The 72,089-nt window shown below is 45.5% G+C and overlaps 1 protein-coding gene across 1 annotated transcript; it reads left to right on the top strand.

Annotated features, from left to right (window-relative positions):
* Positions 1-44,397: 44,397 nt before the first annotated feature.
* Positions 44,398-46,632, top strand: LOC125514634 (alpha-1,3-arabinosyltransferase XAT3-like). Its single transcript, XM_048679973.1, has 3 exons — positions 44,398-44,634; positions 44,738-44,845; positions 45,054-46,632. The coding sequence occupies exons 1-3, from the start codon at positions 44,511-44,513 to the stop codon at positions 46,343-46,345; spliced, it is 1,524 nt and encodes a 507-aa protein (XP_048535930.1). The 5' UTR covers positions 44,398-44,510; the 3' UTR covers positions 46,346-46,632.
* Positions 46,633-72,089: the final 25,457 nt, after the last annotated feature.

The raw sequence follows: 72,089 nt of genomic DNA, 5'->3' as shown, positions 1-72,089 counted from the left end.
TTCAGACGATTAAGTTCGTCTGGAGACCTGACCCTGCATAAGAGATTAGTTCTTGTTCTTCACCACCCACATGTGAAGGGGTGGCAAAGAGTTCATCATTCTGCGAGGTCCATAAGAGAAAGGTGGCATAGATGCCAATCCACTTCGTTTCACATAAGAGGGATTAGGGTAAGCATAAGAGTAAGCAGAGAAATTCTTCGAGGATTTATGAACATAATGATTTGAAGAATAATGCACATATCCATAATCCTTAGATCTTCCCTGCGAAACTGAAAGTGCAACTATCCCTAGGTGGTTTTGGTAATTCATAACAACATATAGCTCATTGAGCTAATGCTATTCCAAGATGATTATTTCAGGAAAGCTCAATGATTGGCATGGCATGGATGTGAAAGTGGAACCCTCAAAATGCTAAGGAAAAAGGATTGGCTCAAGCTCAAAAGCTCAAGACTCTTCATTTTATATTTCAGTGATCCAAGATCACATTGAGTCTTTAGGAAAAGCCAATACTATCAAGGAGGGATGAGGTGTTGCTTAATGAGCCTCTTGCTTCATGTTCTTAGTGATATGCTCCAAAAACCCTCAACTACTTTCCCATATCCACATTTGACCTAAACCCTAAGCCAAACTTGGTCCTACCGATTCTTCCTATCCGGCGCCACCGAGTTTCACTTGTCATAAGCCACTGCCAAACCCTAGCAATTCGGTTCTACCGATAGGGATCTCGGTCTCACCGAGATGGGATTGCAAACTCTCTGTTTCCCTTTCGTAACTTTTCAGTCTCACCGAAAGAGCGAATCGGTCCCACCGAGATTGCAATGTAAATTCAGTGTTTCCCCTTTGTAACTTTTCGGTCTCACCAAAAGAGCAAATCGGTCCCACCGAGCTTGCCTGACCAACTCTTTGGTTAGCTAATTACCAAATTTGGTCTCACCGAGTTTGTGTAATCGGTCTCACCGAGATTACGTAATGCCCAAACCCTAACCATATCGGTCCTACCGAGTTGCATGTCAGTCCCACCGAAAATCTCTAACGGTCACTAGGTTTACATTTTCGGTCCGACCGAGTTTGTGTTTCGGTCCCACCGGGATTGGAAAACTGTGTAACGGTTGGATTTTGTGTGGAGGCTATATATACCCCTCCACCTCCTCTTCATTCGAAGAGAGAGCTATCAGAACACATACACCATTCCAACTCGTATGTTCTAGAGAGAACCACCTACTCATGTGTTGAGACCAAGACATTCCATTCCTACCATATGAATCTTGATCTCTAGCCTTCCCAAGTTGCTTTCCACTCAAATCTTCTTTCCACCAAATCCAAATCCTATGAGAGAGAGTTGAGTGTTGGGGAGACTATCATTTGAAGCACAAGAGCAAGGAGTTCATTACCTACACACCATTTGTTACTTCTTGGAGAGTGGTGTCTCCTAGATTGGCTAGGTGTCACTTGGGAGCCTCCGACAAGATTGTGGAGTTGAACCAAGGAGTTTGTAAGGGCAAGGAGATCGCCTACTTCGTGAAGATCTACCGCTAGTGAGGCAAGTCCTGTGTGGGCGATGGCCATGGTGGGATAGACAAGGTTGCTTCTTCGTGGACCCTTTGTGGGTGGTTGCTTCTTCGTGGACCCTTCGTGGGTGGAGCCCTGTGTGGACTCGCGCAACCATTACCCTTTGTGGGTGGAGCCCTGTGTGGACTCTAGCAACCATTACCCTTTGTGGGTTGAAGTCTCCATCAACGTGGATGTAGGATAGCACCACCTATCCGAACCACGGGAAAAACATCCGTGTCTCCAATTGCGTTTGAATTCTCCAAACCCTTCCCTTTACATTCTTGCAAGTTGCATGCTTTACTTTCCGCTGCCAATATACTCTTTGCATGCTTGCTTGAATTGTGTGATGATTGCTTGACTTGTCCTAAAATAGCTAAAATCTGCCAAGAACTAAAATTGGGAAAAGGTCAAGTTTTTATTTGGTCAAGTAGTCTAATCACCCCCCTCTAGACATACTTTCGATCCTACAAGTGGTATCAGAGCCTTGGTCTCCATTTGCTTTGATCTCCATAGCTTTTGGTGGTCATAGCCTTGGTTTCACGACCTAGGAGAGTATGGCGTCTAGCAAGGGAAATTATCACCGTAGAGGTCCCTACTTTGATGGTACTAATTTTGCTAGTTGGAAGCATAAAATGAAAATGCATATTCTTGGACATAACCCCGCCGTTTGGGCTATTGTGTGTGTTGGTTTGCAAGGTGACTTCTTTGATGGGAGAGAACCAAACCGTGAAGCTACCGCGGATGAGTTGAAGATGTTGGAATACAATGCTCAAGCTTGTGATATTCTCTTCAACAGATTGTGCCCCGAAGAATTCAACAAAATCAGCCGTCTTGAGAATGCGAAGGAAATTTGGGACACTTTGATTGATATGCATGAAGGTACCGACTCCGTCAAGGAATCCAAGTTGGATGTGCTTCAAAGCCAACTTGACAAGTTCAAGATGAAGGATGGTGAAGGTGTCGCTGAAATGTACTCTAGGCTTGCTCTCATCACAAATGAGATTGCCGGCTTAGGAAGTGAAGAGATGACCGACAGATTCATCATCAAGAAGATTCTAAGAGCCTTGGATGGAAAATATGATACCGTGTGCACGTTGATCCAAATGATGCCCAATTACAAAGATCTCAAGCCAACGGAGGTGATTGGAAGAATTGTTGCTCATGAGATGTCACTTAAGGATAAAGAGGAACTTCACAACAAATCAAGTGGTGCCTATAAAGCCTCATGTGAAGCCCCTACATCATCAAGTGAGAAACAAGACTTCAATGAAGAATTGAGCTTAATGGTGAAGAACTTCAACAAGTTCTACAAGAGCAGAAGCAAAGATAGAAGCTTCAAGTCAAGGTCCTACAATGACAAAAGATCTTCTAGTCGAGAGCGAAACTGCTACAGTTGTGGAAGACCCGGACACTATTCCAATGAGTGTACGGCTCCCTACAAGAGAAGAGAAGATTCTCCAAAAAGAAGAAGCAAAGAATCACCACCAAGAGAGAGAAGGAGTAGAGATGATCATTATGAACAAAGATACTCACGGAGAAGCAAGGATTCGGAAAGGAAGGAAAAATCATCAAGGAGCTACACAAGACGAAGACATCAAGCTCATGTTGGTGAATGGGTATCCGGCTCTGACTCCGACAGCCACTCCGAGAGAAGTTATCACTCCGACTCCGAAGATACTCAAGATGAAGGTGTTGCCGGTCTAGCACTTGTGTCAACCAACTCCTACGACATATTTGACTCACCAAATGAAGGAATTGGAAGATGCTTCATGGCCAAAGGTCCTAAGGTAACACACCCCGAGTATGTTGATTTCAATAGTGATGAAGATGACTTGTTAGGTGATGATTTGCTTGTTGACAACTCTAGTGATGAATACTATGATGAAACGTCAATTAAACAAGCTAATCAAGATAAAACGAATGACAATGTTAAGGAGAAGATTGAGGCTCTAACTAAAGAACTAAACACTCTTAAGTTAGCTCATAAAACTATCTTCGAAGATCATCGAGCACTTTTAAGAGCTCATGAGAAATTACGCTTTGAAAAGCTCAATCTTGAGCAAGAGCATGAGTTCTTAAAAGCAATCAATGATGATCTCCGCAAGAAAAGTTCTTCTCACATTGTCAAGCGTTTACTCTTATCCACTTACATGCCTCAAGTCAAGTCTAGTAACAAGAACAAGAAAGATTCTTCCTCTAGTAGTAACAATGATCATGCTAAATCCAATATTGTTGCTTCTAGTAGTTCTCTTGATTCCACTAATGATTCTCTTAGCCAAGTTACACTTGAGCAAGAAAATAGCTTATTGAAGGGAATTATAGAGAAAGGAGTGTACAAAAGCCTTGCCGGGAGTAAGCAATTCGAGGAAATTGTGCGCAAGCAAGGAATGCACCGGAAGAATCAAGGTGTTGGTTTTGAACGAAAGTTCAATGCCAATGGAGTTGAGTGGGAAGAAGATCAATACCCCAAGACAAAGTTTGTTCCTCAACATGAGAAGTATGATACTTCTTTCAACGGGACACAAGATCAAGATGATCTTCCACCACAAGACTACAAGCAAAAAGGCAAGGACAAGCTTCAAGAGGAAATTGATGCATTTGAAGAAGCTCCTAAGACCTTAGTCAAGTGGATTCCCAAGACTACTTCAAGTTCCACTTCATCAAGTACGACTACAACTCCAAGGATTCCCATCAAGATGGTGTGGATCCAAAAGAAGATGAACTAGAGAGTTCTTGAGGGTGACTCCGCCAACATACTTCACTCTTATCATTTTGGCAAGAACAAGTGCAATCAACTTCCACATCTTGCACTAGTTCAAGGAGTCACAAACCCTCTTGTTGGTAAGACAAGGGACAAGGTAACCTAAAAGTTTTCATGGACATCATCTGTGTGTGCATCACTCTATGTCTATGGATATCCTTGTTTGTTCCTTGCGGGACTAACCCATGTAGGTATTGAAAGTGCAATTCACTCAAATGGATAGCTCCAAGTGATCTACATCAACATTAAGCATCCACATCTTCAACATCTACATGAAGTCATCATCGACGAAACCCAAGGTTAGTTCATCCCTCGAAGGGGGGATATCACATCTAGGGGGAGCTTTGCTCTAAGACTTGAGCTAAAGCAACTCTAAAGATGTGAACACAACAATGATTTATGTAAAAGTGGTAACCCCACTTGAGCTTAAACGATGAGTATGACCTATGATCAAGTGTTCTCACTTGACTCCTAAGTCAATATACTCATATATAGATGACCTTGTCATCGCAAATTGCTTGATAGATGCTAGAATTGGTTGTGCATGCCTTGCCACATATTTCATTTGCCATCTTATTGTGTGAGCATGCTGGTTGCATATTTTACTCATTCAAGGACATCCACTTGTTGTTTTGATCGTTTGGGTTTATTTCCTTTGCCAAGTGGATGGACAAGAATGCCTAAGAACCTCCTCTAGCTATCTATGCTTTTCTCGTCTCAAACTCTATTCATGCTGCATCACAAAATTTGATCAAGTCATATTCGAACCACTCTGTGTGAGGAGCGCTCGGAGTCCCTGATTCGTCATAGACTTATACTTCCAAAACCTCTTTATGATTCTCGGTCTGACCGATACCCCACTTTCGGTCCTACCGAGATCATTAAGTTGATCTAGGTTTTCAATCTCGGTGCAACCGATTTGAACATTTCAGTCCCACCGAGTTTCAGTAACTGCCTGCAGTTATGAATCTCGGTGCCACCGAGTTGTTCCACTCGGTCACACCGACAGGGTCGGGCTATATATAGTCACGGGAAAATTTTGGAAATTTCTCCGAACCCCTTCGCCCGCGCGATAGCCTGCTCTGCCAACGTGGTCTCCGGATCGTCTTCTCGCCGCCAGCCGCCTCCAGTCGCTGGTCTCCGTCGCCGTCAACGGGAATTCTGCCCCGCCGTTGCCGCTGTAGCGAGTCTCCGCCGAACTAGGGTATGGACTCGATCACAGTGCTATTCCCCGTCCGATTCCTAGCACATTGTGTTCTTCATGATTCTTGCCACGATTGAAACACTCCTATCCAGTCAATACGCCCGTAGATTAGCTTTGATTCGAAAATTTTAGGGTTAGGTTTCCGCCTAAACCATCTCGGACCCACCGAGTTGAAAAACTCGGTCCCACCGATTTGGCTTATGCCATTGCACAAGTGAGACTCGGTCTGACCGAGAATTACTTATCGGTGTGACCGATTTTGGAACTCTGTGAAACCCTAGCAGTCTCGGTGCCACCGAACTGTGACTCGGTCCTACCGAGTTCACTAGTTTAGGTTCCAAAACTGCTTCGGTATCACCGAGTTTGAAAATCGGTAGATCCGAGATGATTTCAGTGGGAAACTAAACTAAGTTTTTGGATCATTCTTTTTTGCAAAAATCTCTGCATTTTGTGATGCTCATCTTTTCTACCTCATCTATAAACTGTTCACAGGGTCAGCAGTCAGAGTTTGCAGCATGTCTGATCAAAGTGACAGCCAGAACATGTCAGAGCAGCAGGTGCACATGAGTGAGGGCACTAGTCCCTCCAGCTCTTCAGATGAGGGCAGCAGGAGCACCCCTAGCAACTTGCCAAAAGCTGCCACCAGACAGAAGAAGAAGAGAACTTCTGATTCCGAAGATGAAGATTATGTGGCAGAGGAAGAGGCCACATCCAAGAGAGTCGAGCCAGCTCAAGGCACAAAGCCAGGGCTGAAAATCAAAAGGCCAGCAGGCAGGCAGCCCATGTCAAAGGCAAGAGCTTCAACTGAGAAGTCTGCACCCAAAGAGCCAGTTGCTGCTGAGGGAAAGAAAAGAAAGGAAAGGGTCAAGAAGACCGTAGCCAGAGTGCTAGGAAAGGCTTCCATCATGGAAGAGGAAGAGGAAGAAGAGGTAGCTGCACCAGCACCCAAGGCACCCAAGCTGATGGGTGATGCCATAAGATCAGGGGCTACTGCATCTAAGCCCAAAGCTGCCTCCAAGCCAAAACCAAAGAGGAATACAAGGAGCATTCCTGCAGCTGAGAAGAACAAGGCCCCAGTGCCTGAGACTGTTGCTGAAGAAGAGGATGAAGAGCAAGTTCTGAGAAAGCTCAAGCCCAAGATCCCAGACCACAACGATGCGCATCCTGTGGCTGAGGACATGAAGCTCAGGAGAGATTCAGGGCTGAGGAAGTGGAGATAAGCAGACCCGTATGCTTCAAGGAGGAGGACTGCTGTTGACTACAGGTTCCACACTAAGGAACAACAGGACTTCTATGAGACAGTACTGCTTGATAAGAAGCCAATAGTCTATGATATGAGATGGGTTGACTGGTAGTACATCAAGGACAATGAGGAGCACTATCCTGGAGTGCAAGACAGCTTCATATCTTGTGGAGTAGCTGACTTTGTTGGGTAGAAGCTCACAAAGTGGAATGAGGACCTTATAATGCAGTTTACTCCACAGCACATTTTTATTCAGATGGGAGGATCACATGGATGTCTGAGGGTACAAGGTACCAATCCACAGTTGCTGAGTGGGCACAGATCATTAATGCCCCAGAGGAGCATGATGATGATTTGGACATATATGCCAAGAAGAAGATGGACCATAACTCTATGTCCAATATGTACAAGGAAATTCCAAATGAAGCACTTGACACGTTCAAATTTGGCTCAGTGCATTATCTTCTGTCAGGGCTGCCAACTATCAATTGGATCTTGAGGCACACCTTATTGCCCAAGTCTGGAGATCACAAGATGATCAGAGGCCATGCTATCAACTTGCTACATGTATTTGATGTGCCTCAGAAGTTCAAGGTGATGAGCCTCATAGTGGAAACTATCAAAAGGACTGCAGCAGATCAGAAGAGGAGTTGCGGATATGCCCCTCAGATCCAGGAGCTCATTAACTCCAAGATGGGCACGGGCATATATTTATTGGACAAGGAACACCTGCCCATCCGTCCAGATTTTGAGGACAATCAAGTTGTCATGACTGAGAACGAGCCATCATCTGCCCAAGCATACGCAAAGAAGGAGAAGGCAAGGAAGGAGAAAGCTGCCAAGATGCCAACTCAAGAGGAGGCATCTGAGTATTTCTTGAACACCAAACAAGAGCAGCTTGGTTACCTGATTGCATCCACCCTGCGGATTGAGCAAGGACTAGCCACCCTAACTCAAAACCAGGCAAGCCTAGAGAGAATCATGGAACAAAAGTTCTATGACTTGGATGTCAAGGTAACGGAGATTCAGTCTGCAGTGGAGTAGCTCCAAGATGATATGCAGGAGAGGAGAGGCAGGACTACCACTCATGCCTTTGCCAGAGTGCCACGAGGTCCGAGGTCGTCTGCTGTGCCAGTTGCTGACACAAGAGCCACCACCTCAGCACCAGCTACAACCTCAGTTCCACCAGCTCCAGCATCTACTTCAGCTCCAACTCCAGCGTCTACTTCAGCGTCTACAGAAGCCTTCGTCCTTGGAGTGATCCGGACTCCACCACCACCAGAAGATCAAGCCTGAGCGTCGATCTAGTACTATGCATTTTCTAGAAACTTTTTGGTAACTTGTTGCCAAAGGGGGAGAAAAATGTATAGATCATAGGCTTCGAGAGAGAGAGAGTGTTGCTTTTCTCTCTTGATTTATTTGGTGGTTTTTCAAACTTGTTTGCTTTTGAGTGCTTGAGATACTACGTCATTATTTGTGAGACATTGATGATCATGTGTTTGATCATAAGCTACACTTAATGCTTGCTTAATGCTATTATCTTATCTATCTTATGTGATCTTTCACTATTCTTGGTGATGAGTGCATGTATTTCATTCTTATCATTTTAAGCGCTCCATCAAGATCTATGTGACATGGAAGAGTAACCCATGACTCTAACTCCTTGTGCATTTGCAGTCCAAAGCAAATTTTAAATATGCACAAATTTAGGGGGAGCTCTTACTTATCACATACTTCTCAAAGCGACGATATATTTCATGCTTATTATCATTTGTCGAAGCTTTGATCTATATGTTGTCATCAATTACCAAAAAGGGGGAGATTGAAAGTGCAACTATCCCTAGGTGGTTTTGGTAATTCATAACAACATATAGCTCATTGAGCTAATGCTATTCCAAGATGATTATTTCAGGAAAGCTCAATGATTGGCATGGCATGGATGTGAAAGTGGAACCCTCAAAATGCTAAGGAAAAAGGATTGGCTCAAGCTCAAAAGCTCAAGACTCTTCATTTTATATTTCAGTGATCCAAGATCACATTGAGTCTTTAGGAAAAGCCAATACTATCAAGGAGGGATGAGGTGTTGCTTAATGAGCCTCTTGCTTCATGTGCTTAGTGATATGCTCCAAAAACCCTCAACTACTTTCCCATATCCACATTTGACCTAAACCCTAAGCCAAACTCGGTCCTACCGATTCTTCCTATCCGGCGCCACCGAGTTTCACTTGTCATAAGCCACTGCCAAACCCTAGCAATTCGGTTCTACCGATAGGGATCTCGGTCTCACCGAGATGGGATTGCAAACTCTCTGTTTCCCTTTCGTAACTTTTCGGTCTCACCGAAAGAGCGAATCGGTCCCACCGAGATTGCAATGTAAATTCAGTGTTTCCCCTTTGTAACTTTTCGGTCTCACCGAAAGAGCAAATCGGTCCCACCGAGTTTGCCTGACCAACTCTTTGGTTAGCTAATTACCAAATTCGGTCTCACCGAGTTTGTGTAATCGGTCTCACCGAGATTACGTTATGCCCAAACCCTAACCATATCGGTCCTACCGAGTTGCATGTCAGTCCCACCGAAAATCTCTAACGGTCACTAGGTTTACCTTTTCGGTCCGACCGAGTTTGTTGATTCGGTCCCACCGAGATTGGAAAACTGTGTGTAACGGTTGGATTTTGTGTGGAGGCTATATATACCCCTCCACCTCCTCTTCATTCGTGGAGAGAGCCATCAGAACACATACACCATTCCAACTCATATGTTCTGAGAGAGAACCACCTACTCATGTGTTGAGACCAAGATATTCCATTCCTACCATATGAATCTTGATCTCTAGCCTTCCCAAGTTGCTTTCCACTCAAATCTTCTTTCCACCAAATCCAAATCCTATGAGAGAGAGTTGAGTGTTGGGGAGACTATCATTTGAAGCACAAGAGCAAGGAGTTCATTACCTACACACCATTTGTTACTTCTTGGAGAGTGGTGTCTCCTAGATTGGCTAGGTGTCACTTGGGAGCCTCCGACAAGATTGTGGAGTTGAACCAAGGAGTTTGTAAGGGCAAGGAGATCGCCTACTTCGTGAAGATCTACCGCTAGTGAGGCAAGTCCTGTGTGGGCGATGGCCATGGTGGGATAGACAAGGTTGCTTCTTCGTGGACCCCTTTGTGGGTGGTTGCTTCTTCGTGGACCCTTCGTGGGTGGAGCCCTGTGTGGACTCGCGCAACCATTACCCTTTGTGGGTGGAGCCCTGTGTGGACTCTCGCAACCGTTACCCTTTGTGGGTTGAAGTCTCCATCAACGTGGATGTAGGATAGCACCACCTATCTGAACCACGGGAAAAACATCCGTGTCTCCAATTGCGTTTGAATTCTCCAAACCCTTCCCTTTACATTCTTGCAAGTTGCATGCTTTACTTTCCGCTGCCAATATACTCTTTGCATGCTTGCTTGAATTGTGTGATGATTGCTTGACTTGTCCTAAAATAGCTAAAATCTGCCAAGAACTAAAATTGGGAAAAGGTCAAGTTTTTATTTGGTCAAGTAGTCTAATCACCCCCCTCTAGACATACTTTCGATCCTACAGAAACCGGCGGGTTAGCACGATGATGCTCTTATGAGGACTTTGATCCTTTTGAGGAATTTGGTCAGTATGAGGACTTGGATCCATATGAAGAATTTGATCTGGGGTTCCTATTCTTCACAGGTGGGGTCATGATGACATTCACCTGAAGATTTTCAAGGCACCTTTTGGGAACCTAGATTTTCTTCATATGAGGACCGTTCCTGCAGTTAGTGCCAACATATATAGCAAATACTTCACCATTCTGATTTTTGAACAGTTTATAATTGGAGTCAAATGACTCATCAGAAGAATATGAAGATTGACATGTAAAGCCAGATGAAGTAGATGGATCCACTGAAGGTCCCTTTGCAGCAACCCATGAGGTTTTGGGATACTACTCAGGTTTCCAGTAGGTCCCATCAGCATTGAGTTTCGTCTCAAAGGCAATACCCTCTTTCCTAGGGTTCCTGTTGAGGATCTGCTTTTTAAGCACGTCACAAAGAGCCTGATGCCCTTTGAGGCTTTTGTACATGCCTGTCATATACAATTCCTTCAGCCCTGCATCATCAGTGATACTCGCAATGTTCTCAGATGAGGAATTAGTGATAGCAGAGGCAGTTGAAGAATTTGCAGCAATGGAAGTATTTGAGCATTCAGGTGAAGAATTAGAAGTTTCACGTTCAATGCACTTCAAACATGGAGGAACAAATTCATCCTGGGTAGCGCTGATCCGTTGAGCAAGTAATGAATCACGCTCCTTCTGAAGATCTTCATAACTCACTCTTAACTGCTCAAGATCTTGATTTCTTTGAAGAAATTCATAAGAAAGCTTCTCATGATCAGATAGGAGAGTGTTATGATGACCTTGAAGATTGTCAAACTTGGACTGAAGTCCTTGAAGACTTTCAGCCAAAGCTTTGGAACGATCCATTTCTTCACCCAACATATCGTCGCTCTCATTTAGCACGTTTTGAACTTTTTCCAAAGCTCTTTATTTTTTAGTGGCAAGGGAAGCAAGTTTGACATAACTGGGTCCAAATTCATCACTAGGTTCATCATCACTGGACTCAGATAAGTAGCATTCAGTTACCTTGGCACCTTTTGCCATAAGGCATCGTGGAGAGTATGATGATTCTAGATTGAAAGTCATAGCCTTGCGCGATTCCATGAGGTCCTCGAACCAGGGTTCATGGCGAGATCGATGACTTTCATAGACCTCAGAGAGTCAGTCCCAGATGAGTTTTGCATGGCTGAGATGCATAACGTTCCTGAACTGGTTTTGTGACAAGCTGGAGCAGATGATGTCCTTCGCCGTGAGGTTGAGTAGCATGTACTTGCGAATATCATCAGCCTCCGCCATCTTGCATAGGTCAGTAAGACCAATTTCGGTGACGGTCCAGAGTTCGTTGCTCATCGCCATGAGGCACTTCTTCATCATGGCCTTCCACTTGGGATAATCATGACCGTCAAAGATGGGGCATGTCACAGTCTTCATTCCTGTGGTCGACATAACTAAAACTCCAGGCGGTTAAACCAAAATCACACAGAACAAGGGAGTACCTTGCTCTGATACCAATTGAAAGTGCATTAAGTCGACTAGAGGGGGTGAATAGGCGATTTTTATGAATTCTTCACTGAGAATTTTAGGGTGAGGAAATTCCTAAGAGAAGAACTACTTGCAGCGGAATAAGTACTCAGAAGTAAACGTAACAGAGCATGAGCATGGTCTTCATGATGAAATGAAAACAAGCATAGAGTACAGAAAGCGTAAACACAGGATAAACAGAATGAAGACAAACAGACTGAAGAAATTTGAGCTGAGTAAATAGAGAAAGTCTTCAGTCAAAGTCTTCAAACATATATGTGTCAGATTTCGGGTTCCGGCAGACCCTTGAGGTTCGAACACTGGGGTGCGTGCGGAGATTTCGCCTCCTACCTACCTGCACCCCCCCCCCCCCGCCTTGCTAGGATCTAAACTAAGGAAAGAACAACACAAGAGACGCAGGGTTTATACTGGTTCGGGCCACCGTTGTGGTGTAATACCCTACTCCAGTGTGCGGTGTGGTGGATTGCCTCTTGGGCTGATGATGATGAACAATACAAGGTAGAACAGCCTCGCGAGGGTCTGTTCTTGGCTGGGGCGATGAACTGCTGGGAGGAGCTCAGTCACCCTTCTCTCTCTCTCTACCTGATCTTCTCTATCCTTCGATCCCTCTCCCCTCTTCCCTGTGGGTGGCTGGTCCTATTTATAGAGGCCCTAGTCCTCTTCCCAAATATCGAGCGGGAAGGGAGCCAACAATGGCGGGCTAATTTGAAGGGGGACAGCTAGTATCAACTATCCTGACAAAAGTAGTCTTCGCCTGCGCAAAGCTCTGGTGATGACACCGTCTTGGGCTCCACAGTGACCTCCGTCTCGTAGTCCTCCTGGTCTTGGTCTCGTTGCACCGAAATGGCAACCTTTGCCTGATGCCTCGGTACTCCGCGGCTGCGCTTGCCCCCTTTGCACCAAAGAGGAAGGGAGGACGCTGCGCCGGCTGGCACCCGCCTGGCGCCCCCGGTCGTTATGGCTTGCGTCACGGGCACCTCGTGAGGTACCCCGCCTTGATCTCTCCGCCTCCTTGTGAGCCAGCCTGACGAGGTCGTGCCTGAGGAAGCTCCGCGTCGTCCGCCCCGCGAGGCTTGGCCCCTCGCGAGGGTCTTGGGTTTGTGTTGGTGAAGATGGGCCGCGCTGGGCCCCCCTTTGAGCCACGCCGCAGGCCGCAGGCAGGCAAGTCTGGGGACCCCCGTTCCCAGAACGCCGATAGTAGCCCCCGGGCCCAAGGCGCGCCTGGACTTGGCCGTGCAGGGAGGCGGAAGGGCAAGAGCGAAGCGCCGCGGGCCCTAACAACCTACGGCCTTGGGCGCCGTGCGGCGGTTGATTGGACGTGGGTGTCTCCACTTCCCCATGGCGCCTCGACAACTGCACGGATTGGACAAGTCCCTGCATGCAAAGCGGGTCATAATTACCTGCGATCGTGGGGGCCATTGGTTGGCCATCGCCAGTTATAAGTATGGACCGGCGCACGTCCTTCCAGTTCATCCCTCCTTGCTTCTCCTTTTCTTCATGGCCCCGTCAAGGAGGTTCTCGGCCGCAGAGAAGGGGAAGGCTCACCAGGTTGAGCCCGCCTCTACCCCACCCAAGCGCGGCCGAGGGTGCCCTCGTAAACATCCTGTGGCCACCACGGTGGCTCCCCGCGGCCGTGGAGGCGATCTTCAGCACAGCGACGGGCAGATTGCTGCGGCCGGGGGGCGCGCTCCGACTGCGCGTCCCCCTAGGCCGCGCTTTCGCGCTGCTAAAGTGCTGCCGGAGTTCGTCGTGTGGTCGGCGGGGCCGACCAGCACCCGGCTTCCACTTCCTCGCTTCCTCCTTGGTGAGCTCCCGGCCGGCGCCCCGGGCGGCCTCTGGCTCCAGGCCGACGGCTGCTGCAGCCGGGCCTCATGGGTCTCACTGGAGGTCTCCGTGGCCGGGAGCCTGTTCCTGGCCCGCGGTTGGCAGACGTTTGCCCACGCGCGTGGCCTGAGCCGTCGGTGCACCCTACACTTCAAGTTCGACGGCGATGCCACCCTCTACGTGAGGGTGTTTGGGGAAGATGGTCGCCGCGCAGGGTGTTGCCCCGAGGGTGACGACCGCGGCTGGGAACCCAACTCCGGCGATGATGGAGAGGGCAGCGCTTGCGCGACCGGCGGCGCTCAGGGTTCCTCAAGCTTCTCCGGTTCTTCTTCAGGCGGCGACTCTTCTAGCGGTGGCCGCGGTCAGCCTCCACGTCATCGTATCTGCTTGGGAGGCGGCAACGTGTCCGCCCGCCGTCGCGCCCTGGTGAAGCGCGAGAGGGAGTCCGCCTGAGCTCCGGAGGCAGCTCGGGCCTTCCCTGCGGGCTGGTGTGAGGCGAGCCGCACCGGATTTGTTCTTTCTTTTCCTTTTTCCTGCGTAACAAAGACAATAGTGTGGAGCCCCGCGGGGGCGTGTTTGGGTTATTGCTATTAATCATCGTTTTGCTTTCGTTACCATACCTTCTGGCTACGTGCTCGAGCATGGATAGTTCCCGGCCCCGGCCGTGGGGGGGGCGACCGACCCAGGCCCTTTGTTTGTGTCGCGGTGCCCGTGGGGCACGGACTGGAGGGGTGCTCCTGTAAGGGGCCCAGGTCGCGAACTCTTTGAATGACTAGGATAGGAACACTCGCGAGGGCGCTCAGCTACCCTCCTCGCGAGGCCTTGCACAAGAGAAGTCGAGGCAGGAGAGTGAAAAGTCGAAGAACCACAAGCCAATGATGGCAACAACTTCAATAAAACTTCGATTGTGAAGGAACAAGCCAACTGCGGAAAGCAAATGAAAAGCCGCGTCTGGCACCTAATCTAGTATTCAACGTCTTCTCACCAGCGCGGAGCTAAGTGCTGCCACTGGGCGTGGGAGGGAGCCCCAGGGCCTGAGGTCGGCGCTCCTGAGACTCCGGGGCGTGTACAGCCCCAACTCATTATTACGTGAGAGTGTCACGGGCGGCAAGCTTCACAGGCGTTGGCCTTCTTCACAGGCTCCGGGCCTTTTCCAAAACGCGATAGCTTCACAGGCATTCACCTTCTTCACAGGCTCTGGGACTTTTCCAAAACGCGATAGCTTCATAGGCATTTGCCTTCTTCACAGGCTCCGGGCCTTTTCCAAAACGCGATAGCTTCACAGGCATTCTCCTTCTTCACAGGCTCCGGGCCTTTTCCAAAACGCGATAGCTTCACAGGCATTCGCCTTCTTCACAGGCTCCGGGCCTTTTCCAAAACGCGATAGCTTCACAGGCATTCGCCTTCTTCACAGGCTTCGGGCCTTTTCCAAAACGCGATAGCTTCACAGGCATTCGCCTTCTTCATAGGCTCTGGGCCTTTTTAGGGGTAGAACCTCCGGAGGTGCTGGATGTTCCATGCATTCTGGACTGGCACCCCCTCCTGAGTCTCCAAGCGCGCGGAGCCGGGACTGGAAACATGAACAACTTTGAACGGGCCCTCCCACATGGGAGAGAGCTTGTGCAGCCCCTCCCTGGAGAGAATCCGCCTGAGCACGAGGTCTCCTACCTCGAGAGTTCCGGGGTGGATGTTGCGGCTGTGATATCGCCGCAGTGCTTGTTGGTACCTCGCCGCTCATAGCGCGGCTTCTCGGCGACGTTCCTCCCCCAGCACAAGGTCCATCCCCCGCATGGCATCCTTCTGCGCCTCGTCAAACGCCAAGACCCGCGCAGAGCGACGTCTGACCTCGTGAGGAAGGACCGCTTCGGCTCCGTAGACTAGGAAGAACGGGGTCTCTCCAGTCAGCTTGGTCGCGGTTGTGCGGATGGACCACAACACGGACTGAAGCTCGTCGTACCAACCTCTGCCGCAGGCCTCCAGCTTCTTCTTGAACATCCTGGTCTTGAGGCCCTTCAAGACCTCCGCGTTGGCTCGCTCGGCCTGGCCGTTGCTTCGGGGGTGCGCCACCGAAGCGTAGCATATCTGCGTTCCAAGGTTAGCACAGTATGTTTTGAAGAGGTTACTGGTGAACTGCGAACCGTTGTCCGTGATGATGCGATTCGGCACCCCGAACCGGCTCACAATGCCCTTGATGAACTTGACCGTGGAATCCGCGGGAGTGGTGCGGACAGCCTCTACTTCAGCCCACTTGGTGAACTTGTCCACGGCGACGTAGAGGTAGCGGTAGCCCCCAGGCGCCCGAGGAAACGGGCCCAAGATATCCAGCCCCCAGACTGCGAATGGCCACGAAAGGGGTATAGTCTGCAAGCCTCCTGCTGGCTGATGGATCTTCTTGGCGTGGAACTGGCAGGCCTCACAAGCTTTCACTAGTTCGACGGCGTCATTGAGCGCGGTGGGCCAATAAAACCCACTGCGGAACGCCTTGCCGACGAGGGTCCGTGATGATGAATGATGTCAACAATCTCCACCATGTATATCTTCCAGCAGTTCCTTCCCTTGCTCCCTGGAGATGCAGCACAGGGATACATGTTTGGCCGCTTCCGGTAGAGCTCTCCATCCTTGATGCAGTATGTCGTGGCCTGGCGTGCCACTCGCTCCGCTTCCTCCTCCTTCTCCGGCAGGGTCCCTTGTGTTAGGTAACTCCGGAGCTCCGCGATCCAACATCCCTCCTGAGGTTCCATCGTCAGGAGCAGACATGCTCCTGAGGCCGGGCCACAGGCCGGAGCCCCTGAGGCAGGTGGCTGGGGGAGCTCCTCCCGGGGCTGAGCCGTGTTCGATAATGACGGCAGGGCTGATGGCTTGAAGAGCCGCTCCTCGAAAACGCCAGGCTCCTGAGGTAACCGCCTGGACGCCCGTTTGGCGATGTCGTCGGCCTCCTGATTGGTGCCACGGGGCACATGCTGCAACTCCAACCCCCAGAACTGCTTCTCCATCTTGCGGACCTCCGCTAGGTAGGCTTCCATGTGCTCATCCTTCGGCTCGTACACCTTGTTGGAGAAATTGACAAGGAGCTGCGAATCGCCCTTGATGGTGAGGCGTTTCACCCCCAGGGCAGTCGCGGCCTTCAAGCCCGCTATTAAACCTTCATACTCTGCTATGTTGTTGGAGACCTTTTCACCTTGCTGGAAACAGAGCTGCACAGCGTAATAGAGCTTGTCCTGAGCGGGCGATATAAGCACCGCCCCAGCCCCAGCGCCATGCCTGGAGAACGCCCCATCGAAGTACATGACCCAGCCTTCTGGCACCTCGCTTCCCGAGGACAGGGACCGATCCTCGTCGGCCTTGAGGCCTGGAGCCTCCGTCCATTCTGCCACAAAATCCGCCAACACTGCTCCCTTGATGACTCTGGTCGTGCTGAATTCGAGCTGAAACGCTTGCAGTTCTATGTTCCACTCAGCGACCCTTCCAGCTGAATTACGGCTCCTGAGTACTCTCTCCAGGGGGTATGACGAGACGACCTTGATGGGGTGACCCTAAAAATAGTGCCGCAGCTTGCGTGAGGCCATTAGTAGAGCGAAGAGGAGTTTTTGAGGCATGGGGTACCGTGCCCTTGCTTCCCGCAGCACCGTGCTGACGAAGTACACTGGGTGCTCAACGAGGTGGAGTGCGTCAGTGCTGGTGGCTCCCTTCAGAGACCGTGGCGCCTCTTGAGGTAATGAGGCCTCCTGAGACTGGCCATCTGGAAGAGGGGCCTCTTCTGCCTTTGGTGCACCCCTCTGCGGCAGCTGATCCTCCTCAGCCGCGGTGGCGGTTTCTGTAGGCCTTCCTTGTCCCTGTTCTGCCTTGTCCCGGGCTACTGCCGCGGTTTTGATTCGGCGCTCCTCTCTGACTGCCACCAAGGCTGCACTGGCAGAGTAGGGAGTGGCGGCGAGGTAAAGCACCAGGGGCTCTTGAGGGCGCGGAGCCACCATGACTGGTGGGCTGGTCAGGTATCTCTTGAGATCCTGGAACGCCTTGTCAGCCTCTTCAGTCCACTCGAAGGGCCCCTTTCTCTTCATTAGCTGGAAGAAGGGCAGTGCTCGTTCCCCCAACTTGGAGATGAAGCGCCCTAGCACGGTCACGCGCCCCATGAGCTTCTGCATTTCTCTGAGGGTCTTTGGCGGGCTCATGTCTTCCACCGCCTTGACCTTCTCCGGGTTAGCCTCGATGCCTCGGTGGGACACGAGGAAACCCAAGAGCTTGCCCGAGGGGACTTCGAACACACACTTCTCTGGGTTGAGCCGTAGGTTCACTGCGTTGAGGCTCGCGAAGGTTTCCTCCAAGTCTTGTATCAAGGTCCTGGCCTCCCGAGACTTTACCACAATGTCATCGACGTAAGCTTCAACATTCTTCCCGAGCTGCGGGCCCAAGGTGATGTGCATCAGCCGCTGGAAGGTCGCCCCTACGTTACGCAGCCCGAATGGCATGCATGTGTAGCAGTACACCCCACACGGGGTTAGGAAGGCTGTCTTCTCGATGTCTTCTACCGCCATCTTGATCTGGTGATACCCAGAGAAGGCATCCAAGAAGCATAACAGGTCGCATTCCGCAGTGGAATCGACGATCTGGTCGATGCGGGGGAGCGGGAACGGATCTTGCGGGCATGCTTTGTTGAGGTTGGTGAAGTCGACACACATGCGCTCCTTCCCCCCCTTCTTTGGCACAACGACAGGGTTGGCCAACCAATCCGGGTATTGGACTTTGCGAACGACCCCAGCAGCTTCTAATTTGCAGGTCTCTTGGACGATGAAGGCCTGCTTTTCTGTGGACTGCCGCCTGGCCTTCTTCTTCACAGGGCGCACGTTGGGGCACACGTTGAGGTGATGCTCGACTACACTCCTAGGGATCCCTGCCAACTAGTCAGGCTCCCAAGCGAATACCTTCTTGTTTGCGTGCAGGAACCCGACCAGGGCCTTCTCCTACTCGGGTTTGAGGTGGGCGCCTATGGTGAAAGTGACGTTGGTGGATCCATCCTCATCGACGGGTATCTGCTTGGTTTCTGCCTTGTCTTGGGTGAACAACTGTTTCTTCTTGGCGGGTGCAGCCCCCTTGGGCCCGGGGGTCTCCAAGTTGGCAGGCTGTGCCGACGCCGCCATCTTGAAGGCGAGCTTGAGCACCCGCAGCGCATCCCCGATGTCCCCGTGCACAGTGAGGACACCGCTACTCCCGGGCATCTTCATGAGGTTGTACGCCGGGTGTGTCGCGGCCATGAACTGGGCTAGCGCTGGGTAGCCAAGGATGGCGTTGTAGGGGAGGCCGATGGGGGCTATGTCGAAGTCGACCAGCTCCGTGCGGAAGTTGTCGTAGGTGCCGAAGGTTACTAGGAGCCGGATCTGCCCTAGGGAGAAGGGCCGGCTGGGTTGCAGCCGTTCCAGGGGTATGCAGAGGAGGTTGAAGGCCTCGACCGAGAGCATGCTGAGGCCCGCGCCGCCATCAATGAGGGTTCTGGTGACGGCCACCTGGCAGATGGTGGGGGTGCACACTATGGGGAGCGCACCCGAGCAGGCCGAGTTGGAGGGGTGGTCCTCCGAGCTGAAGGTCAGGCCGGTCTTGGGCGCCGCCCGGTCCAGGGGAGCCCCCTGCCGCGTGGAAGCGGCGCTGACCCGGCGGATGAACGGATTGACGTGGTGACTTGTAGGTGACGCCTGCGAGCCGCCCAAGAGGGCCGCGACGACCGGGGGTGTTGGTGCAGCGCGATGGACGGGGGAGAGGTTGCGGGGCTCCATGGGCGCGCGGAGCGTGCGGGACGAAGAACCAGCTGGGGTGAGCGAGGGAGTTGCGGTGCGGCCGTCTTGCCGCACGGACGGATGCTGGGACGATGCTCGCTGCTCGTCCCCCGCCGGGCCGGTGGCGGCGTTGTCGGCAGGCGACGGGGAATGGCGAGGACGCCCGCCGACAGGGGCCGTCTGGGCGACGCGGGAAGCGAGCGCGGCCCGGCGCTCGGCGCGGGCCCGACGAGCGTCAGGCATGGGCGTGATGGTCGTAGGAGAACGGGGTGGTGGAAGACGAATCCCGACGCACCCCTACCTGGCGCGCCAAATGTCAGATTTCGGGTTCCGGCAGACCCTTGAGGTTCGAACACTGGGGTGCGCGCGGAGATTTCGCCTCCTACCTACCTGCACCCCCCTGCCTTGCTAGGATCTAAACTAAGGAAAGAACAACACAAGAGACGCAGGGTTTATACTGGTTCGGGCCACCGTTGTGGTGTAATACCCTACTCCAGTGTGTGGTGTGGTGGATTGCCTCTTGGGCTGATGATGATGAAAAATACAAGGTAGAACAGCCTCGCGAGGGTCTGTTCTTGGCTGGGGCGATGAACTGCTGGGAGGAGCTCAGTCACCCTTCTCTCTCTCTCTCTACCTGATCTTCTCTATCCTTCGATCCCTCTCCCCTCTTCCCTGTGGGTGGCTGGTCCTATTTATAGAGGCCCTGGTCCTCTTCCCAAATATCAAGCGGGAAGGGAGCCAACAATGGCGGGCTAATTTGAAGGGGGATAGCTAGTATCAACTATCCTGACAAAAGTAGTCTTCGCCTGCGCAAAGCTCTGGTGATGACGCCGTCTTGGGCTCCACGGTGACCTCCATCTCGTAGTCCTCCTGGTCTTGGTCTCGTTGCACCGAAATGGCAACCTTTGCCTGATGCCTCGGTACTCCGCGGCTGCGCTTGCCCCCTTTGCACCAAAGAGGAAGGGAGGACGCTGTGCGGGCTAGCACCTGCCTGGCGCCCCCGGTCGTCATGGCTTGCGTCACGGGCACCTCGTGAGGTACCCCGCCTTGATCTCTCCGCCTCCTCGTGAGCCAGCCTGACGAGGCCGTGCCTAAGGAAGCTCCGCGTTGTCCACCCCGCGAGGCTTGGCCCCTCGCGAGGGTCTTGGGTTTGTGTTGGTGAAGATGGGCCGCGCTGCGCCCCCCTTTGAGCCACGCCGCAGGCCGCAGGCAGACAAGTCTAGGGACCCCCGTTCCCAGAACACCGACAATATGAACAAGCACACAACACATAAATGAGGAAATGGAAGGGTTGAGGAAATGGAACCAGTTAGCTCGGTGAAGACAATGATTTGGTAGACCAGTTCCAACTGTTGTGACAGTTGTACGTCTGGTTAGGGAGGCTAGGTATTTATACCTGAGGACACACATTCCCGGACACCCAGTCCTGAACACGAAGCTCGGGACACTTAGTCCTCACCATATTCCCCTTGAGATAAGGTCACATAGACCTCGCCCAATCACTCGTGGTAAGTCTTCAGGTGACTTCCAAACCTTCACAGACTCGGTCACTCGGTGATCCACAATTTCCTCTTGGATGCTCTAGAGTCTATACCATGACGCCTAACCGTCTGGAAGATGCATAGTCTTCAAAGGTAACAAGTGTCGGATCCACGCAGGATCAATCTCTTCAGTGATGCTCAATCACTTTTGGTTTGTAGTTGTTTGGGTTTGGGTTTTCCTCACATGATGATTTTCACTCAAAGTCCTCGGAGAATGGGATGCTCTCAAATGACAAATGTTAGTTTCTCTCGGAGCAGCCAACCAGCTAGTGGTTGTAGGGGGCAGCTATTTATAGCCTAGGGAGCAGCCCGACATGATAAGACATAAATGCCCTTCAATGATATGACCGTTAGGTTGGTAGATATTTTGGGATAGCTGGCGCATAGCACAGCAATGGTCGGAATTTTGAGTATCAAATTCCTCAGGGCTATCATGTTCCTCACTGTGTAGGCAATCCGCACTGGCGAATTCCTAACTCCTTAGTCAAAACAAATTCCTCAGAGACCAGAAGAACTTCGTCTCTGTCACTTAAGAAATTGACTGAGCTGTATGAGATTTCTAATGGCTTCACTTGAAGGGATTGGTAGGTGTAGGATTTGAGTTGAGCATCACTTGAAAATTTTTCCTTAGTATTTCCTTGGCCCCCTTTAACAGTACGGTGTGTCCTATGAGTCAAGAAAGATAAAATGAAACTACGAAAACAAAAGTCTTCAGAAAGTCTTCCGAAATCCAAAGTCTTCAGTCGAAGAACTTCATTTTTAGGGGTCGACTTTCTCTGTAAATATAAAACTCCTCATAGACTTATAGACCTATGTACACTCACAAACGCATCAGTCCCTTAACCTATAAGTCTTCAATACACCAAAATCACTAAGGGGCACTGGATGCACTTATAGATTGCCATGCAACGGATGCACTAGAGCTATAAGTGTATGAAAGCTCAAAAACAAACTAAGTGGGTGTGCATCCAACTTGCTTGCTCATGAAGACCTAGGGCATTTGAGGAAGCCCATCGTTGGAATATACAAGCCAAGTTCTATGATGGAAAATTCCCACTAGTATATGAAAGTGAAAACACAGGAGACTCTCTATTATGAAGATCATGGTGCTACTCTGAAGCACAAGTGTGGTAAAACGATAGTAACATTTCCCCTTGTCTCTTTTACTCTCATTTTTTGGCCTTCTCTTTTTCTGGCTTTTCTATTTTTTTATTTCCTCACATGGGACAATGCTCTAATAATGACGATCATCACACTTTTATTTACTTACAACTCAAGAATTACAACTTGATACTTAGAACAAAATATGACTCTATATGAATGCCTCTGGCGGTGTACCGGGATGTGCAATGAATCAAGAGTGACATGTATGAAAGAATTATGATCGGTGGCTTTGCCACAAATACAATGTCAACTAGATGATCATGCAAAGCAATATGACAATGATGAAGCGTGTCATAATAAACGAAACAGTGGAAAGTTGCTTGGCAATATATCTCGGAATGGCTATGGAAATGCCATAATAGGTAGGTGTGGTGGCTGTTTTGAGGAAGGTATATGGTGGGTTTATGATACCGGCGAAAGTTGCGCGGTACTAGAGAGGCTAGCAATGGTGGAAGGATGAGAGTGCGTATAATCCATGGACTCAACATTAGTCATAAAGAACTCACATACTTATTGCAAAAGTCTATTAGCTATCGAAACAAAGTACTACACGCATGCTAATAGGGGGATAGATTGGTAGGAAAAGACCATCGCTCGTCCCCGACCGCCACTAATAAGGAAGACAATCAAAAAAATATCTCATGCTCCAACTTCGTTACATAACGGTTCACCATACGTGCATGCTACGGGACTCACAAACCTTAACACAAGTATTTCTCAAATTCACAACTACTCACTAGCATGCCTCTAATATCACCATCTTCATATCTCAAAACAATCATAAGGAACCAGACTTCTCATAGTATTCGATGCATTTTATATGAAAGTTTTTATTATATCCCTCTTGGATGCCCATCATATTAGGACTAAATTCGTAACCAAAGCAAATTACCATGCCGTTTAAGACTCACAAAATAATATAAGTGAAACATGAGAGTTCAACAATTTCTTCAAAATAAAACTACCACCATGCTCTAAAAAGATATAAGTGAAGCACTAGCGCAAACGACAAACTACTCCGAAAGATATAAGCGAAACACAATGAGTAGTTGAATAATTATGCAACTATATGAAGACTCTCGAACATTTAAGAATTTCAGATCTTGGTATTTTATTCAAACAGCAAGCAAAAAATGACATTGCGGCTATAGCACATATCATGTGAAGAAGCAAAAACTTAGGCACCCCAGGCTTTACACTTTATGCTTCCGGCTCGTATGTTGTGTGGAATTGTGAGCGGATAACAATTTCACACAGGAAACAGCTATGACCATGATTACGCCAAGCTATTTAGGTGAGACTATAGAATACTCAAGCTTGAGCTTTTGTGTCTCCTTAATTCCTCTCATATCATAGTTTCCTGGAATCTTAAAAACTTCATGCACACAAAACTCAACAAGAACTCGTGAGATAAGTTAGTATACATCAACGCAAAACCTTATCATTCTCTACTGTAGAAAATCACTAAAAATATAATTTGACATTGCATACTAAATGGCTCTGCATATTTAACAGTCATATCCTCAAATATAATCATTAAACAAGCAAACATATGCAAACAATGCAAACATAACAGCAATCTGTCTAAACAGGATAGTCTGTAAAGAATGCAAGAGGAATCATACTTCTTTAACTCCAAAAATTCTGAAAAATTACCACACTGTCTATAATTTATTTTTACTCATTGTGTAAAAATTTCCAGATTTTATCATGTTCTTACTATTCATAAATATTCAAAACATAACAGCAAACTTTCTGTTTTTAAAACAGAAACGTATAGACTTGAAAAATAAGCATGCTAAAGGCTATACTTGACCTTTTTTATTGAACTAAAAGATGCAAAACATTAATCTAAATAATAGCAAGAAAATCCTAATAAAACAAAATGACGCGCCAAGCAAAACTCATATCATGTGGTGAATAAAAATATAGCCTCAAGTAAAGTTACTGATAAACGAAGACGAAAGAGGAGATGCCGCCCGGGGCATCCCCAAGCTTAGATGCTTGGTTGTCCTTGAATATTACCTTGGGGTGCCTTGGGCATCCCCAAGATTAGGCTCTTGCCACTCCTTATTCCGTAGTCCATCGAATCTTTACCCAAAACTTGAAAACTTCACAACACAAAACTTAACAGAAAACTCGTAAGCTCTGTTAGTATAAGAAAGCAAATCACCACTTAGGTACTGTCAAGACAAGATTCATAATTTTTCTCACATGATGCCTACTGTACCTTATCATTTCTAAAATTTATATTAAGCAATATAAGCCATAGAAACTAGAAAACAAGCAAACTATGCATCGAAAATAGAATCTGTCAAAAACAGGACAGTCTGTAGTAATCTGTAGCTCTCGAATACTTATATAACTCCAAAAATTCTTAAAAAATTAGGACAACCTGAGAAATTTGTTCATTAATCTTCTTCAAAAAGAATAAGTATTTTATCACGCTTTTGTTAAAAACGAGAATTGTTTTCCTGAGTGCAAAAGTTTCTGTTTTTCAGCAAGATCAAATCAACTATCACCATAGATCATCCCAAAGGTCTTACTTGGCACTTTATTGAAACAAAAGCTATAAAACATGATTACTACATTAGCTTAATCATGTTAACACACAAAAACAGTAGGTAAAGGTGTTGGGTTGTCTCCCAACAAGCGCTTTTCTTTAATGCCTTTTTAGCTAGGCATGACGATTTCAATGATGCTCACATAAAAGATAAGAATTGAAACATAATGGGAGCATCATGAAGCATATGACAAGCACATTTAAGTCTAACCCACTTCCTATGCATAGGGATTTTGTGACCAAACAATTTATGGGAACAAGAATCAACTTGCATAGGAAGGTAAAGCAAGCAACACTTCAAGATTTTCAACATGTAGAGAGGAAACTTGATATTATTGCAATATGTAAAAGCATATGTTCCTCTCTCATAATAATTTTCAGTGGCATCATGAATGAATTCAACAATATAACCATCACATTAAGCATTCTTTTCATGATCTACAAGCATAGAATTTTTATTAGTCTCCACATAAGCAAATTTCTTCTCATGAATAGTAGTGGGAGCAAACTCAACAAAATAACTATCATGTGAGGCATAATCCAATTGAAAGTTAAAATCATGATGACAAGTTTCATGGATATCATTATTATTTATAGCATACATGTCATCACAATAATCATCATAGATAGGAGGGATGCTTTTATCATAATAAATTTGCTCATCAAAACTTGGGGGACAAAAAATATCATCTTCATCAAACATAGCATCCCCAAGCTTGTAGCTTTGCATATCATTAGCATCATGGATATTTAAAGAATTCATACTAACAACATTGCAGTCATGCTCACCATCCAAAGATTTAGTGCCAAACATTTTAATGCATTCTTCTTCTAACACTTTGGCATAATTATCGGAATCCTTATTTTCACGACAGATATTAAAAAGATGAAGCATATGAGGCAACCTCAATTCCATTTTTTAGTTTTCTTTTATAGACTAAACTAGTGATAAAACAAGAAACAAAAAGATTCGATTGCAAGATCTAAAGATATACCTTCAAGCACTCACCTCCCCGGCAACGGTGCCAGAAAAGAGCTTGATGTCTACTACACAACCTTCTTCTTGTAGACGTTGTTGGGTGCAGAGGTTTGTAGGACAGTAGCAAATTTCCCTCATGTGGATGACCTAAGGTTTATCAATCCGTGGGAGGCGTAGGACGAAGATGGTCTCTCTCAAACAACCTTGCAACCAAATAACAAAGAGTCTCTTGTGTCCCCAACACACCCAATACAATGGTAAATTGTATAGGTGCATTAGTTCGGCGAAGAGATGATGATACAAGTGCAATATGGATGGTAGATATAGGTTTTTGTAATCTGAAAATATAAAAACAGCTAGGTAACTAATGATAAAAGTTAGCACAAACGGTATTGCAATGCTTCGAAACAAGGGCTAGGGTTCATACTTTCACTAGTGCAAGTTCTCTCAACAAGGATAACATAATTAGATCATATATCCCTCAACATGCAACAAAGAGTCACTCCAAAGTCACTAATAGCGGAGAACAAACGAAGAGTTGTTGTAGGGTACGAAACCACCTCAAAGTTATTCTTTCCGATCAATCCATTGGGGTATTCCTATAAGTGTCACAAACAGCCCTAGAGTTTGTAGTAAAATAACACCTTAAGACACAAATCAACCAAAACCCTAATGTCACCTAGATACTCCAATGTCACCTCAAGTATTCGTGGGTATGATTATATGATATGCATCACACAATCTCAGATTCATCTATTCAACCAACACAAAGAACTTCAAAGAGTGCCCCAAAAGTTTCTATCGGAGAGTCAAGACGAAAACGTGTGCCAACCCCTATGCATAAGTTCACAAGGTCACAGAACTCGCAAGTTGATCACCAAAACATACACCAAGTGGATCACGTGAATATCCCATTGTCATCACAGATAAGCACATGCAAGACATACATCAAGTGTTCTCAAATCCTTAAAGACTCAATCCGATAAGATAACTTCAAAGGGAAAACTCAATTCATCACAAGGAGATAGAGGGGGAGAAACATCATAAGATCCAACTATAATAGCAAAGCTCGCGATACATCAAGATCGTGCCATATCAAGAACACGAGAGAGAGAGAGAGAGATCAAACACATAGCTACTAGTACATACCCTTAGCCCCGAGGGTGAACTACTCCCTTCTCGTCATGAAGAGCGTCGGGATGATGAAGATGGCCACCGGTGATGGATCCTCCCTCCGATAGGGTGCCGGAACAGGGTCCCGATTGGTTTTTGGTGGCTATAGAGGCTTGCGGCGGCGGAACTCCCGATCTAGGTTATTTTCTAGAGGTTTGGGGATTTATACAAGAGGTTGGCGTCGAGAACAAGGCAAGGGGGCCCACGGGAAGTCCACGAGGCACAGGGGGCGCCCTCCACCCTCGTGGGGCCCACGGGACTCCCCTCCGATAACTTTTTGTTCCAGTATTTTTTATATTTTCCAGAAAAAATCTTAATTGATTTTCAGCGCATTTCGAGAACTTTTATTTCTGCACAAAAACAACACCACGGTAGTTCTGCTAAAATAAGCGTCAGTCCGGGTTATTTCTAACCAAATCACACCAAAATAATGTAAAAATATTATAAACATGGCATGAATACATCAAAAATTATAGATACAGTTGTGACGTATCAACTTGTTGGATGATATTCATCATGAGACAGTAATAACCTAGGGTGATACGGCACTAGCTCCAGTTCATCGATATAATGTAGGCATGTATTCCGTAAATAGTCATACGTGCTTTATTAAAAGAACTTGCATGCCATCTTTTCTCCTACCCTCCCGTGGCAGCGGGTACATATTAGAAACTTAGGGATATTAAGGCCTCCTTTTAATAGAGAACCGGAACAAAGCATTAACACATAGTGAATACATGAACTCCTCAAACTACGGTCATCACCGGGAGTGGGCCCGGTTGTTGTCACTCCGGGGTGCCGGATCATAACCGTAGTAGGTGACTATAACTTGCAAGATCGGATCTAAAACATGGATATAATGATGAATTCATAAACGATTCAGATCTGAAATCATGGCACCCGGGCCCAAAGTGACAAGCATTAAGCATGGCAAAGTCATAGCAGCATCAATCTAAGAACATAGTGGATACTAGGGATCAGGCCCTAACAAAACTAACTCGATTACATGATGAATCTCATCCAACTCCTCACCGACCAGCGAGCCTACGAAGGAATCACTCACTCCCGGTGGGGAGCATCATGGAATTGGCGATGGAGAAGGGTGGTGATGATGAAGAACGAAGATCCCCCTCTCCGGAGCCACAAACAGACTCCAGATCTGCCCTCTCGAGGAAGAACAGGGCTTGGCGGCGGCTCCGTCCCATGGATCATGATAATTCTTTCTCCCTGATTTTTTCTAGAATAATGTGAATTTATAGTATCAGGGGGGTCATCAGCAGGGCCACCAGGTGGGTACAACCCACCTGGGCGCGCCAGGAGAGGGGGCGCGCCTTGGTGGGTTGTGCCCACCCAGGGGCCCCTCTCCGGTGGGTCTTGGCTCCAGAAATTCTTATTATTGGTATAAAAAATCCTCAAAAAGTTTTGTTCCATTCCGAGAACTTTTATTTCTGCACAAAAACAACACCATGGTAGTTCTGCTGAAAACAACGTCAGTCCGGGGTAGTTTCATTCAAATCATGCAAATTAGATTCCAAAACAAGAGGAAAAGCATGAGAAAAAGTAGATACGTTGGAGACGTATCAACTCTCCCAAGCTTAAACCTTTTCTTGTCCTCAAGCAATTCAGTTGATAAACTAAAAGTGAGAAATAAAAACTTTTACGAACTCTTTTGCTCTTGTTTGCATAAATAAGCTTAAACAGCACCCAGGTTTTCAGCCAATATTATAACTAACCATGTCAACAATGACTCTTATAGATTATAATGATTCATATCAATGACATAATCTGCTAGTGAGCAATAATAAGATATCTCGAACAGCAACACGTTGTCAAAACAACCATGATATAATATGACAATAATGGTATCTCGCTAGCCCTTTCTGAGACCGCAAAACATAAATGCAGAGCACCTCCGAAGTTCAAGCAGCGACTAAACATTGTAATTCATGGTAGAAAAGATCCAGTCATGATGCACCCAACATTAGCTATACACAATGCATAAATCATGACCGATGTGCTCTACTCAGTTTCAGGCGCTTGTTTATAGAAGGTGATGACACAACATAAAAGTAAATAGAAAGTCCCTTCACAGAGGGAAGTAGTGATTTGCAGAGGTGCCAGAGCTTAGTTTTTAAAATAGAGATAAATGATATTTTGAGACATGCACCCTTCTCATTCACTTCACGACCATCAGTTATCAAGATCTTCCATGCTAAGCACGCTAGTGGCGGTCCCCAAGTAGAAAGTAAAGGTTTTGACTCCATTGGGAGTTTTTGTTTGATTGTGTAAGAGATGAACTCTTTTTGTATTTTGCAGTTTGGGACTGGGCATCCCTATTACCGCCCATTTCCTCGTGCGATGGCGAGTGAATAAACACTCGACCTGAGGATAACATGCTTAGCACGGAAGATATCGACCACCTCCTATCGTTCCATGAACGATCCAGGCACACAAAACGGATAATTTTTTTAGAAGTTTTTAGAGGTGGCACATGCAAATTTACTTAGGACGACAGGGTAATACCGTATGTAGGTAGGTATGGTGGACTCATATGGAATAACTCTGGGTTCAAGGTTTTTGATGTACAAGCATAATTCCCACTTAGTACAGGCGAAGGCTAGTAATTTAAGATTGGGAAGCGGCCAGCTAGAGAGCAACAACGATCATAACCAGGCATTATGCATAAGTAATATCAGACACTAGCATGAGTAGGATATGAATACCATGAACATAAACATTATAGAGGCTATGTTGGTTTCGACTCAACTACATGCATGAACATGTACCAAGTCAAACCACTTGAACATTCAGAGGAGGATAATGTATCATCATACTACATCACAATCATCTTAACGCTATGTTGATATCCAAGATAAATCATTATTAACTCCTAGCTACTTATGCATGGCATGAGAAACTATAATATCTAATTGTCATTGCAACATGTTTAATCATAATGGGCTGAAGCATGGGCACTAGGTTAACATATTTACAGAGACAAGACAAGTCGAGTTCATACCAGTTTCTCTTTGCCACGGCCAGTTCATCGAATGTCGTCATTATTGCCTTTCACTTGCATGACCGAATGATATGAAAATAATAATAGTGCAAGAGTGCCATGGACTAAGCTGGAATCTGCAAAATATTTTATTCAACAAGAGAAGACAAGGTAAAATGGGCTCTTATTAGTTCAGCAATTATTCAAATGAGAGCCAGTCAACATTTTCATCATGGTCTTCTCCTTGATACAACTCGAATAAAAGAAAAGAAATTCAGAGAAACACACTGAAATATTTTTAGAGTTTTTGGTTTTTCTTCAACAAGCAAATAATAAGCAAAAACGAGAAAAACTATTTACACGAGAAAGCTCCCAACAAGCAAAAGAAGAACAAGGAAATCTTTTTGGATTTTCTTTCTAGTGCTACTACTAAGCATGCATAGAAAGTAAATTAACTACAACTAATTTTTTTGGTTTTTCTAAAGTTTTTCAAACACACAGGAAGAAAGCAAGAAAATAAATCTAAGCATGGATGATACAATGAAAAAGTGTAAACACCGACAAATGGAATGATATGTGAACATGAATATAATGTCGGTGAGAGGCACGTACTCCCCCAAGCTTAGGCTTTTGGCCTAACTTGGTAGTAAATCAGTAGCCTAGAGGGTAGTATGGATCCTGAGGACCAGGCATCCACTCATCCCACTACTGAGGAGCGGGCATCCACTGATCCCACCGTGGAGGTGCATGTGCAGCCTCTGCAGCAGCGTGAGCATTCTAGTAGGCGAGGATGTCTACAGGCATAATCCGGTATCCGTCCCTGGCAACAAAATCAAACAAAGCAGGTGCAGGCAAGGGGATAACATCACAAGTGTCAATGTTATAGACCAAGTTATAAGGAATGGCAATGTCAGGACGATCATGTGTAAGAAAGTGATGGTGATCTATGGTTGCACGGTCTAGGTAAACTGTGGTAAGAGGGAAATCATGAGGGCGTATCTCAACCTCGAAGTGAGCCGCCAAACGAGTAGCATAAATACCACCATGTATTTTACCCTGAGATTTATTAAGGTGTAGGCAACGAGCCACGATAGCTCCCAAGGTATACGTGTTGTCACCCTCAATGGCACGACATAAAACAACAAGGTCTGGTGAACTAAGTGCACCCACCTTCTCCCTAGCAAGCAAGCATTTGGTAATGAAATATGCAAAGTAACGAATAGCAGGAAAATGTAAACCACCGGCAGTGATGGCTGACACTCTCCTCTCATCACCCACTGTCAAAGTGCAACAAAAATCCTAAAACTCAGTCGGCCTTGGCTCGGCCAAGCTCCCGTCAGAAGGGATCAAGCATATGCCACAAAACTCAGTAAGTGGTATCTGATGATTTTCAGCATATAAATCAAAGCTCACTTCAGGAGGATTATTTCTAGGCAAGAAAGTAAAGCTTTGAACAGACATATTTGTGAGGATTTGGTGCTGGTCACACTCATCTGCGGTGAATTCGATGAGACCGGCATTGGCAATGAATTGCATGAACTCCTCATGAATTCCAGCTTCTTGCAGGAACGGGATGTGCGGCCATTCGCACGGCCGTACCTCTGCCAACCTCCGAGGTGGAGATCATTGTCAGAAGACTCCCCAATAACACCCTTGGAGTTCTTCCTTGAGCCCATATTTCCTGAAGATATTCATGTTCGCGTACAATTTTTCCTATGAATAAAAATCTGAATTTTTGGTTCACAAAATTTTTCTAACAAAACTTCATAAAACTAGTAGCAACTACTCATAGGGATACATAGAGGCCATAGCAAGCATTCAAACTACTTAGAACACTAAGAATTCAACATGCAAGCACATCTACAGCAGCACCAAGAGTAGCTAATTATTCAAAGTATAAACCACTAAAACAAAAACTAATTGGACAAATGGTGGAGTCACATACCAAGCAACAATCTCCCGTAACAGTTTCGGGAATGGAGCTTCGAGCAAAGAGATCGAAATTGGCAGCAAAATGAGCAAGAACACGGGAGAGAGAGCAAGAGTGATTTTTTTCTGGAGGTAGGTGACAATGTGGGCTAAAGAGATAAGTGAGGGGGCCCATGTGGGGACCATAAGCCCCCAGGGCGTGCCAGGGGGTGCTGGCGCGCCTAGGTGGGTTGTGCCCACCTGGTGCACCGCCCTCTGGTTATGTTTGCACCAAAAATTCTTAAATATTCAGGAAAAAATCATATAAAATTTTCAGCGCATTTTGAGAACTTTATTTTTGGGTCATTTTTTATTGCACGGGAAATTCAGAAAACAGACAAAACATGGCATTTTATTTTATTTAACTAATAAAAACAAAGAATAGAAAGTAGGGACAGAAAGTAGTGCTTACTAAATTCATCAACTTCATACCGTTCAAAAATGATTCATTAATAAGGTTGATCAAGTCTTATTAACAACCACTTTCAATTAGCATGAAACCGAAGAACTTTCGTAAATCGCTAAGTTACCTCAATGGGGATATGTGTTTCCCCAACAATAAGTATTTCATATTTCTTTTTGACAGTAGGTCAAGGTATTTGAAAACTTCCAATAGTGATTGTCGGAGATTTTTCAATAACATTAATACCATTCACTTGGAATTGTTTCTTCGGAAAGTGCACCGTATGCTAATTACCATTGATATGAAGTGACCTTGCTTTTATTGCAATCAATAACAACCCCTGCAGTATTCAAGAAGGGTATAGCAAGGATAATCGACATGTTGTCATCCTCGGGCATCTCAAGTATAACAAAGTCAGTCAAAATAGTAACATTAGCAACAACAACGAGCACATCCTCACAGATACTGATAGGTATGGCAGTTGATTTGCCAGCCATTTGCAAAGAAATTTCAATAGGTGTGATTTTATTCAAGTCAAGTCTTTTATATAAAGAGAAAGACATAACACTAACACCAGCTCCTAAATCACCCAAAGCAGTTTTCACATAATTCTTTTTCATAGAGCAAGGTATAGTTGGTATTCCCGGATCTCCAAGTTTTTTAGGTACTCCATCTTTAAAAGTGTAATTATCAAGCATAGTGGAGATTTCAGCTTCCGGTATTTTTCTTTTATTTGTGATGATGTCTTTCATATACTTTGCATAAGGAGGCATTTTCAGGATATCAGTCAAGCGAGTACGCAAAAAGACTAGCCTCGGCATTTCATCAAAGCGTTCAAATTCTTCATCATCATTCTTTTTAGTTGACTTGGGTGGAAAAGGAATAGGTTTTTGAACCCACAGTTCTCTTTCTTTACCGTGTTTTCTAACAACGAAGTCTCTTTTGTCATATCTTTTATTTTTAGGTTGTGGGTTATCAAGATCAACAGGTGGTTCTATCTCAACATCATTATCTGGTTCCTTGTCATTGGTTGGTTGAGAGTCTTCATGAACCTCATCATTATCTTTTTCATTATAATTAGGTGAGTGTTCATTACCAGATTGAGTTTCAGCATCTGAGATAGAAACTTCATTTTCATTATCAGGAGGTTTCTCTATTTCAGGTTCACTAGAAGTGTGCAAAGTCCTATCATTTTTCTTTTTCTTTTTCTTTCTAGAAGGACTAGGTGCACTAGTGTTATCTCTTTGTGAATCTTGTTCAATTCTTTTAGGGTGTCCCTCGGGATAAAGTGGTTCCTGAGTCATTTTACCTCCTCTAGTTGCAACTCTAACAACAAAGTCATACATATTACGATTCATTTCATCAAGCAATTCTCTTTGAGATTTAGCAACTTGTTCTAGTTGGGTTTGAACCATAGAAGCATGTTTTCAAACACCTCTAACATCATTTGATATTCTAAATAACAAGTCACTCAAGCGAGCAATCATATCAGAGTTATATTTCAATTGTTTCATAACATTTGCACTGAAGTGATCTTGTTTCCTAATATAGTTTTCAAACTCATAAAGGCACTGACTAGGATGCATATTGTGAGGATTATCATTTTCATTAAACTTCATAAGAGAATTTACCTCTACCACTTTAGGCATTGGTGGTGTATTAAGCCCATGTATTTCTTCAATAGGAGGTAAATTTTTAACATCCTCAGCTTTAATACCTTTTTCCTTCATAGATTTCTTTGCCTCTTGCATATCTTCAGGACTGAGATATAATATACCCCTCTTCTTCAAAGTGGGTTTAGGAAGTGATTCAGGAATAGTCCAATCATCGTAATTTTTCAATATGTTATTCAATAATTCTTCAGCTTGAGCAATAGTTCGTTCCTTGAAAACACAACTAGCACAACTATCTAGGAAGTCCCAAGAAGCATCGGTTAGTCAATTATAGAAGATATCAAGTATTTCATTTTTCTTAAGAGGATGATCAGGCAAAGCATTAAGCAACTGGGAAAGCCTCCCCCAAGCTTGTGGGAGACTCTCTTCTTTAGTTTGCACAAAGTTCATATTTCCTGTAAGGCAACTTGTTTCATATGAGCAGGAAAATATTTTTCAGAGAAGTAATAAACCATATCCTGGGGACTACACACACAACCAGGAGCAAGAGTATTGTACCAAGATTTAGCACCACCCTTTAATGAGAAAGGAAATAATTTGAGAATGAAGTAATAGCGAGTTTTCTCATAATGAGTAAAAAGGGTGTCTATATCATTCAACTTAGTAAGATGTGCCACAACAGTTTCAGTTTCATAACCATGGAAAGGATCAGATTCAACCAGATTAATTAGCTCTGGGTCAACAGAGAATTCATAATCCTTATCATCAATAAAGATAGGTGAAGTAGCAAACTTAGGATCACATTTCATTCTAGCATTCAAAGATTTTTATTTATAATTTTGTAGTAATTTCTCTAGATCATCTCTATCATTACAAGCAAGAATATCTCTAGCTGCTTCTTCACTCATAACACAACCTTCCGGTATTTTAGGCAATTCATATCTAAGAAGGCTAGTTCTAGCAGGTGTTTTAGGAGTTTCAGTTTCAAGCTCATCATCAGATTCAACAACATCATGTTGTATAACTCTAGCAATTTGTTTATCAAGAAATTCACCAAGTGGCACATCATCATTATCAAGCAAGGTACTAGCATCATCATAAGCATCATTCATAGTAGAAGTAGCATCATCAATAACTTGCGACATATCAGAATTGATAGCATGTGGTGGTGTTGCAAGTTTACTCATAACAGAAGGTGAATCTAAAGCAGAACTGGATGGCAGTTCCTTACCTTCCCTAGTCTTAGAGGGATAAATCTTAGTCTTTGGATCCTTTAGATTCTTCATAGTGATAATATGATAATAATCCCAAGTGACTCAAAAAATATAGCTATGCTCCCCGGCAACGGCGCCAGAAAAAGGTCTTGATAACCCACAAGTATAGGGGTTCGCAACAGTTTTCGAGGGTAGAGTATTCAACCCAAATTTATAGATTCGGCACAAGGGGAGCCAAAGAATATTTGAAGGTATTAGCAACTGAGTTGTCAATTCAACCACACTTGGAGATTAATTATCTGCAGCAAAGTGATCAGTAGCAAAGTAGTTTGATAGTTTTGATAGTAGTGACAGTAGCAACGGTAACAGTAACAGTGATAGCAGTAGTTTGTAACAAGTGTAATAGTGATGATAGCAGTAGTAACTTCGCAGAAACAATAAGGATAAATTCGTAGGCATTGGATCGGTGACTTGTTGGATGATATTCATCATGAGACAGTTATAACCTATGGTGATACGGCACTAGCTCTAGTTCATCGATATAATGTAGGCATGTATTCCGTAAATAGTCATACGTAGATTATTAAAAGAACTTGCATGGCATCTTTTGTCCTACCCTCCCGTGGCAGTGGGGTCCATATTGGAAACTAAGGGATATTAAGGCCTCCTTTTAATAGAGAACCGGAACAAAGCATTAACACATAGTGAATACATGAACTCCTCAAACTACGGTCATCACCGGGAGTGGACCCGGTTGTTGTCACTCCGGGGTGCCGGATCATAACCTTAGTAGGTGACTATAACTTGCAAGATCAGATCTAAAACATGGATATAATGATGAATTCATAAACGATTCAGATCTGAAATCATGGCACCCGGGCCCAAAGTGACAAGCATTAAGCATGTCAAAGTCATAGCAACATCAATCTAAGAACATAGTGGATACTAGGGATCAGGCCCTAACAAAACTAACTCGATTACATGATGAATCTCATCCAACTCCTCACCGACCAGCGAGCCTACGAAGGAATTACTCACTCCCGGTGGGGAGCATCATGGAATTGGCAATGGAGAAGGGTTGGTGATGACGAAGAACGAAGATCCCCCTCTCCGGAGCCACAAACGGACTCCAGATCTGCCCTCCCGAGGAAGAACGGGGCTTGGCCGCGGCTCCGTCTCGTGGATCATGATAATTCTTTCTCCCTGATTTTTTCTAGAATAATGTGAATTTATAGTATCAGGGGGGTCATCAGCAGGGCCACCAGGTGGGTACAACCCACCTGGGCGCGCCAGGAGAGGGGGCGCGCCTTGGTGGGTTGTGGCCACCCAGGGGCCCCTCTCCGGTGGGTCTTGGCTCCAGAAATTCTTATTATTGGTATAAAAAATCCTCAAAAATTTTCGTTCCATTCCGAGAACTTTTATTTCTACACAAAAACAACACCATGGTAGTTCTGCTGAAAACAACATCAGTCTGGGGTAGTTTCATTCAAATCATGCAAATTAGATTCCAAAACAAGAGGAAAAGCGTGAGAAAAAGTAGACACGTTGGAGACGTATCACTAATGACTTATTGGAAATAATACATACCGATGTATGCGGTCCGATGAGTGTTGAGGCACGCGGTGGGTATCATTATTTTCTGACCTTCATAGATGATTTGAGCAGATATGGGTATATCTACTTAATGAAACACAAGTCTGAAACATTTGAAAAGTTCAAAGAATTTCAGAGTGAAGTGGAGAATCATCGTCACAAGAAAATAAACTTTCTATGATCTGATCGCGGAGGTGAATATTTGAGTTACGAGTTTGGCCTTCATTTAAAACAATGTGGAATAGTTTCACAACTCACGCCATGTGGAATATCACAACGTAATGGTGTGTCCGAACGTCGTAACCGTACATTATTAGATATGGTGCGATCTATGATGTCTCTTACCGATTTACCACTGTCGTTTTGGGGTTATGCATTAGAGACAGCTGCATTCACGTTAAATAGGGCACCATCTAAATCCGTTGAGATGACACCATATGAACTGTGGTTTGGCAAGAAACCTAAGCTGTTGTTTCTTAAAGTTTGGGTTGCGACATTTATGTTAAAAGGCTTCAGCCTGATAAGCTCGAACCCAAATCGAAGAAGTGCGTCTTCATAGGATACCCTAAGGAAACAATTGGGTACACCTTCTACCACAGATCCGAAGGCAAGATCTTTTTTGCCAAGAATGGAAACTTTCTAGAGAAGGAGTTTCTCTCGAAAGAAGTGAGTGGGAGGAAAGTAGAACTTGATGAGGTTATTGTACCTTCTCTCGAATTGGAAAGTAGCCCATCAGACAAATTCGTTCTCGTGATGCCTAGACCAACTAGAGAGGAGGCTAATGATGATGATCATGAAACTTTAGATCAATTTACTACTAGACCTCATAGGTCGAACAGAGCACGTTCTGCACCAGAGTGGTACGGTAATACTGATCTGGAAGTCATGTTATTAGACCATGACGAACCTGCAAACTATGAAGAAGCTATGATGAGCCCAGATTCCGATAAATGGCTTGAGACCATGAAATCTGAGATAGGATCCATGTATGAGAATAAAGTGTGGACTTTGGTGGACTTGCCCGATGATCGGCGAGCCATAGAGAATAAATGGATCTTCAAGAACAAGACTGACGCTGATGGTAATGGTAATGTCTACAAAGCTTGACTTGTCGCAGAAGGTTTTTGACAAGTTCAAGGAGTTGACTATGATGAGACTTTCTCACCCGTAGCGATGTTCGAATCATGTTAGCAATTGCCGCATTTTATGATTATTAAATCTGGCAAATGGACGTCAAAACTGCATTCCTTAATGGATTTCTTAAAAAGAGATGTATATGGTGCGACCAGAAGGTTTTTTCGATCCTAAAGGTGATAACAAAGTGTGCAAGCTCCAACGATCCATCTCTGGACTAGTGCAAGCATCTCGGAGTTGGAATATACGCTTTGATGAGGTGATCAAAGCATATGGTTTTATACAGACTTTCAGAGAAGCATGTATTTACAAGAACGTGAGTGGGAGAGCTCTGTAGCATTTCTAATATTATATGTGGATGACATATTGTTGATTGGAAATGATGTAGAATTCCTAGATAGCATAAAACGATACTTGAATGAAAATTTTCAATTAAAGACCTCGGTGAAGCTGCTTGTATATTGGGCATCAAGATCTATAGAGATAGATCAAGACGCTTAATAGGACTTTCACAAAGCGCATACCTTGATAAAGTTTTGAAGAAGTTCAAAATGGATCAGTCAAAGAAAGGGTTCTTGCCTGTGTTACAAGGTGTGAAGTTGAGTCGGACTCAATCTCCGACCACTACAGAAGATAGAGAGAAAATGAAAGTCATTCCCTATACCTCAGCCATAGGTTCTATCATGTATGCTATGCAGTGTACCATACCTGATGTGTGTCTTGCTATAAGTTTGGCAGGGAGGTACCAAAGTGATCTAGGAGTGGATCACTGGACAACGGTCAAGAACATCCTGAAGTACCTAAAAAGGACTAAGGATATGTTTCTCGTTTATGGAGGTGACAAAGAGCTTATCATAAATGGTTACATCGATGCTAGCTTTGACACTGATCCGGATGACTCTAAGTCACAAAACGGAAACGTAATTATATTGAATGATGGAGTTGTCAGTTGGTGTAGTTCCAAGCAGAGCGTCGTGACAGGATCTACGTGTGAAGCGGAGTACATAGCTGCTTCGAAAGCAGCAAATGAAGGAGTCTGGATGAAGGAGTTCATATCCGATCTAGGTGTAATACCTAGTGCATCGAGTCCAATGAAAATCTTTTGTGAAAATACTGGAGCAATTGCCTTAGCGAAGGAATCCAGATTTCACAAAAGAACCAAACACATCAAGAGACACTTCAACTTCATCCGTGATCAAGTCAAGGAGGGAGACATGGGGATTTACAAAATACATACGGATCTGAATGTAGCAGATCCATTGACTAAGCCTCTTCCACGAGAAAAATATGATCAACACCAAGACTCCATGGGTGTTAGAATCATTACAATGTAATCCAGATTATTGACTCTAGTGCAAGTGGGAGACTGAAGGAAATATGGCCTAGAGGCAATAATAAAGTTGTTATTTTATATTTCCTTATTCATTATAAATGTTTATTATTCATGCTAGAATTGTATTGATCAGAAACCTAAATACATGTGTGAATAGACAGACAAACACTGTGTCCCTAGTGAGCCTCTATTTGACTAGCTCGTTGATCAAAGATGGTTAAGGTTTCCTAACCATGGACATGAGTTGTCATTTGATAACGGGATCACATCATTAGGAGAATGATGTGATGGACAAGACCCATTCGTTAGCTTAGCATATTGATCGTTTAGTTTTATCACTATTGCTTTCTTCATGTCAAATATATATTCCTTTGACTATGAGATTATGAAACTCCAGGATACCGGAGGAATACCTTGTGTGCTATCAAATATCACAACGTAACTGGGTGATTATAAAGATGCTCTACAGGTATCTCCGAAGGTGTCTGTTGGGTTGGCATAGATCGAGATTAGGGTTTGTCACTCCGAGTATCGGAGAGGTATCTCTAGGCCCTCTCGGTAATGCACATCATAAGAAACCTTGCAAGAAAAGTTACTAATGAGTTAGTTGCAGGATGATGTATTACGGAACGAATAAAGAGACTTGTCGGTAACGAGATTGAACTAGGCATGTAGATACCGGCAATCGAATCTCGAGCAAGTAACATACCGATAAACAAAGGGAATAACATATGTTGTCATAATGGTTTGGCCGATAAAGATCTTCGTAGAATATGTAGGAGCCAATATGAGCATCCAAGTTCTGCTATTGGTTATTGATCGAAGAGATGTCTCGGTCATGTCTACATAGTTCTTGAACCCGTAGGGTCCGCACGCTTAACGTTCGATGACGATATTGTATTATATGAGTTATGTGTTTTGGTGACCGAATGTTGGTCGGAGTCCCAGATGAGATCATGTACATGACGAGGAGTCTCGAAATGGTCGAGAGGTAAAGATTAATATATAGGATGATAGTATTCGGACACCGGAAGTGTTCCGGAGTATATCGGGTATTTATCGGAGTACCGGAGGGGTTATCGAAACCCCCGAGGGAGGTATATGGGCCATATGGGCGATAAGAGGGGAGCACACCAGCCCACAAGGGGTGGCGCCCCCCCTCTTGGAATGTGGCCGAATTGGAGAAGGAAAAGGGGGGGTTCGCCCCCTTCCGTTCTCTCTTCCCCCTTCCTTTCTTCTCCGGTGGAAAAAGGAAAGGGGGGGCACTTGGGGAAGCCCCAAGTAGGATTCAGATCCTACTTAGGGCGCCCCCTGGCTGCCTCTCCTTCCCTCCCACCTATATATATGTGGGGAGGGGGCGCCTAGAACATAGAACATCAATTTTTAGCCGTGCGCGGCGCCCCCCTCCCACAGTTTACACCCCCGGTCATATTCTCGCGGTGCGAGGATCACATCACCATCACCGTCATCACGTTGTCGTGCTGACGGAACTCATCGACTACCTGGACACCTTGCTGGATCAAGAAGGCGAGGGACATCACCGAGCTGAACGTGTGCAGAACTCAGAGGTGCCATACGTTCGGTACTGGATCGGTGGAGCGCGAAGAAAGTTCGACTACATCAACCGCGCTGTGAAACGCTTCCGCTTACGGTCTACGAGGGTACGTAGACACACTCTCCCTCTCGTTGCTATGCATCTCCATTGATAGATCATTGCGTGTGCATAATGTTTTTGTTTTCCATGCATGTTTCCCAACATTTTTAACAGTGACATCTGCCTCGAAGTGAGCAAACTCCCGAGCCAACGGACGACAGCAACAATGCTGAGTAGTTACTATCAAAGCCAAGCTTGTAGATTGATGGAGCCCTTAAACTGATCACTGATGGCAGCTTGCGCGCTTGATCTGCTACTGGACTCATTTTTTGAGGCGCGCCCTACCAAATCTCCCATGTCCTCTCACGATCTTTAGAGTACTTCTGTTGGCATGAGTAATCTTACTTGATCCATGTATTTTCATCTTGCCCTCCTTTTTGCAAGATCAAAGTTCCACTTATTGTAAAAAAGCTTCCATTTTTCTAAAAAATAGTCCAAAACATGCTCTACCCCCATCTCAAACAGGGAGGCAAAATTTGAGAGGAGGCAAGTACAAGAGCTAACTTTGTGGACTTGGGAGAAGGCGGCAATCACATCAAAGATCCAAGCATCGTGCCGAGGGCCATGGATGATTGTATATAGGGGGGCGGTAGGCGAAGGAAGATGTCGGTGAAAGAGATGAGGCAAAACAAGAGGATGAGAGCATATCAAAAGGATTATGTGAGTGATAAGAGATAGCAACAAATTCAGGTAGAGGAAAGCGAGATGTTCAAGATAAACAATGATAGTGTGAGAGATGTTTGATGTTGATGCTCTTGTTTTTTTGGTCGGGACGCTCTTTTTATTGATGTTGTTATTACTAACATTGTTGAAGGTTCTACACCACAAGCAAACGAGTTGGCACCTAACTGAAGTCCGCCTTCATCCAGAACATCACCGCGATTACGTGCCTAGACACCAACCAATTCGTCATGATAGAGAAGCCAAAAATTTCAGGTATTCAAAGATATTTTTTTATAAACTCCTATCTATAACCCAACTACACTTTGTGAGAGGTTCACAATTAGTCCATATTCTTTGATCACTTTTTTCTATTACCCTTTTGTCCAATGCACATTCTTCTTCCCATGCACATTTAGGTCATTGCCCTTATTTTTGTTTCAGGTAATGCAAGTTTTACACGACCACTGTTATCATTTATTCACTAGCCTTCCTATTTGTACACCACCTATATCTCAAAATGATATCACGCCCTCACGTGTTAGAGGCAATCTACCGATGCTATACGCCAATCATTTGTTTGTTATAGCTCGCGTGATCGAGGTAGCAAGTCATAACTAAATACATGGGTAGGGCATTTGGTGGCGAGGAAAATGACACGGTCCCGTGTCTTATTCGAGCTCGCTTGTTGTGCGTTTGGTTGTCTCGCACAGAAACAAAAGGGGGATAATGCTTCACAACTAGCATTGTTGATGGCATCCGTCGGCGTGGAGGGGACGAAAGGAAACCAAGTGGACGATGGAGATCGATGGTATACTTATGATTTTAGAGACTGCCATTGTGCACCCCATCACATCAATACAACACCAGTAGAGTAGGGTTTCACCTCCAGAGAGGGGCCTTGAACCAGGGTAATTGTCTCCTGTTTTTTGTTTGGGCTTTTCGGCTAGTCGCGGAACCCTACCGAGGCTTCTACCCGATTTCACACTGACAATGCTCGGAAACGTGTTGAACATTTCAGAAAGCAAGCATGTTGCTCAATAAAAAATATCTAATCTAATCCCTTTGACACAACAAACCCGTTTCTTGGTTCTATTCCACCAAATTCCAATTAGTTTGGATGTATTTTTTCAACCAAACCCAAGTACACACTGTATCAATGAAGAATAAAAGATGAGAGATGATTTGTAGAGTCCATGTCCCTGGACCCTACGATGCAAATTATACCCAATCTAGATCTATATGCCATTTTAGCTTATCGTGCTTTTAATCCTACCACAAACGTATACAAAGACCGGCACAAAGAAAAAACATTATATCTACTTAAAAATAAAATAAAATAAAATTCGATCTTTACATTATATGTTTGTGTCTTTATACATGTGCAAAATTGCATCAAGAAACAACATACTTCATGAACTATGAGGAAAAAAAGAACCAATGCTCTCAAAAAGAGAATTTTGGATATTACACACTATAGACTCTGATTTTTGTTCTCACACAAACCGACTCATATCCCATACGAATAAACAACATATAGCCATCCCATGGTTAAACTGAACCATGATCTCATGAAGGTTGAGAATACACCATAAGGGAATCATCAAGTCATATTATTCATTCATGTAGGTCCTATATGCCATTATAATATTAATTACCGTGATTACTAAATTTATACGTTGATATTTAATGCATGCTTTCGAATATATATCATGATGAATAGTTAATGTCTACCATTCATACATTGTTATTTAATCATTTGCTTTGGAATGACATGATGAATAATTAATGCCTACCAGTAATAAGACTCATGCCATCTAGTATCGCTTAAAGAGCATTAAGTACTACTCTCTCCATCCCATGATAGAGGGCATTGGCTTTTATGAAAATCAATCTTCACAATTTTTGACGAAGTTTATATAGCAAATTATTTACATCCATGATACCAAATATCTATCTTATGAACATTTACTTTATGATGAATCTAATGCTATCCATTGGGTATTCTAGATATTGATGATTTTTTCTATATTATTGGTCAAAGGTCGTAAAGTTTGACTTAGAAAAATCTTATACAAATTATATTTTAGGACTGGGGGAGTGTGATATTAGATTAATAAATTTGTCTATATCCAGTATCGGGATGGCACTATCTTTACCTATAAACCTGGCCATAGTTTATAAAGTTTGACTCAGAACAAAACTAACATGCTCAACATTTGAAAGAGGGGTAAGCATGTTTTGATAGTGCACATGTCCATAATAATCAATAGCAAACAATTCAATTGATATAGTTGTGGTTGATTTAACTGCCTTAATTTTTAAGGTTAACATGGATGCTGTTGATTCGACTGCATTTTTAGAAGTTCAAGGAAATGCTTGCTTCAGCCCCCCAAAAGTTTGGGGTTGGTTTTGCAGTTACTTGGTAGATAATCTTGGACTTCACACTGAAGTGAGCAAGCATTTTTCAACAGTAAACTTGGAAGTCTGTCAGCTTCCTGACAGTATGCCATCCGCCTCGAAGTGAGCCAACGGACGACAGCGACGGCGCTGAGCAGTTACTGTCGGAACCGAGCTCGGAGATCGACGGAGCCCCGGGACTGGTCACTGACGGCGGCAGTTGATACCGCGCTCGATCTGCTCTCTGCTGCCGGAGTCACTTCTCCCCAAGTCTCCCCTGCCCCGCCCTCTCGCTTTGCCTTGCCTTGCCAGAGTAGCTCGCCTCCACGTCTACCAAGTCGCGTCACCGCTAGCTTGTCTCTGTCCGCGCGGTCAACACCGCTACCGTTTCAACGAGGGTGAGAAGCCTTTGCCCCGTTCAACGACAGAACTGGTAAGTTCTGTGGCTTCTGCCACCACCCCGCCCGCCGGTATAAGACTCCACGCCCCCCTCGAGAACCATTCCTGATAGACAGACGGACAAAGATTTCCGGTAGCAGGCACCCAGAGAGAGAGAGAGAGAGAGAGAGAGAGAGAGAGAGAGAGAGGGAGAGAGAGAGGGGCAGGCCATGAAGTCGGCCAGGAGCCTGTCGAGAGGGGACGGGCGGCGGCTGGGGAATGCGTCGCTCATCGCCTTCATGCTCGCGTCCCTCGTCCTGCTCTCCGTCATCAGGACGAGGCTCTCCCCCATGGGTATGTACGCGCGCGCGCGGACAGACTCGTGCTGATTGATTCTTGTGCGCTTGGTTCTGAATGAGGGGGGATTTATCTTTCTTTGCGTGCGTGCGTGCTGCAGAGAAGACGGGGGACGCCATCAAAGCAGAGGAGCGGCATGGGATGAGCAAGGGAAGCGTCAAGGTGGAGGTCGCCCATGAAGCTGTGGTCACAACTCCGGATTCAGCTGGTATGTTGCCGCGAGCCCGCGTCCCTTGCTTCCTTCCTGTGATGAATTTGTTCGTTCTTGGGGATTGTTTCCGTCTCCATTCGGAGTTGCATGATACGGCAGGAAATTTGATGTTCCTGGCCATATGGGGACTGAATTAATGGGTATCCAATGGAGTTTGTGGGGATCGGACCAGATCTGACGTTGAGCTGACTTTTGCAATCTGCAGCGGAGGAGGAGGAGGAGGAGGAAGAAACTCCGCCCAAACCCGCCGACACGTCGTCCCGGGGTGGCGTGAGCGTGCCCGTGCCGGTGAGCACAAGCACCACGCCCGTCCCCGTCGCTGTCATAGACCGCCAGGGCAAGCCGGTGTGCTACGAGTCGGGCCGGCGGTCGGACACGTGCGAGGCCGCCGGCGACGTGCGCGTGCAGGGGCGCAGCCAGACCATCCAGGTCCGCCCGCTGGACCGGGAGTGGAAGGTGAAGCCGTACTGCCGGAAGCAGGACGCCTACGCGCTGTCGCACGTCAAGGAATGGACCCTCCGCCCGCTCTCCGGCGGCGGCCCGCATTGCACGGTCAACAGCTCCGCGACGGCCTTCGTGATCTCCACCGGCGGGTTCACCGGCAACCTGTTCCACGACTACACGGACGTGCTGGTCCCGGCGTTCATCACGGCGCACCGGTTCGGCGGCGAGGTGCAGTTCCTGGTGAGCAGCTTCAAGTCGTGGTGGACCAACAGGTACCTGGAGATCTTCCAGCAGCTGAGCAGGCACGAGGTGATCGACATCGACAACGACGACGAGGTCCGGTGCTACGGGAGCGTGGTGGTCGGGCCGACGTTCCACAAGGAGCTGGGCGTGGACGCGTCCAAGACGCCGACGGGGGCGTCGATGGTGGACTTCCGCGCGATGCTGCGGGGCGCGTTCGGGCTGTCGCGCGCGGCGGCCGAGCCGAGCGGCGACCGGTGGGACATCCGGCGCCGGCCGCGGCTGCTCATCATCTCGCGCAAGAACTCGCGCGCGTTCCTGAACGAGCGCGCCATGGCGGACATGGCCATGAGCCTCGGGTACGACGTGCGCGTGGGCGAGCCGGACACCAACACGGAGGTGTCCAGGTTCGCCCGGCTGGTGAACTCGGCGGACGTGATGGTGGGCGTGCACGGCGCGGGGCTGACCAACATGGTCTTCCTCCCCGCCGGCGCCGTGCTGATCCAGGTGATCCCCTACGGCGGGCTGGAGTGGCTCGCCCGCGGCACCTTCGAGGAGCCGTCCAAGGACATGCAGCTGCACTACATCGGCTACAAGATCCAGCTCGACGAGACGACGCTGAGCGAGCAGTACCCCAAGGACCACCCGGTGCTCACTGACCCGCTCTCCATCCACAAGCAGGGGTGGGAGGCGCTCAAGACGGTGTACCTGGAGAAGCAGAACGTGAGGCCGCACCTGGGCAGGCTCAAGCTCACCTTCCTGGAGGCGCTCAAGCTGCTGCCCCATGGGCGCCAGGCCAAGGCCAACAACTGAGCGCGGCAATGGCCGGGGCCCTATCTGATCATGGATGTAATGATCCGATGTGTACATTGCGCGCGGTCGATGAATCGATCAATTCCATGATGGTTAATCCTGGAGTATAGGCAGAAGAACATATATAGGGGTTTGTTGGTGCTGTTCTTTCGTTCAGTTTCTTTGGTTGTTTGAAGCCTGCATCCTGTCTGTATGAAGTCTACAACTGCAGAATGTAGTGGTAAGATGGAAGAAGCATGTGGAAGCTAATAAAAGGCGAAGGATTACATACTCCTTCGGTGAGGAAAGGTGTTGCTAAGTGCATAAGGGTGGACAGATGGAGTCCGGTCTCTCATCCATTTCTTACCTTTTTTCCCCTTTCAAAATGGAGGCAAAAGTTTACATCATTCCATTAATTAAGAGAGAGTTAATAACATTCACAAAAAAAGAAGTTATAACAACCAGAGCTAACAAACAAAGACTAAAACCCTTGTAAACATTGCTCTCTTGGCACAATATTTCCCAAATTCTTTGCTCCAACCGTAGCACACGTCGTTGCCTCAACTCTAATTTTGCATTGGATGATGGTGGACATTGTCAAAACATCTGAAGACTCTTTGTATTTCTTCCATTTCAAATCGATCAAGCGAAAGAGCGCAGGTGAAGGTGCCCACCGCCTTTCCCCCATCTTTCTTTTTTGCTAGAAAAACTTTCAATCTATGCATCAAACATCATGGTTGTACAAAGAACAAGAAGCAATATAAATTACAACCGTGTTCATGCATTCCTTTTTCCTCCTTTCACACACACGAATTTGCTCCCAAGGAAGAATTGTTAATTTCAGCTATACGACGGTCTTGCGGCCGTCGGGTCTTTGGCTACCACCACTTGGGTATTATCCCAATCCAACGCGGGAGAGTTTTAAAAACTAAAAACAGCCTTGTCTTGCAAAGATTAAATTGACATGCTGATGCCTCCCCGGAAAATAGTGATCGAAAAGCAAGCAAGCAAGCCACCCCATCCCACCCCATCTTTTACCTGGTCCTTTTCTTGACTGCCCCGGTCAGTAACTGAGATGAGATGTCGCCGACGATCCACTGGCGCCCCCAACACGTTACGCGACACGTTACGTGATCAGCGAAGCAAGTCAAAATTGCGTACGTGAGCTGGGGCGCCCGGATAGAAAAGCCCGGCGCTCGCTGGATCCACGCACCAGATAGAAAGGATAGAGAAGTGCTCCACAGCGAGGACGTGAATTCGGGACAGATTTGCAAGGCCGAGCCGCAATCGTGGCCGCGTGTTACCACTAATGCTCTTCATTCATTTCTCCCCCTCCAATCCAGTTTGCGTAGACACATGACACCGTCTTAAATAATCAACCGCAAAGGCAGGCAGGCAGGCCTATGGATGTTAATAAAACGGCAACTGCAGTCCTGCGCGCGGATATAGAAATGAGCTGAGGAGGATGCCGTGTGGACTTGTTCCCGGGAGCGGCATGAAGATGATGAGCGATGGGGACGGGGAATTGTTGTCGCGTGTGTGCGCAGACCCACGATTGATGCCGGAAATGGGGAGAGGGAGTAACGTCAAAAGCCCCGGAACAACGGCCGGGCATAGGTAGATTGATAGATTGCGCTGCCCGGTCCGGCGGCTAGGGAGGCTTGCCTTGACGCGACGTGGATGGCGGGGCGCGACGCCGGAGATGGTGGTGGGGTTCACTGGACGGCGAGGGCGGCCGGAGAAGCTGGGTGGCGCGAGATGGAGAAGAGGCGGTGCGTTTGTGCGATGGCTGGCAGAGGAGGGTTTTGACCGGGAGCTCGTGTTTGACTCGGTGGCCCACAGACCCTCCGTCCGGAAATACTTGTCATTAAAATGGATGGAAGGAGTACTATATTGTAGGAATATCAGGCTTTTTTTTTAAGAATTAGGAATGTCTTTTATCTTAAGACTATATCATGCACATTGAATATAGTGACTTCGATGCATTGTATATTGTTGTTGTTTTTAAAAGAGCTTTCATTTAATGTGTTTTGTGAGAGAAAATGTACTGAGTTGTATGGATTTTGGTGCTAAGAACTACTCCCTCCGTTCCTAAATACTTGTCTTTTTAGGCATTTCAACAAGTGACTACATACGAAGCAAAATGAGTGAATCTACACTCTAAAATATGTCTACACACATCCATATGTAGTAGTCATTTGAAATGTCTAGAAAGACAAATATTTAGAAATTGAGGAAGTATATATAAACTAGGATCGGATATGATAGCTCTTTCTTTCCTCATTAAATAAAGTGTCACGTCAGATTTTTGTTTATGTGTCATATGGCTATGATATAGTCTAAGGTGGAGCACGGGACTACCCTAATTGCACAACTGCATTCCGTAAGAGCAACTCCAACCCAATAGCCATCACCCTAGCAATCCAAATTTTTAGCCATTTAAGCTCCAAAGCACGCAAGACACATATTGTTGTGGCAAGCTCTGTATTTAGCCTTTAATATCATGGTATCCTATAGTATTTTACATATTTTTTGTGTTAGCAAAGGGGAGTTAAGAAATCTTCAATGTCTCTTATTTTAGTTGGATGAGGAGTGGGCGCTTTGGTCTATCTACCTATGCATAAATGATGCCATCTTTTATAAGAAAAAAATGTGCATTCTTGTATGGAAGTGCTACTCTCATGTACCAATTGGATGTGATTATGATTGTTATTACAAAAGTCACATCAAAAGGCACCGATGGAGCTTGGTGCAAAGAATCTCAAGTAGATTTTCAGAGAGTTTATGTCCTGATTTGGTCGGCGTGCCAGTGATAGGCTCCTCGGTCTTTAGAGTAGTTTTGTTGGCAGGAGTCATCTTAGTTGATCCATGCTATTTTATCTTTCCCTCCTTTTGGCGAGATTGAAGTTTCACTTCTTTGTAATAAACATTGTAATAAGATTGACTGTATGCATGTAGGGATGTAGAGGTCGGAGGTAAGAAACACTTCCATTTTCTATAAAAAAAATGGTCCAAAACATGCTCTACCTCCCTCTCAAACATTGAGGCAAAATTTGGATAGGGGGCAAGTACATGAGCTCTGAAAGAAGGAGGCAATCACGTCGAAGATCTAACCATCGTGTCGAGGGCCATGTATGACTATAGAAGGGGGAGAGGGTGGTAGGGGAGGCGGATGTCGGTGAGAGATATTATGCAAAAGAAGAGGATAAGAGCGTATCAAAATGATTTTGTGAGGGATAGCGACAAATTGAGAGAGAGAAGAAGAGAGACGTTCAAGACACACAATGATAGTGTAAGAGATGTTTGATGTTGACGCTCTTTTTTTGTTGGAATGCTCTTGTTGTTGATGTTGTTATTGCTAACGTTGTTGAAGGTTCTACACCAAGCAAACAAGTTGGCACCTAACTAGAGTCCATCGTCATCGTCGAAAACAATGATATACAAACTTTTCCTCGTAGTGCTATGCACAACGGCATGAGCTTATCAATGTTCGACCACATCGTCGTGATTATGTGCCTAGACACAAGCCAATTCACTGTGACAGAGAAGCCAAAAACTGCAGGTATTCAAAGATTAGTTTATACAAACTACTATCTGCAACTCAACTTCACTTCGATGGAGGTTCGCAAGTACATATTCTTTGTTCACTTTTTTCTATTGACCTTTTGTCCGATGCAATTCTTCTTCGCATGCACATTTAGAATGCCTTGTCCCGTCGCCTATCATTTTTCAGGTAGTGCAAGCTGTACACGACTACTATTGTCGTTTCTTCACTAGCCCTCCTATCTTTACACCACATACAGCTCAAAATGATATCACACCCTCATGTGTTAAAGGCGGTCTACCGACGCTATACGGCAACCATTTGTTTTTTATAGCTGGCGTGATCAGGAAAACAAGTCAAAGATGAATACATGAGTAGGGGCATTTCACGGCGAGGAAAACGACATGGGCCCGTGTCTTGTTCATGCTTGCTTGTTGTGCGTTTGGGTTGTCTTGCACAGAAACAAAAAGGGGAGAATGCTTCATAGCTAGCACTGTTGATGGCATCCATCGGTGTGGCGGGGGCGACGAAACGAAGCCGGCGATGTAGATCGATGATTGATGCGTGTTTCCATCTCCTTCAATTAATGATACATACGGTCATGTTGAGCTCCCACTCGACTGGTTGTTTGTTGTAGGTAATCTAATATCAGCATGTATGAAGAGTGGAATATTCTTGAGTTTTTGCGAGGCATTAGTTCGAGTACTAGGTCATTGTGTGAAATTATTATTATTGCAAGGACTGAGGCATAAAATTCTAGATTGCAATAGTTGAAAGCTCATTTGTTTGTAGCCGATATGTTGGTTGCCCATGGCACACATTATCAATACAATAAAAGAGGTGCAAGCCAGTAGACCATTTAAAATTATAGGGACCCGCTAAATTTATAAATGTTGATGACCAATTTACAATTTAGGAACATACACAAGCATAACATTTGAAATAATTTTAATAGTTCTACTCGACACTTTTCTACAATAACTATGGAAATTTTACCCTTTTATTTTTCTTGATTAAGCATATAATCATTGCTCATACATGTGATCGAGCCTACCACGTGTAGAGGCTCACATGTACTAAGCCAATCAATCATGGTATTAGTTTTTTTTAAAGGAGGATAGACCCCCGGGCTCTGCATCTAGACGATGCACGCGGCCATCTTATTAATTATTAAAAGGGGCCATACAAAGTAATACATCAGTCCGTCTGAAGTCACCATCTAGGCAACACCTGTTGCTACTCCTATCCCATTGATGAAGGTGTGCCGAATGTCCGGGCCTAATACCAAAGGGACATCGCACCAAACTCTAACACCTAAAGCCGGATGCCCTAGCCCAGCCACACACCGGGACTAGATCCCATACCGGACCGCTGCACTCTCAGAGATTGTCGCCGCCATCTTCCACCGGTCCATCTCCAGAGCAGAAATTGACCCATCGACCTTGCCTGGCCTACCGTCGATGCCACCATGACGCCAAACAGCTCCACCATCCTGCATGTATCCGCCCACACGTGCCTGTTGAGGGAGTCCTGGATTAGGGGGTCCTCGGGTGTCCGGGCTATTCGATATGGGCCGGACTGATGGGCCGTGAAGATACAAGCAGAAGACTTTCCCCCGTGTCCGGGTAGGACTCCTGTATGTGTGGATGGCAAGATTGATGTCCGGATATGTTATTTCCTTCCCACAAACCGACTTTGTATAACCCTAGGCCCCTCCGGTGTGTATATAAACCGGAGGGTTTAGTCCGTAGAGGCTATCAAAATTCTCATAGGCTGGACAACTAGGGTTTAGCCATTACTACCTCGAGGTAGATCAACTCTTGTAACCCCTATACTCATCAAATACAATCAAGCGGGACGTAGGGTTTTACCTCCATTAAGAGGGCCCGAACCTGGGTAAACATTGTGTCCCACTTGTCCCTTGTTACCATCGATCCTCAGGCGCACAGTTCGGGACCCCCTACCCGAGGTCTGTCGGTTTTGACACCGACATTGGTGCTTTCATTGAGAGTTCCATTTGTTGTCGATAGAAGGATCAATGGCTCGCCTTGTCATCAACAATGATATCACTTCTGGAAGGACCTGACTTCAGGACAGGTCCTCCACCTCGGCGGTTTCACCATGGGCGCTCGCACGGCCGTTAAGCCAACGTTTGCCCCCACAATCACCAACATCACCTCCACATCGGCCTCGAACACTCTGAAAAGATGGATCCGGCGGATGTCACGTCCCTGAACGAGCTGCTAGATCGCATCAACGCCCTGGGGCTTGCAACAGACTATGATCGGATCGGGCTCAAACCCGATCAGAGGGAAATCAAGTCCCCGCCGATCACCCATCTGGTACGGTCGTCGAGGAACGAGCCGAAAACACTTCTTCCCCTAAGTTAAAGACCACCTATGTCCGGATCTCCGAGCCCCTCGAGCCGGACACCCTCCCTCGGGAGGAGACTTCACATCCTCCGAACTCAGGGTCGGACATAGAGCCCGGAAAGCACTTGGATCTTCCTGGACCCGAACTGGTGACCTCAGAGATTTTTCAAGCTCCAGATTCAATCTTGGGTCAGGATTCGGGTTTTAACCTACCCACCCACCACAATCAATACTCTCCAAGTAATTCAGGACCTCCATACATATGTGACCTAATGTATGTACGGCAGCAACCTCAGGAAACGGTCCATCACTTCTGGGCCAGATTCCTTCTTGTTAAAAACAAGATCAAAGGTTGTTGCGACGACGAAGCAGTTTCGGTTTTTTATCGTAATTGTATGGACGAGGGAATTCTGAACGCCCTCAACCGCCGTCGCATACAGACCTTTACGGAATTATCACACTTAGTATAGAAGTATTGTGCGATGGAAAGCACATGGAAGGCCCAGAAAGCCCGGTTGGAACCTGCTGCCTTTAAGCGGTCCACCACACGGGCAAAATGGATACACCCCTATGAGGCATCCGATCATAAGCCCGTTGGCAAGAAAAAAAACCCTCACGGGGCACAGAATAGTTCTTGATGAACTCCTCGACAAACCCTATCAGATACATGCGACGCCGAGTACCAAACCAACTCACAGCCTGTAGGCATGTTGGGTACTCCGGCAAGTGGCTAAAAGCGGTGAGGCTATCCACACCAGCATTACTCCAGAGAAGCATTCTTCGAAGGATGATGATCTTAACGTCTTTACGGTCTTTGAGACCTTCTCTTCAAATAATCGGTGCAAAAGGGCGCTCTGCGACCTCGCCGAAATCAACCAAGTAACCGCAATGAGCCCTTGGAATGAAGCGACCATAACTTTCACCACGACGATGAACCAAGGGCCCGATCAGTCCGAGCACCAGCCGCCTTGGTCTTAAACCCAATTGTGGATGGCTTTCGACTCACCAAAGTGCTCATGGATGGTGGGAGCGGACTTAACGTCATCTATGAGAACATGCTCGACAAAATGCAAATTGACAAGACCCGCATCGAGCAAAGTAGTACCACATTTCGAGGCATCGTCCCCAGTCGAGAAGCATGATGCTCGGGGAAAATCAAACTTGATGTGGTATTCGGCACACCTGAGAATTACAGGTCCGAAGAGTTTCTCTTCCACGTGGCCCCCTTCAACGGCGGATATCACGCCCTTTTGGGGCGGGATGCCTTCTCACGCTTCCAAGCCATACCCCATTATGGGTACATGAAGCTTAACATGCCAGGGCCCAACGGAGTAATCACTATCAACAGTGATCCAGACATCGCACTCCGCGCCGAAAACAAAACTGCATCCTTGTCCCTCGAGGCACTATCTGAAGCCCTTGCGGCCGAAGAACTAATCACCTTGCGATCCACAGTGGACAAAGACGATGTGATCCTCAATAAGAGGCCCAAATCCACCTCTTTCAAACCAGCAGATGAAATAGTTAAATTTCAAGTGCGCCCGACGGATCCTAAGAAAACAGCGTCCATTGGAGCACAGCTGGATCCAATGGTCGATGCCTCCCTATGAGCGTTCCTGCATGAAAATTGGGACATCTTTGCCTGGCACCCTTCGGACATGCCCGAGATCCCACGCAGACTGGCCGAACATAGCCTCAACATAATCAAGGGGTTCAAACCAGTCAAGCAAACGCTACGGTGATTTTCTGAACCCAAACGACAAGCTATGGGGGAGAAGCTAGCCAAACTACTCGAGGCCGGGTTCATTAGAGAAATCAAGCACCCGGACTGGCTAGCCAACTTGGTCATGGTGCCGAAGAAGGATAAATCCTGGCGCCTTTGTGTCGATTTCAAAGACCCCAATAAGGCTTGCCCTAAGGACCCTTTCCCGCTGCCCCGCATTGACCAAATTATTGACGCAACCGCGGGACACGACTCATTGTGTTTCCTCGATGCTTACTCCGGATACCATCAGATTAAGATGAAGGAGTCTGACCAGGCCGCAACGGCATTTATTACCCCATACGGGCCTTTTTGTTTCAACACTATGCCCTTCGGGCTTAAAAACGCTGGTGCCACTTACCAACACATGATTCAAACACGTTTTGGAAAAACAAATCGGCAAGACAGTGGAAGCATATGTGGACGATGTGGTCATCAAGACTAAACACGTCGAATCATTGGTGGACGATCTCCGCCTCACATTTGACAACCTCCGAACATATGACATACGGCTTAATCCGGAAAAATGTGTCTTTGGCGTTCCAGCCGGAAAACTCTCGGGTTCATTGTTTCCAATAGAGGAATCGAAGCGAACCCAGCCAAAAGCCGAGCCCTGTCACAATTTGCCATGCCAACAGACTTAAAGTAGGTCCAAAAACTAGCTGGGTGCATGGCAACCTTGAGCCGCTTCATCTACAGATTGGGAGAAAAGTCGGTACCACTTTATCGACTGCTCCGACGCATCAACCACTTTGAATGGACGGATGTGGCTACAGCTGGATTGGAAGAAATAAAAACCTTGTTAGCAGGCAACCCAATCCTAGCCGCCCCAGGTGTTGGCGAGCCTATGTTGCTCTATATATCCGCGACTCACCAGGTAGTGAGTGCCATACTCGTCGTCAAGCGAGAGGAAGAGGGACACAAATTCCCCATCCAGAAACCAGTATACTCCCTCCATTCCCTTATACAAGGCCACAAACTCAAAATACAGGTACCAAGGCAAAATTTAATGACTGCTTTGCAAGTCAACTTTTCTTCTCGTTAACCAGGATTATTAATATGCCCGCATGCATGCAAGGGAGAAATGAGAAGGAAGTAGCACAATTTCATTATGACTACATGCATGCAAGTTTAAACAAGTTGCTACTACGAGAAAACATCATTAAATGTTGCTTCGATTATTGTTAGTGGCCATGTATAGATGCAAACTATATTTTTCATAGTGGCCTTGTATAAGGGAATGGAGGAAGTACTATGTATCGGCGGTTCTTACACCATGCAAATCATGATACCCTCACTATCAGAAGACAGCTTATGCGGTCTTTATGGCATCCAAAAGCTGCGACACTATTTTTCAAGAGTGCTCGATCATGGTGGCATCCAAAGTACCACTCAATGACATTATAAATAATCGGGATGCCACCGGCCGCATAGCCAAATGGGCCATTGAGCTCTTACCATTTGAAATAACATACAAACTGCGCCGAGCTATTAAATCTCAGGTACTGGCCGACTTTGGCGCCGAGTGGACGGAAGCCGAGCTCCCTAAAGAGTACAGTTCATACTCCAGCTAGATCATGTACTTTGATGGCTCTAAAATGCTAGCCGGACTGGTGGCTGGTGTCATTTTGACATCCCCTATGGGGGACACACTCCGCTATGTGCTGTAAATCATGTATATGGACTCCAATAACGCAGCCGAATATGAGGTACTTCTACATGGTCTCCGAGTGGCTGTCTCCATGGGCATACAACGCCTAGAGGTGCACGGTGATTCAGACCTCGCAATATCCCAAATAAATGGAGAGTTTGATGCAAAAGGTCCAAAAATGGCGGCGTATCAAAATGTCGTACTCAAAATATCGGCTCGGTTCGAGGGGCTCGAGTTCCATCACGTTGCTCGAGATAGTAACCAGACAACGGATATCCTTGCTCAAATGGGCACCAAACGCGATCCCATCCCGCCTAACACCTTTGTGGAAAGGCCCTTTAAGCCATACATGGTATGGCAGGATGAGAGCGGAAATACTAGTCCGGACCGGATCATACCCCCAGCAGCCGAACACAATACAAATATCATCGAGTGTTTGGGTACCGAAATAACACCCTCCGCCCATGAAATCATGGCCGTTATTGCTCCATGGACCGAACCCTTCTTGGCCTACCTTAATTGGCAGGAGCTTCCTAATGATTAAAATGAGGCCCATCGAATAGTTCGGTGTTCTAAAGCCTATAAAGTTCACGAAGGTGAGCTTTACAAGAAAAGTGCTACTGGAGTCCTCCAAAGGTGCACCTCTGAAGAGGTGGGACAACAACTCTTGGCTGAAATACATGCTGGCCTAGGCGGCCATCACGCCGCAGCTCGGGCCCTCGTAAGCAAGGCCTTTCGTACAGGTTTGTTTTTGCCAACGGCCCGAGCAGACGCACAAACCCTTGTGCAATGCTATGTTGGATGTCAGCTTTTCGCCAATCAAAGTCATATGCCTCCCACTGCCTTAAGAACAATCCCCATTACTTGGCCTTTCGCTGTCTGGGGGCTAGATATGGTCGGACCCCTTAAAGGGGGAAGCCACAAGAAGTATTTACTGGTATGGTGGATAAATTCACTAAGTGGATAGAGGACAAACCAGTAAAAACAGCTGAAGCAGGGCCAATGATCGACTTTATATCCGGCGTGGTACACCGTTATGGTGTCCCGCACAGCATTATCACTGACAGCTCCAATTTCACAACCGATGAGGTTAAAAACTGGTGCGCCAACTTGGGCATTAAGCTTGATTATGCATTTGTGTACCACCCTCAAACAAACAGACAGGTTGAACGGGCTAACGGACTCATAATGAGAGGCATCAAACCCAGACTGGTGCACTCCCTACGAGAGTCAGATAAGCACTGGGTTGAGGAACTCAATTCCGTGCTATGGGGGCTGCGGACTACGCCTAATCGAATGACTGGATACACACCTTTTTTCATGGTGTACAACGCAGAAGCTGTCTTGCCCTGCGACATTATTCATGACTCACCTCAAGTGCGCATATATGAAGAGAGAGAGAGAAGCCGAGCTTGATCGGCAGGACGACCTAGACGGCCTTGAAGAGGAGCGCGATATTGACGAGCCCGTTCCGCATTTTATCAACAACAGGCTAGGAGATACCAAAGCAGAGAAGTGCGGGCCAAGACTTATAATGTCAGCGAACTCGTTCTGCGCCTCCGTGAGAAGAAGAAGGATAAGCTCAACCCAAAATGGGAGGGGCCCTTCATCATAGACGAAGTTCTCACAGGAGGAGCCTATCGCCTTCGTAATGCATCGGATAATCGCCTCGAGCCGAATCCATGGAATGCTGCTCGGCTCTGAAGATTCTATGCATAATTCGGCCGCATCCTTTTCTTAGTCCCTTTTTTCTCTTCTTTTTCTCTCTTCTTCCTTTTTTCTTATATATTTCCCAGTGTATGTTCGGAGATGCCAAACTATTAGGGGTGCACATCTTTAAATGTATACACCCCAGTATGACTGGGGGCTTCTTTGACGAAGCTTATTATTAAAAGCTTGGAGCTTACATTACCTATGTCCTTTGTTATATACACCTTTTGCCATTATATGCACCTCTATGACTTAAGTTTTTGGCAAGCTTGGTTGCCTCGCTCCTGTGTTTATACCCTACGTCCCGATTGTTCGACTAGGGTGTAAAGGAAGCACCTCTGTGATTGTTACAACCGGGTAATCTGGACCTGTACCTCAGACAGGTGAAGCCGAAAGCTAGCGTTCTTAAAAGAATAATTGGTCAGTAAGCCATGACAGATTGTTACGTTCCTGTAACTCTTTGAAAAAGTAATGCGGGACAGGTTTCCCGTAATTCGGATCAAAGCCTAGGCACGCGCAATTAAGCATGCCAACCCAAGGAAAGGAACCCTTAACGAAACTATTCTCCTTGGAAGATGTTTCTTACATACGTAATATACCTCCCCGAACTAAATTTTTGTCTGTTCGAGCAATATGACTGGATTGCGTGGTTTACGGGCATAATGAATGTTTCTTACAATCCACAATAGTATCCGGAAACACTCCACCTTCTTGGCTCGGAGGCCGAATCCAAAATTCTGCGATGACAAATTTTCACATGTTTGGTCGGAGATAAAAATTCAAGAGTAGAGGTACATTGATACATCAAAACAAACACCTACTCCTTATCTATACCATCTATAAGACTGTCTAAACTACAGCCTTCTTGTGAGTATTTCGCAGCCATGATCACTTGGTCGTATACTAAGTTCATGGGAATCTCCTTTCCGTCAGGCCCTTGAGGTCCAACTCGAGCCATATGATTTGGATCGAGTTCGGTGTAGCGCGTTTTCACCATCGCCCACGCTTCTCGTGCACCTTCCTGGCATGCAGATGCCTTCCATAGCTCGAAACCGCGTCGGGCACCTTTGAACAGGTTCGCCAACCCCTCCATACTTTTGGAGGGGCATCGGATGGCCATAAAGCCTTCACCATACTTCTCATAGCTTTTCGGGCTCGTTCATGCATCACAGACAGTTCCTTAAGCACGTCACCTCGAAATCTAGATACTTCCTCCTCAGGTCGACCGGTTAACAGACCTGCAATAACAAAGTTGTGACAATCTGTACTATGGGATGATCTATGTCCTTTAGATGTTTCAAAAGGTCATACCGAATATGCCGCCTTTCAACTTCTTATTTTCTTGCTGTGCTGCCGATAACTGCGCCTTTAAGCTCTTTATCTCTTCGGCTTGTTTATCCTTTTCCTCCTTGATCTTGTTCTTCTGATCAGTGGTCATTGTGGCCTTTTTCATCTCTGCAAGCTCTGTGGTGGCGGCATTCAGCTTTATCTGGTTTGTCTCCAGCTCCTGGGACAATGCGTCATTCTTCTCCTTGAGAACCTGTAGGTTGTAACGATCCTTAAATCGGTTAGCCTATCCGCTTCAAGTCTCGGGGGCTACTGGCATATATCTATTAAAATTGCACAAACTATTACCTGCATATCCTCTAAAACAGTTGAGTAACTTCCGCAAGTCCGTCTCGGGTAGCTCGGATATATGCATCCACGGAGTTGAGTGCAGTAAATTCCTGTTCAGAGAAAACTGGAGTGCACATGGCCTCTTTCAGTCGACAATGATTCATTATGCTCTCTACCTCGGAATTCATGATAGATACGTCATCTGAATCCTCTTGAAGAGGCGGGCCGACACTGTATCAGCCCTCATCCTAGTTGACAAGTCTGGTGCCGGATTAGCTGACATCTGGCTAGCAGGGCGTTTTCCCATGGTTTGCTGCGTACTCCTCCTGAAATAGAGGTAGAGGAGGAATTTAGCAATCTGATGTCATGCTTAGGCATATATCAAAGGACATACCTCTTGGAAGGAGGAGAAGGCTCGATAGCGCTACCGGTTTCCTTTCATTACGAACGATCGCCTTGCGTAGAGACCGCCCTCGAGGTAGTACGGCTTGCCGAGCGCCGATCATATGAAGTATAGTTTAGTGCAATGGATAAGGTGCAAGTAAGGGGTTCTTTTTGAAGAAGCTTTTGAATACTTACGATGGAGAAGGAATAAGGGCAGGGGTAGTCGGCCCTAATAGCCACTTCCAAGCCGTCAAGGCTCGCCTGATAAAATACTCCATCATTGAACTCTATGTATATATCCGGATCCTCGTAGAAGCCAGGGTCTTCATTGTGGTTGTGACCCTCTGGCTGTGGGGCGGGATAGTGAATGTCCTCGATCATCTTCCTCCATGTCTGTTTTAAGACAACAAAGAACAATTTGATTAGCGTGCCTCGATAGCAGTAAAGCAACACTGATAATCAAAATCTTACCCATTCAATGGGGTTGTACATGGAAAAACCTTCTCGGCAGTTTAAGCGGAGGAAGTCTTCTTTTTCCCCCTTATATAGATCGGCCAGGATCATGGCCAGTTCGGCCGGGGTGTCCGGACCCTTGCGTCTGTAACGAGATGTGTCATCTTCTCTATTGTAGCACCATAAAGGAGTTACTTTGGACTGAAGGGGCTGGATACATCGTTTTATGGCAATGGCCATGACTGCGATTATCGAGAGCTTGGTATGAGCTAGTAATATGACCTTCCTGACCAACCTTTTTACTTCCGCGGTGTCTTCCTCCTTGGGACTCCGGGGACGCCAATTGAGGCGTTTCTTCAGAGGAGCATTGGAAAATTTAGGGAGGCCGCGCCAAACTAGGTCCGGAAGTGGGACATCATCAATATAAAACAACTCCGAAGACCATTTTGGGGATACCACTTTGGGAGTTCCAAAAGGGTAGCCTGATCCGGCTATGCGCCATACTTCGGCGCCGCCCACTTCAAATATGGAGCCCCCTCGATGGTGAGGATTGGGGCAAAAGAACTTTCTCCATAATTCTAAATGGGCCTCGCAGCCCAGAAATAGTTCGCAGAGAGCGACGAAGCCTGAGATGGGAAGAATTGAACATGGGGTGAGGTTGTGCAGCTGGATGCCGTAAAACTCCAACAGGCCCCTGAGAAAGGGATGGATCAGAAATCCTAAGCCCCACAAGAGAAACAAAATGAAGCACCCTCTCCTCCTTATTGGGTTGGGGAAATTTTCTGCTAGTACATCATTGCCAATCGAAGCCAATCCCACTCGTACAAAGAATAGATCTGCGAGGGGAGAGATCCCTGAGTCTGGAGTTGACTCAACTGAAGATGAGACACTGAACAACTCTACCAATCACCCTCTTGAGGGCCATGGGGGTGTGAAGAAGAGCCTGGGGCACTGGCCATGTTTTGAAGTTTTTCGTGGCTAGTCCTGGTGTTCTCTGCACGATGTGGATGGCACTTGGAGATCTAACCTCTTTATATAGGAGACGTCCCTATGTGGCCATGGGTTTTCTTTTTGCTAAAAATTATTATGGACTGTTCGCATTCGCCCAACGCGTGGAAATCGAGGCGATGACAGGAAAGGCAGAACGTGGAAGTCAGGGCCGGACTATTATCCGTCCAAGGTATGATGAAGAACCAACCTTGCAAAAGCCAAAGACATAAGCCGGATACTACATCGACATTTGAAGGCCAGTCCGGGGGCTACTGAGGGAGTCCTGGATTAGGGGGTCCTGGGGTGTCCGGGCTATTCGATATGGGCCGGACTGATGGGCCATGAAGATACGAGCAGAAGACTTTCCCCACGTGTCCGGGTAGGACTCCTGTATGTGCGGATGGCAAGATTGATGTCCGGATATGTTATTTCCTTCCCACAAACCGACTTTGTATAACCCTAGGCCCCTCCGGTGTGTATATAAACCGGAGGGTTTAGTCCGTAGAGGCTATCAAAATTCTCACAGGCTAGACAGCTAGGTTTTAGCCATTACGATCTCGAGGTAGATCAACTATTGCAACCCCTATACTCATCAAATACAATCAGGAAGGACGTACTGCTTTACCTCCATTAAGAGGGCCCAAACCTGGGTAAACATTGTGTCCCACTTGTCCCTTGTTACCATCGATCCTCAGACGCATAGTTTGGGACCCCCTACCCGAGATCTGCTGGTTTTGACACCGACACCCGTCGCCGAACCTCCGCGGCACCATGCCGCGGGGATCCGTCGTCGGCCTTGCGGTGGATGAGACACCGCTCTTCCGATTGTCCCGTCCAATTAGCACTTGCTCCAAAACGATTCCCTCAGGAGGGACAACGACATCAAAGGTACAATCATCGTCCGATCCGGTAGATCCAGATCTAGGGTTTCCCCCGGAGCATCACGAGTGGGGTGCCACGACTGGTACGTCTCCAACCTATCTATAATTTTTTATTGTTCCATGAGGTTATATTATCATTCTTGGATTTAGCAATTTTATATCATTTTTTGGGACTAACCTACTGACATAGTGCCCAGTGCCAGTTGCTATTTTTTACTCGTTTTCTACTTCACAGAAAATCAATACCAAACGCAGTGAAACTTTTTGGAGAACTTTTTTGGACCAGAAGACATCCAGTGGGCCAAAGAAGTACCAGAGGGCTGCCCCGAGGGGGGTACTGGGAGTCCGAGATTAGGGGTCCTCGGGTGTCCAGGCTATTTGATATAGGCCGGACAAATGGTCCATGAAGATACAAGCAGAAGAACCCCCCCCCCCCCCCCCCGTGTCCGGGTAGGACTCCCCTATGTGTGTATGGCAAGATTGGTGTCTGGATATGTTATTTCCTTCCCCCATAAACCGACTCTGTACAACCCTAGGCCCCTCCGGTGTGTATATAAACTGGAGGGTTTAGTCCATAGAGGCTATCAAAATTCTCATAGGCTAGACAACTAGGGTTTACCCATTATGATCTCGAGGTAGATCAACTCTTGTAACCCCTATACTCATCAAATACAATCAAGCAGGACGTAGGTTTTTACCTCCATTAAGAGGGCCCGAACCAAGGTAAACATTGTGTCCCACTTTTCCCTTGTTACCATCGATCCTCAGACGCACAGTTCTGAACCCCTTACCCGAGATCTGCCGGTTTTGACACCGATATTGGTGCTTTCATTGAGAGTTTCACTATGCTGTCGACAGAAGAATCGATGACTCAGCTTGTCATCAGCAATGATGCTGTCGCCGGGGAGACTTTCCTCCCCGGTCAACTCTTTGTGTTTGGCGGCTTCGCTCTGGGTGCCAATTCAACCGGTCACCTTGAACAGATTGACAGCTACGCCCCTGGTCACCAAATCAGGTTTGGAAGCTTGAATTACATTACTGATATCCGAGGAGACTTGATCTTCGAAGGGTTCTCGGCCTCGGCCGCATTCCTCATCTACATGAAGGAAACCTGTCGGATCCACCATCAGATTCCGCTCAAGGATCGACCCTCGTACCTACCCTGGCCTTAGATCCAGAGCGGGCCACTCCATCTGAAGACGGGAGGATAAACCCCACCGGACTGTCTCCCGCTGGAGACCTAGAGGTGACCATGCTATCAGCAGGCCCGGAGTCTAACAGGATCCTCCTTGTCATAGGGAAGCTGGATTCATCTCTGGATGTCAACTCTGAAATCTCGAGGTCTGTGTCTACTGAGCATGGTCAAGTGGTGATTACCGGACCCAGCTCCGCAGGTCCTCAGTCACCTGTCCAACTTTCGCTCCTAAACGAGGCGCTGGACCTAATGTGATCTCTTTCTATTACAAAAGTATCACTTCCAAACTATGCCCAGCCTGAACTAGGGGCTGAGAGCGGGGAATTTTAGGTCCCACCCACCACCCACTTGATAGCCACCATCGAGGACCTAACCGACATGCTATACTACGCCTCCGAAGACATCGATGGCATGGACGACGATGCCGGAGCCGAACCAGGCCAAAACCCGCCAATCACTGGGCGTTGGACGACCACTTCTACATACGACATATACATGGTGGATACGCCCGAAAAGAAGGACAGCGATGGCACTTAGGATCTGATCGAGGACAAGCCTGTCGAGGCACCACCAAAGCACCTACGCCAGCGGCACTGCTCATGACCGCGTTGGGAAAAGGAAAGTAATACCGGCACCGGAGATAACAACACTCCGGACAATGCCGAAGACTCCGACCACCCCGTCGAGCCTGCGTTCGAGCGGGATGAGTGGGAAGAAGGACAAGTCAACCTAGAAAAACTTGTCGATCATGAGGATTCGAAAGATAGTAACTATCTACCACCCTTCGAGGAGGATGTTAGCCTCGGTAACAAAGATTTTATCGTACCAGAGGAACCCCTTGAACAAGAACACTGCGACATCTTATTGCCACTGCGAGGAGCCTGAAAAAGAAACAACAACAGCTTCAAGTCAAACATGATACGCCCAACAATAGATGGACCAATGTCCTGGCTGCCGAAGAATACGGCCTTGAGTGCCCAATAAAGAGCTACCCAAAGCGCAGTCTACTACCACAAGTCGACGACGAGGCCCTTGATCCAATTCCATCAAAATACAATCATGTTGATGAACCAGACCGACCACCACGTGGACAGGACAAAACGGCTAATTATGCCGAATACCAGCCCGCGCCACCCCGCCGTAGAGGCAAAGAGGTAGCGGCTCCAGGCTACACGTACGACTTACGTTAGGACCTGGACAATAGAGCCGGCAAGACCATATCAATCTACGAATCAAGGGGACGTGCTCCGACATGAGACGACGGCCATCAAGCCTGGTGCGACAAGCATAACCAAGTTCGGGCCGAGAACCGAATACGGACGTCATCTAAACCCCATCGTGATGTGGCCCGATATAGAGGCGCCGCACACCCCATGTGCTTTACCGATGAGGTAATGCAGCACCAGTTTCCGGAAGGGTTTAAGAATGTAAACATCGAGGCATACAATGGAACTACAGATCCCGCTGTATGGATTGAATGTTTTCTCCTCCACAACCACATGGCTCATGGTGACGATCTCCTTGCCATTAAATACCTTCCCCTAAAGCTAAAAGGACCAGCACAACACTGGTTGAATAGCCTCCTGATGTCTACTATACAACTTTATTATTGTAGACTCGTGTTGGGCCTACAAACACAGAGTTTTGTAGGACAGTAGCTATTTTTCCTCAAGTGGATGACCTAAGGTTTATCAATCTGTGGGAGGCGTAGGATGAAGATGGTCTCTCTCAAACAACTCCGCAACCAAATACAAGAAATATCTTGTGTCCCCAACACACCTAATACAATGGCAAATTGTATAGGTGCACTAGTTCGGCGAAGAGATGGTGATAAAAGTGTAATATTGATGGTAGAAATATATTTTTATAATATGAATAAATAAAAACAGCAAGGTAGCAAATAGTAAACGAGCACAAAAACGGTATTGCAATGCTTGAAAATGAGGCCTAGGGTCCGTACTTTCGCTAGTGCAATCTCTCAACAATGCTAACCTAATTGGATCATATAACCATCCCTCAAAGTGCAATGAAGAATCACTCCAAAGTTCTTATCTAGCGGAGAACATAAGAGGAAAATGTTTGTAGCTATTCTTTCCGATCAATCTATCCAAGAGTTCGTACCAAAATAACACCAAGTTATTCTTTCTGATCGATCTATCAAGAGCTCATACTAAAATAACACTAAGTTATTCTTTCCAATCGATCTATCAAAAGTTCGTACTAAAATAACACCAAAGCAAATTCAGATACATAATACTCAATCCAACACAAAGAACCTCAAAGAGTGCCCCAAGATTTCTACTGGAGAAATAAAAGACAAGAATGTGCATCAACCCCTATGCATAGATTACCTCGATGTCACCTCGGGAATCCGCGAGTTGAGTGCCAAAACACATATAATGTGAATCAATATGATACCCCATTGTCACTACGAGTATTCATATGCAAGACATATATCAAGTGCTCTCAAATCCATAAAAGTATTCAATCTAATAACAACGAAATCTCAAAGGGAAAAACTCAATTCATCACAACAAGATAGAGAGGGGAAAACACCATATGATCCGACTATATTAACAAAGCCCGTGATACATCAAGATCGTGACATCTCAAGAACACGAGAGAGAGAGAGAGATTAAACACATAGCTACTAGTACAAACCTCAGCCCCAAGGGTGGACTACTCCCTCCTCATCATGGTGGCCTCCGGGATGATGAGGATGGCCACAGGAGATGATTCCCCCCTCCGACAGGGTGCCGAAACGGGGTCTAGATTGGTTTTCAGTGGCTACAGAGCCTTGCGGCGGCGGAACTTCTAATCTAGGTTAACTCCGAGGGTTTTCGGAATATTTTGGATTTTATAGGGCAAAGAGGGGGGTGTGGGAGGCCACCGAGGTGGACACAACCCACTTGGGCGTGCCTGGGCCCCTAGGCACGCCCTGGTGGGTTGTGCCCCCTCGGGGCACCCCCCAGGTGCTGCTCTGGCCCATTGGTGGTCTTCTGGTCCATAAAAAATCCACAAAAAGTTCCACGGTGTTTGGACTCCGTTTGATATTGATTTCCTGTGATGTAAAAAACAAGCAAAAAACAGCAACTAGCACTGGGTCAATAGGTTAGTCCCAAAAATGATATAAAGTTGCTATAAAATGATTGTAAAACATCCAAGAATGATGATATAACGACATTAATACTTCATAAATTATAGATACATTAGAGTCGTATCAGCATCCCCAAGTTTAATTCCTACTCGTCCTCGAGTAGGTAAATGATAAAAGAAATAATTTATGAAGTGTGAATTCTAGCAAAGTGCATAAGTTTGATCAATGATAATTTCAATCAATTTTCCTAGCATCACAACAGTAATTCTTTCTTATAAAACTTCTCATGTTATAGTAGCAACCAATTCACATGTTAAGGTTCAAAGAATGAATTCTCTTGAAACTCAACAACCTATGTTCTGAGTCACCAAGCAATTGTAATTCAACTTATTCAACGGATATTAAGTAAGAGCTCCACATACTCAACCATCATATAGTCTTCTATGATTGCTAACACTCACCGCATACACATGAGCAAAACGTTTCAACCGGACACATAGAAAGATAGGGGCTTATTGTTTTGCCTCCCAACGTATTCACCTCAAGGGTGATGTCAACAATAATAACTCATGCTACCCATATTCAATTGGACATATGTGCCTAGATCTTTCCTCACCACATGATGCTTGCCGAAGGAGAAAAATAAAAAGGAATGGAGAGAAACTTTGACTCTTGCATAAAATAAAATACATAAACGTAAAAATAGGCCCTTCATAGAGGGAAGCATAGGTTGCCATGCGCTTATTTTTTTGTATGCTCAACCCCTTAGTGCAAAAGAATGTCACGTTATATTGCCCCTTATGATAGCAACCTTTATTATGCAGTTTGTCGCTTTTATTCTTTGCCATCACAAGTTCGTACAATGCTCAATTTTCTCGTACACTAGATGATCTAACATTTTTAGAAGCAATTTTTATTGCCTTATTGCATCGATGACAACTTACTTGAAGGATCTTGCTCAATCCTTAGGTAGGTATGGTTGACTCTTGAAAATAAGATTTGGGTTTAAGGGTTTTTGGATGCACAAGTAGTATCTCTACTTGGTGCAGAATTTTTGGCTAGCAAAGATGGGGGGCAAGCACAACATGTTGAAGGATCTATAACAATATAACTTCTATGTGAATATGAACAAACATAGACCATTACGTTGTCTTCCTTGTCCAACGTCAACAATTTTGGCATATAATATTCTGATGGGGGCTCACAATCACAAAAGATTTCCAAGATAGTGTATTTGTATGTGAACGTTCTATTCCTTATACTAATTATTCGTGAATTGCTTGTATGACCAATATTGTGATTGTCAAGCCTCAAAAGATTTCACTTTCTAAACCCAACGTGAAGCTACCACTAGGCAAGATATGATTTCAACTTCATGGCATTCAATTTATTCAATAATTTACTCATAGGATATAAGTGAAGCACAAGAGTAAATGACAAGCTACTCCAAAAAGATATAAATGAAGATCATGAGCATAATATTTATTTCTCTCAAATTAATTTAAGTGAAGCAAGATATAATTTCTCTAAAAATACTAAAGCACACCGTGCTCAAAAAGATATAAGTGAAGCACTAGAGCAATTCCATAGAAAAGAGCTTCGTTGACAGGATGTGAATGCCGCTTACCTAGCCTCCCTGGCAACTATTTGAGGACTCTATTTTATTTAAAAACTTTCAGATATAAGTATTTTATTAAAACAACAAGCAACATGAAAATAAAATGACATTCTAAGAATAGCACAACTCATATGAAGAAGCAAAAACTTAGGCTCAACCGATACTAACCGATAATTGTTGAAGAGGAAAGGTGGGATGCCTATCGAGGCATCCCCAAGCTTAGATGCTTGAGAATTCTTGAAATATTATCTTGGGGTGCCTTGGGCATCCCCAAGATTGAGCTTTTTTGTCTCCTTAATTCTTCTCATATCACGGGTTTCCTAAATCTCAAAAACTTCATCCACACAAAACTCAACAAGAACTCGTGAGATAAGTTAATATAAATGAATGCAAACATTATCATTATCTACTGTAGCAAATTGCCATAATTATTATTCAACATTGCATACTAAATGCATCTGCATATTTAATACTCATATCCTTAAATAGAATCATTAAACAAGCAAACATATGCAAACAATGCAAACATAACAACAATCTGCCAAAACAGTATAGTCTATAAAGAATGCAAGAGTATCAATACTTCTTAAACTCTAAAAATTTACCACACTATAGAAAATTTATCATAGCTTATTGTGCAAAAGGTTTAAACATTTTATCACATTCTGACTTTTCTAGGGAATTTTTGCAACAACGATAAACTTTCTGTTTTCAAACAGCAACATGTATACTTGCAAAATAAGCATGGAAAAGGCTATCATTGCCACTTTTATTGAAATAAAAGATGCAAAAAATTATTATAAATAACAGCAAGAAAGTCCTAACAAAATAAAATGACTTTCCAAGTAAAACTCATATCATGTGACGAATAAGACATAGCTCCAAGTGATGTTACCGATAATGTTGGAGACGAAAGAGGGGATGCCTTTCGGGGCATCCCCAAGGTTAGTTGCTTAGATCTTCCTGGAATATTAACTTGGGGTGCCTTGAGCATCCCCAATCTTAGGGTCATGTCACTCTTTATTCTCCTCATATCGACATCTCACGAAAAACTTGAAAACTTCAATCACACAAAACTTAACGGAACTTTGTGAGATAGGTTAGTATGATAAAGAGCAAACCATTTCACTTTTGGTACTGTCAAAGACAAGATTCGTAATTGTTATCACACAATACCTACTGTACCATATCTTTTGCACAATTTATATTGAGCAATATAAGCCATGGAAATTAGAAAACAAGCAAACTATGCATTGAAAACAGAATTTGTCAAAAACAGAAGTGTGTAGTAATCTGTACTCCAACCATACTTCCGCGACTCCAAAAATTCTAATGAAATAGGAAAACCTAGGTAATTTGTCTATTAATCTTCAACATTTTATCACGCTTCTGTTAAAAAATAGAATTGTTTTCCTGAGCGCAAAAGTGTCTGTTTTTCAGCAAGATCAAATCAACTATCACGGTAAGCCATCCCAAATGTCTTACTTGTCACTTTATTGAAACAAAAGGAATAAAACATGATTACTACAATAGCCTAATCATGTGAACACACAAAAAAGTAGGTGAAAGTGTTAGGTTGTCTCCCAACAATTGCTTTTCTTTAATGCCTTTTAGCTAGGCGTGATGATTTCAATGATGCTCGCATAAAAGATAAGAATTGAAACACAGAGAGAGCATCATGAAGCATATGACTAGCACATTTAAGTCTAACCCACTTCCTATGCATAGGGATTTTGTGAGCAAACAACTTATAGGAACAATAATCAACTAGCATAGGAAGGCAAAACAAGCACAACTTCGAGATTTTCAACATGTAGAGAGGAAACTTGATATTATTGCAATTCCTACAAGCATAAGTTCCTCCCCCATAATAAATTTCAGTAGCATCATGAAGAAATTCAACAATATAACCATTACATAAAGCATTATTTTCATGACACAAAAGCATAGAAAACTTATTACTCTCCACATAAGGAAATTTCTTCTCATCAATAGTAGTGGAAGCAAACTCAACAAAATAACTATCATGAGAGTGAAAATTAAAATCATGACGACAAGTTTCATGGTTATCATTATTCTTTATAGCATACATGTCATCACCATAATCATCATAGATAGCAACTTTGTTCTCATAATAATCAATTGAAGCCTCTTCCGAAATAGTGGATTCATCACTTAATAAAGTCATGACCTCTCCAAATCCACTTTAATCAATATAATCATCATAAATAGGAGGCATGCTTTCATCGTAATAACTTTTCTCATCAAAACTTGGGGGAGTAAAAATATCATCTTCATCAAATATAGCATCCCTAAGCGTGTAGCTTTGCATATCATTAGCATCATGGATATTCAAAGAATTCATACTAACAACATTGCAATCATGCTCATCATTCAAATATTTTGTGCCAAACATTTTATTTTCTTCTTCTAACAATTGAGAACAATTTTTTGATCCATCATTTTCAAGAAAGATATTATAAAGATGATCAATAATATGATGCAACCTCAATTCCATTTTATGTAGTTTTCTTTTATAAACCAAAGTAGTGATAAAACAAGAAACTAAAAGATTCAATTGCGAGATCTAAATATATACCTTCATGCACTCACATCCCCGGCAACGGCGCCAGAAAAGAGCTTGATGTCTACTACACAACTTTATTCTTGTAGACTCGTGTTGGGCCTCCAAGCGCAGAGTTTTGTAGAACAATAGCAATTTTCGCTCAATTGGATGACCTAAGGTTTATCAATCTGTGGGAGGCGTAGGATGAAGATGGTCTCTTTCAAACAACTCTGCAACTAAATACAAGAAATCTCTTGTGTCCCCAAAACACCTAATACAATGGCAAATTGTATAGGTGCACTAGTTCGGCGAAGAGATGGTGTTAAAAGTGTAATATTGATGGTAGAAATATATTTTTATAATCTGAATAAATAAAAACAGCAAGGTAGCAAATAGTAAACAAGCAAAAAAACGGTATAGCAATGCTTGAAAATGAGACCTAGGATCCATACTTTCACTAGCGCAATCTCTCAACAATGCTAATCTAATTGGATCATATAACCATCCCTCAAAGTGTGATGAAGAATCATTCCGAAGTTCTTATCTAGTGGAGAACATAAGAGGAAAATGTTTATAGCTATTCTTTCCGATCAATCTGTCCAAGAGTTCGTACTAAAATAGCACTAAGTTATTCTTTCTGATCGATCTATCAAGAGCTCGTACTAAAATAACACTAAGTTATTCTTTCCAATCGATCTATCAAAAGTTCGTACTAAAATAAAACCAAAGCAAATTCAGATTCATAATACTCAATCCAACACAAAGAACCTCAAAGAGTGCCCCAAGATTTCTACTGGAGAAATAAAAGACAAGAATGTGCATCAACCCCTATGCATAGATTACCTCGATGTCACCTCGGGAATCCGCGAGTTGAGTGCCAAAACACATATCATGTGAATCAATATGATACCCCATTGTCACCACGAGTATTCTTATGCAAGACATATATCAAGTGCTCTCAATTCCATAAAAGTATTCAATCCGATAACAACAAAATCTCAAAGGGAAAAACTCAATTCATCACAACAAGATAGAGAGGGGAAAACATCATATGATCCGACTATATTAACAAAGCCCGCGATACATCAAGATCGTGGCATCTCAAAAACACGAGAGAGAGAGAGAGATTGAACACATAGCTACTGGTACAAACCCTCAGCCCCGAGGGTGGACTACTCCCTCCTCATCGTGGTGGCCGCCAGGATGATGAGGATGGCCACCGGAGATGATCGCCCCTTCGACAGGGTGCCGGAATGGGGTCTAGATTGGTTTTTGATGGCTACAGAGCCTTGCGGCAGCGGAACTTCTGATCTAGGTTAACCTCGAGGGTTTTCGAAATATTTTGGATTTTATAGGGCAAAGAGGGGGTGCGGGAGGCCACCGAGGTGGGCACAACCCACCTGGGTGCGGCTGGGCCCCAGGCGCACCCTAGTAGGCTGTGTCCCCTCGGGGCACCCCCAGGCGCTGCTCTGGCCCATTGGTGGTCTTCTGGTCCATAAAAAATCCACAAAAAGTTTCTCTGTGTTTGGACTCCGTTTGATATTGATTTCCTGCGATGTAAAAAAAAGCAAAAAACAACAACTTGCACTGGGCACTGGGTCAATAGGTTAGTCCCAAAAAATGACATAAAGTTGCTATAAAATTATTGTAAAACATCCAAGAATGATGATATAACGACATTAATACTTCATAAACTATAGATACATTGGAGACGTATCACCTCCGAGAGAACTCCATTGGCAGTTGGGAGGACTTGGAGGATGCTTTTTGAGAAAACTTCCAAGGCATTTATGTCCGGCCACTGGACGCTGATGACCTTAGTCACATAGTCCAGCAACCCGAAGAGTCAGCCGGCAAACTCTAGACTCGGTTCTTAATAAAAAAGAACCAATTCGTTGACTGTCCGGACACCGAAGCCTTAGCGG

Source organism: Triticum urartu, chromosome 6 (assembly GCF_003073215.2).
Source record: "Triticum urartu cultivar G1812 chromosome 6, Tu2.1, whole genome shotgun sequence".
Taxonomy (NCBI): domain Eukaryota; kingdom Viridiplantae; phylum Streptophyta; class Magnoliopsida; order Poales; family Poaceae; genus Triticum; species Triticum urartu.
Note: the sequence above shows the minus strand (reverse complement) of the source record. Positions and strands in the feature narration are given on the sequence as shown.

Excerpts from the sequence above, each read along its gene's own strand:
- LOC125514634 (XM_048679973.1), top strand. The coding sequence starts at position 44,511 with ATGAAGTCGGCCAGGAGCCTGTCGAGAGGGGACGGGCGGCGGCTGGGG. Across the intron at positions 44,635-44,737 it reads GACGAGGCTCTCCCCCATGG|AGAAGACGGGGGACGCCATC; the intron begins GTATGTACGCGC and ends TGCGTGCTGCAG. Across the intron at positions 44,846-45,053 it reads CACAACTCCGGATTCAGCTG|CGGAGGAGGAGGAGGAGGAG; the intron begins GTATGTTGCCGC and ends TGCAATCTGCAG.